The sequence below is a fragment of the Lycium barbarum genome, chromosome 3, assembly GCF_019175385.1.
Source record: "Lycium barbarum isolate Lr01 chromosome 3, ASM1917538v2, whole genome shotgun sequence".
NCBI lineage: Eukaryota > Viridiplantae > Streptophyta > Magnoliopsida > Solanales > Solanaceae > Lycium > Lycium barbarum.
Genome location: NC_083339.1, coordinates 107,793,570 through 107,865,658, shown reverse-complemented (window position 1 = coordinate 107,865,658; position 72,089 = coordinate 107,793,570). Strand labels below are relative to the sequence as shown.

The 72,089-nt window shown below is 36.6% G+C and overlaps 2 protein-coding genes and 1 non-coding gene across 3 annotated transcripts; 2 read left to right on the top strand and 1 right to left on the bottom strand.

The window, feature by feature from the left end:
- Positions 1–32,917: 32,917 nt before the first annotated feature.
- LOC132631756 (LRR receptor-like serine/threonine-protein kinase RGI1) lies at positions 32,918–37,194 on the bottom strand. The gene is made up of 4 exons (XM_060347454.1): positions 36,490–37,194; positions 35,788–36,048; positions 34,551–35,423; positions 32,918–33,673 (listed from the first exon to the last, which is right to left on the bottom strand). Exons 1-4 carry the CDS (start codon positions 36,908–36,910, stop codon positions 33,192–33,194), a joined length of 2,037 nt encoding a protein of 678 aa, XP_060203437.1. The 5' UTR covers positions 36,911–37,194; the 3' UTR covers positions 32,918–33,191.
- A 10,848-nt stretch (positions 37,195–48,042) lies between these two features.
- Positions 48,043–48,161, top strand: LOC132634565 (5S ribosomal RNA). The gene has a single exon (XR_009580274.1). It is a non-coding gene; the product is annotated as a 5S ribosomal RNA (ribosomal RNA).
- Positions 48,162–61,514: 13,353 nt separating this feature from the next.
- On the top strand, positions 61,515–69,017 carry LOC132631755 (probable calcium-binding protein CML13). Its single transcript, XM_060347452.1, has 2 exons — positions 61,515–62,039; positions 68,705–69,017. The coding sequence occupies exon 1, from the start codon at positions 61,588–61,590 to the stop codon at positions 62,029–62,031; it is 444 nt and encodes a 147-aa protein (XP_060203435.1). The 5' UTR covers positions 61,515–61,587; the 3' UTR covers positions 62,032–62,039; positions 68,705–69,017.
- Positions 69,018–72,089: the final 3,072 nt, after the last annotated feature.

The following is a 72,089-nucleotide window of genomic DNA, read 5'->3' as shown; positions in this document are numbered from 1 at the left end:
TATCATAAAGCCGACAAGGCTATCAGAAAAATATCAAGAACCCAAAACAAGGCCAACAAGGCCATACATAATACTTACATATCCCACTATATCCATGAGCCTCTAAGAGTATACATATGAACATATATTATACAAACAGAAAAGTACCAAAAGATAGCAAGCCTCGTTAACTCTGTCAGAGCCTGCAGCACGAAATGCAGCGTCCCGTGCAATGGGACGTCAGTACGAATAAAAGTACTGAGTATGTAAGGCAGGAGGGTACCAACATAATGAAGATATAATGTAACATTAATAAAGGCAAAAGAAAACCGAACATCTGGAAGTAGCGCAAAATACAATGCATGATAGAATTATTGGTATATATATATATATATATATATATATATATATATATATATATGTGTGTGTGTGTGTGTGTGTGTGTGTGTGTGTGTACATAACAGATAGTATCCATGCCCGGCCGTAAGGCTCGGTGTTATATGTGTAAAATCATGCCCGGCCATTAAGGCTCGGTGTTATCATCATTAGCCCGTGTCCGGGGCAATATCATAACATCCCCACTGCAGTGGTGTGCGCATTTCCGCGCCATGCCCGGCCGACTATAGCGCGGCACGATGTAGTAAAATAGTGCAATACATTTATTTATATGTATATACCATGTATGAGAAGTCAATGATCTGACCTTGGCCTTTCGGAGTGACATAAGGTCGGTAGCCTTTGAATAGCTTATGGAATTCGTATCGAGTCCAAAGGAGTAATCGATGACGATAAGTAAAATAATATTTTAAGAATCAATAAAATAACAAGACATGAAATACAAAGCATGGGAATAGAGTGGATTTGTTATGGAACACTTGTGTTTATATTCTAGTTGGATTCGTGCCAAAGAAAGAGAGAAACGAACACCTTACATACCTTATCCGTCAAGCCACCACTTAAAGAGTTCCTTACACCGATGCTTGCTCTTCACCCGAACCTATATATCGAGAAATACATCTTTAATCACACTTTCATCATATTTCCATCAACTTATAAGCACTAATTATTGAAGACTAATTTAGGTTATGAAAATTTGGACAGCATCTCCCCTATATCATCTACTTCCTCCAAATACCAAAACAACTCCCAAACAATACCAACAACATCAACAACAACATCCTTAATATTCTACAAGATAAATATGTATATTTTCATCCAAAACTCTCTTCAAACCTTAATCCATAAGCCAACGACATCAACACAACAAACTATAACTTTTATTCTTGTAAATATTCCTTAATCAACGTTTATAAAGAGAGAGATTCAATGATTCATACCTTATCTTTACCTAAGTAGAAATATCTTCAATATTTACTTTGTTTCCAAGCTAACTCCAACACAAAACGAAATTATAATCGCGACTACACGTTGTCGGACCTCGATTAATATTCTGTAGCTTGAAATTTACTCAAAATCCTCACTTTTATGTGATATAAGAGCTCTCTTGCCTTGCTGAATTTTCTGGATTATTTTGGAAGATTATGATGGAGAAAATGGGGTTTTTAACCCTTTTTATAGTGGCTAGAGTCGGCAGTACTGTAGCAGTATTGTTTCTGCTCTGTCAGCCTAACTTGTAACGCCCATAATTCTCTACTCCGATGTCCTATCAACTAGCGGGTTGTTGCATTGGAAACTAAACTCGACGAACTTCATTTTAGGATTTTTAAACACCTTAAAACTCCTAATATACATGGAGATATACCTCTCCAAAGTTGACCCAAAATTCTATCCTTGATTCTACCAACTTTTTTTTTCCCGACAAACTTATTTTCTTTGATTTGCTTGGTGCCAAAGTCTTCCATAGCTTATTATATGAACTTAAACCCTCGTAACCATGAGATAGGTGCATACAGTCTCACATATCCTAGAAAATGCTCCACGTCTACACTTAAACAACTAATGCCTAATAAATTTCACGTACAAGACTACGAGGTGTAACATTCTCCCCCCTTCAAAAACATTCGTCCTCGAATGTCGGAATACCCGAAGGTTAATAAAATTTCCACTGAACGTTAGTAAAGTATCTCTCGTGATTGGAGCACCTCTAATCTCCTACATGTCACAAGTCCCAATCACAAGTCCTACATGATACCGTAATTAATGACATGCAGTCATACAATGATTAGAATAATTTTTCTCATCTTATTGACTCTTAAGGGGGGGGGGGGGTGTTTAAATATAGCTCTTACCTTGTAAGTGATTTGCGGATATAGCAGAACCTTGCAAGAATTCTTTCTGAGTAGTATCATCTATGACGGGGAATAAATGGGGATACTTGGACTTCATTCCTGCTTCGGCTTCCCATGTCATCTCTTCCCTATCGTTACTCCTCCATAGAGCCTTTACTGAAGTCACATCTTTGTTTCGGAGCCTACGGACTTGTCTGTCGAGAATAGCAATTGGTTCTTCCTCGTATGTCAGATTTTTTGTAACTTGTATATCGTCAACAGGTACGATTCTGGATGGATCTCCAATACACTTCCTAAGTATGGAAACATGAAAAACTGGATGAACTGCTTGCAGTTCTGATGGCAGCTCCAATTCATAAGCCATCTGGCCTACCCTTCAGATGATCTTATAAGGTCCGATATATTGGGGATTAAGTTTCCCTTTCTTACCAAACCTCATCACGCCTTTCATAGGTGATATCTTCATAAACACCCAATCACCTACCTGAAATTCTAATTCTCGTCGTCGTACATTTGCATAAGATTTCTGACGACTCTGAGTTGTACGCAATCGTTCCTGAATAAGCTTCACCTTTTCAATAGCCTGATGAACAAGGTCTGGCCCAAATAAGTTTGCTTCTCCGACTTCAAACCAACCGGCAGGGGACCTACACTTCCTACCATATAGAGCTTCATACGGAGCCATTTTTATATTGGCATGATAGCTATTGTTATAAGCAAACTCTATCAAAGGCAAATGATCATCCCAACTTCCTTGGAAATCCAGTACACAAGCTCGTAACATATCTTCTAAAGTCTGAATAGTCCGCTCAGCTTGCCTGTCTAACTGCGGATGGAAAGCCGTACTAAGATTTACTCGACTACCAAGACTTTCCTGAAAAGATTTCCAGAACTTTGCCGTAAACTGTGCGCCTCTGTCTGAAATAATTGACAGCGAAATGCCATGAAGGCGCACAATCTCCTTAAGATATAGCTTAGCATAGTCTTCAGCAGTATAGGTAGTTCTTACTGGCAAGAAATGAGCTGATTTAGTTAGCCTATCAACAATCACCCAAATAGAATCGAATTTGCGGCAATAACGGGGCAATCCCGTGACAAAATCCATATTAATCACTTCCCACTTCCATGCTGGGATCTCCATTTCTTGTAATAAGCCACTGGGTTTCTGATGCTCGATCTTCACCTGTTGGCAAGTGGGGCATTGAGCTACAAAGTTAGCAATATCTTTCTTCATATCATTCCACCAGTAAAAGCCCTTGAGGTCATGATACATCTTGGTGGACCCGGGATGAATTGAATACCAGGAGTAATGAAATTCTGAATGATCCCGTCCCCAAGCCCAGTTACATTTGGAACACACAAGCGACCTCGATGTTTGAGAAACCCATTTTTGAATCAAGTTCGAAGACTGAGATCTGATTTTGTTGCACTCCTTACTTAATATTAATTAAAACTGGATCTTCATACTGTTGAGTCTTTACATCTGAGGCAAGAGTCGATTGGGATATATTCTGTAAAGCAATTCCAGTGTCTTCCGAATCTAGTAAGCGAACTCCTAAATTTGCTAAGCGATGAAGTTCTCTGGTCATTTCTAATTTTTCTGCTGGCACATACAATAGACTTCCCATTGATTTGCGACTTAGGGCATCATCTACAACATTAGCTTTGCTGGGGTGATATAAAATTTCAGCATCGTAATCCTTTAGCAATTCGAGCCATCTTCGTTTCCTCAAATTCAATTCCTTTTGCCTAAATATATATTAAAGGCTTTTATGGTTCGTATAGATATCGACATGAACTCCATATAAATAATGCCGCCATATCTTTAGAGCGTGAATCACTGCCGCCAGCTCTAGATCATGGGTTGGATAATTTTGCTCATGTTTCCGTAGTTGTCCGGAGGCATAAGCGATTACCTTACCATTTTGCAACAACACACATCCCAGGCCGGTGCGTGACGCATCACAGTATACGGTGTAACCCTCGGTGCCTTCTGGAAGGGTGAGGACAGGGGCAGATGTCAACTTATCTTTCAATTTCTGGAAACTCTGCTCGCACGCTTCTGACCATTGAAACTTGGCCCCCTTCTGAGTTAATTTTGTAAGGGGAGCTGTTATAGAAGAAAATCCCTCTACAAATCTTCGATAATATCCAGCAAGACCTAAGAAACTTCGGACTTCCGAAGCGGTTGTTAGTCGGGGCCAGTTCTTAATGGCTTCAATCTTTCGATCATCAACTTTAATACCTTCATCGGACACAATGTGGCCTAGAAAATCCACTGAAGTTAGCCAAAATTCACACTTGGAAAATTTGGCATACAGCCTTTGATCTCGCAATGTTTGCAACACCTTTCAGAGGTGATCAGCATGTTCCCTCTCCGAACGAGAATATACCAAGATATCGTCAATGAATACAATAACAAAAATATCCAAGAAGGGTAAGAATATAGTGTTCATTAGCGCCATAAACGCTGCAGGAGCATTTGTCAATCCGAAAGACATAACTAAGAATTCAAAATGCCCATATCTCGTTCGAAAAGCTGTCTTCGGAATGTCTTACCCTTTTACACGTAGCTGATGATACCCTGACCTTAAGTCAATCTTCGAAAAGCATTTAGCACCCTGTAGCTGGTCAAACAAATCATCAATTCTAGGCAATGGATATTTGTTCTTAATAGTCACCTTATTCAACTACCGGTAGTCAATACACATTCTTAGTGAGCCATCCTTCTTGCGCACAAATAATACTGGTGCTCCCCACGGAGAAGTACTTGGCCTAATGAAGCCCTTGTCTAATAAGTCCTGCAATTGCACCTTCAATTCGCGCAACTCGGCGGGGGACATACGATAAGGGGGAATAGAGATGGGTTGAGTGTTCGGATACACATCAATCGCAAATTCAATTTCCCTTTCGGGAGGGAGGCCTGGTAATTCATCGGGGAATACATCCTGAAATTCATTAACTACAGGGACGGATTGCAAAGTTGGCGGTTCAGCTTCAGTGCTCCTAACTCGAACCAAATGATAAATATAACCTTTGGAAATCATTTTTCGCGCCTTAAGGTAGGAAATAAACCTACCCTTTGGTGCTGGGGTATTTCCCATCCATTTAAGAACTGGTTCACCCGGAAACTGAAATTTCACAGTTTTGGACCAACATTCCACATTGGCATAGCAAGGGGCTAGCCAATCCATTCCCATGATAGCGTCAAAGTCCACCATTTCTAACTCCACTAGATCAGCAACTGTTTCACGACCACATATCGTAACCACACACTTACGATAAATTCGTCTTGCAATAACAGGTTCCCCGACCGGAGTAGAAACCAAGAAAGGCTTGGACAAAGATTCGGGCTTTATACCGAACTTATCAACCATATAAGGTGTGATATAAGATAGTGTGGAACCCGGATCGATCAATGCATAGACATCATAAGAACAAATGGATAAAATACCTGTCACAATATCTGGAGATGACTCAAGATCCTGTCGTCCTGCAAGTGCATAAATACGGTTCAGGTTGCTGCCAGAAGCAGACACCTGACCTCTTCCCCTACCTCTACTTATTCAGGCTAGAGAAGAACCTTCCAGGAGGGCGAATAGAAGAAGAAGAACCTGTGATTGAACCTGTCGGCTGAGCCAGGCCTCCTCTACCACGGGATGGACAATTTCCTATAACATGACCAAGCTGTCCACAGTAATAACACACCCCATACTTGGCGGCACTGGCCAGAGTGGCCTTTACCGCACTGGTCACAACGGGGCAAGGGAGGCCTTGCCTAGCTAGACTCTCCCCTATAAGAAGGAGCTGGTACTCTCGAACTTTGACCTGGTCCTGAATAAATAGGTCGATCATAACGCTGCCTCTGAAACCGGGAAGGTGCACTCATTACTGAAGGAGCTGATCTTTTAAAAGAATAGGGCCTATAACCTTCCTGATAAGCATCTAAATAACCTGTAGATCTGGCCCGTTTATTACGGCCCCTATTCGGGTCTTGCTCGATCCGCTGCTGACGTTCAAGGTCCTCCAAATTCTGAGCATATGTCTGAATACGAGCAATATCTATGCCGCTCTGCAGTGAGGCCGTCATATAATCTTTAATCAAGTGAGGCCCAAGTCCCGTCACAAAACGATGTACCCTATCTTCCATTTCAGCTACCATCGTCGGGACGTATCTAATGTCATGACCCGACTAAGGGCCGCGACGGGTACCCGGGGCTAACCACCGAGCACCACTCATTCTACTATTCATCATACCCATTAAGCGTTCTTTTATTAATTTCATACTCAATTCATAGGAAAAATCATTTTTTTTTCATTTGAGAACATAAATACTTTTATATACATAAGCCTTTCGGCTATCAAAATGATAATATTTATATCTACAGTAGTAACCTTGTGAGACCATATAACCCACAACTGCGTATCTACAAGCCTCTATTAGAGTGCTAGACATCGGGACGGGACAGGACCCCGTCGTGCCCAAAATATACATACATACACAAAATAATAATCGCGGCACCTCCGGAACAATGGAGTGCTCTCAAATCAACTACTACCTCATACGAGTCTAGATCAAGATCATCTCGCTGTCTACCTGTAGGCATGCACATAGCGTCCAAAGAAAACGGACGTCACTACGAACATTGTACTGAGTATGAGAGACACAAGTAATAATAATAATACATCAATGAGAATAAGGAAGCATCAAATAAGGAGCAACTGTAACTGACCGTCCATCACAAAGAAATGACGCATGCTGACTTACTTCATAATCCTTGTCATGTCATGTATGCATAAATGTATAAGTGTATAAGCTGCCCGTCCATATAGGCACGGTGTGATAATAATTAACCTGCGTCCAGGCCTCCCGCGTATGGGGTATAAGCTGCCCACTGCAGTGGTGTGTCTGCCCGTGCCATATAGGCGCGGTGTATTATCATCAACATATACTCATCATAATGTATGTATAATAACTCAAAGATAGCTATACTTTATCGAGGTGACATAAGGTCGTGAACCCCCGATTTCATTATAGGACATTTATAAGTGTTCTGCCTCACCTTGAAGGAAATAGTATATAAGGTGAGTGTGTACGATAAATTACATCATTAACTTTATGGTAATCTGCCTCACCTTGAAGGAAATAATATATAAGGTGAGTGTATACAATATATGACATCATTAGCGTTATAGGAACATCATATCATGAACTCTAGAATCTTTATACTTAACTCATCATCATCATTATTGAACTCATAATATATCTCTCATCTGATATGGCTATTCATGGACATAGGCTATTAGTTTTTCCGGAATGTAGAAGATTCATGGGGAAGAAAGAAGAATAGTGTCATCGGATTCATGCCATAGAAAGAAAGGACTAGCCTCACAAACCTTTTCCATTTAACTAATCTATCGCTTTCTTGTTCTCCTTCAATTCCCACGTTTCTACCTTCAAGAGAAGTCGCATGAACATTAGTTAATCGATTACTTAAACGTGCTTACTAAAGCTAAGGAAAATTGGGCAGCATTTATTTTGTTTATACAACTTTTCCCATATTCTATATCAACTCTCAAACATTCATAACAACATTCACAATATAATATACCACAATCATCATTCATCTACATTATCCGCATTTCACAATTCCTCTTCAATTTCTCCATAATTGTGATTATAGTTCGCTATTGCGTTTTCTCATATATAATACTTATTCCATGGTCTAAATGTCATTCACAATATATTTACAATCACAACATACCAATATCCATAATTCAATCCAAACCTTCACCTAACAATGTCACTATTCCCACATTTTTGACCCACTTTCTATATCTTTCTACAATCCATGTGTTCTTAACTTTCAACACCTTAAAGAACCAATAATGATCATAAAACTCACCTTAGATGATGGCTGAACAACCCTTGAGTGGAACTTCTCTTCTTGCAACAAAACCCTAACTTCACTCCCAAAAGAATTCTTGACTTAGATGGACCCTAGTAAGCTTTATGCACTTGACCCACTTGAATTATTGATATTCATCTTTGTTTTCCTTTGTATTCTTGTAGATGAAGTATGTGGAACCTTCTAGAGGTCTTGAGAGAGATGAAGAAGTGTGTGGGAAATGAAATTAATGAAGTGGGATCACATTTATATAAGTGAACTTATTCAGCCCGTCGGGACTTCCACGGACACTTGTACAGTCCGTGGAACATTACACGGCATGTACAAGTGGTCGTGGTTCACCACCTTGGGACACTTCATTGCTGTTGGGTTATACGGACCATTATACGGCCCGTATAACATTCCACGGGCCGTATAATGTTGTCGTGTAACTCACAGTTTTTCCGAAGTTGTTCTCGTCGTTTTGTTTGGTCTCCAATCCTTATACAACCTTCTTAACACTTGTTTAATACTTCATTAATGATCTAAACATCCCTATAACTCGCCCTCAAGGCCTTGCCAAACAATTCTTAACGCATTAATTTACGAAACCTTTCCTAAACCCCACTTATACTCTACTTGCCCTTACTAATCCGTATTCTTGTCAATTCATATGACTTCAATATCTTGACGTATGCATTCTAAGACCACTAATTATCTATCTTATAGTCCTAAGAACTTCCTGTTACCTTTAAGCTCGCAGTGGTTCATTCACTATGCGACGACATGAGATTTCCAAGGTGTAACATCTAGCCAAGGAGTTAAACTTCAAACTATATTCCCGAACGCTCATATTATTCTGACGAAGCAATATAAATTCATCAGCTCTAGCTCTACGAACCTCAGCGGGCAGATAATGATCCAGAAAGGCTCTGGTGAATTTCGACCATACTGCTGGAGGTGGGTTCGGCCCTCTCGACTGCTGCCAAGACTCATACCATACCGCGGCCACATCCCACAGTCTATAAGAAGCTAGCTCCACTGATTCTATATCAAAAGCATGCAATACCCTCAAAGCGCGGCCCATTTGATCTATAAAATTCTGAGGGTCATCCTTCGGGTTTGTCCCCGTGAACACCAGAGGGTCCAAGGTATAAAAGTCACGTACGCGGGAACTAACAACCCTATCCGGAAGTCCAGCCTGCCGCTGAGTCTGAGTAGCCACCAATCTAGTCAATAACTAGACTGCATCTCGCAAGTCCTGTTCTGTAGCAGCGGGGGAAGGAGCTGGAGGCTGAGGAGCCGGAGGGACTGGAGCCCTATCTTGATCTTCTGCACCAGATGGAGTACAGGTAGCATGCAAGGGGGTGGCGCTCCGAGCCTCGCTATGCCCTAACTCAGCTGGCGGTACTCTACTCGGGCCTTCCCCAGCAGTGCCCAGTATTCTGCAGACTTTCTTCTTCCTCGAAGGCATTGCTGAAAATTAAACACGGAAAGATTAGATAATTGCATTCTTACCTTAGCTCTATCGCAGATCTAGATCATGAAGAAAATTGTCTTCCTAAATGTCCTGTAGCCTCCTAGCTATAGATATGGTGCACGACATATAGATAACCAAGACTCTACTGAACATGGCTCATGGACATCCCTAGGACTGAACTGCTCTGATACCAATTTGTCACACCCCTAATGAGGAGTATGACGGGCTCCGATCCGTAGATCGAAACCACCTGACTTAATAGTTACTTTGAACATCACCTACCATAATTCAGAGAACACCTGCACGCAGAAAAGGCCCAACATAGAAATCTCTGATAATTCAATACATATGTACATATGCGGACCGACAAGGTCGCCACAACATAATGTATATCATAAAGCCGACAAGGCTATCAGAAAAATATCAAGAACCCAAAACAAGGTCGACAAGGCCATACATAATATTTACATATCCCACTATATCCATGAGCCTCTAAGAGTATACATATGAACATATATTATACAAACAGAAAAGTACCAAAAGATAGCAAGCCCAGAGTAGTGGCACTTGGCTGAAGCTGGAAAATCCTACTGTGGTTGCTCCTCGATAACTCTGTCAGAGCCTGCAGCACGAAATGCAGCGTCCCGTGCAATGGGACATCAGTACGAATAAAAGTACTGAGTATGTAAGGCAGTAGGGTAACAACATAATGAAGATATAATGTAACATTAACAAAGGCAAAAGAAAACCGAACATCTGGAAGTAGCGCAAAATACAATGCATGATAGAATCATTGGTATATATATATATATATATATATATATATATATATATATATATATATATATATGTACATAACAGATAGTATCCATGCCCGGCCGTAAGGCTCGATGTTATATGTGTAAAATCATGCCCGGCCATTAAGGCTCGGTGTTATCATCATTAGCCCGCGTCCGGGGCAATATCATAACATGTCCACTGCAGTGGTGTGCGCATTTACGCACCATGCCCGGCCGACTATAGTGCGGCACGGTGTAGTAAAATAGTGCAATACATTTATTTATATGTATATACCATGTATGAGAAGTCAATTGTCACGCCCCGAACCTGGGCCTGGACGTAACACGGCACCCGGTGCCTGACTGCATGTGACCGAGCGAACCAACTGGCTGACTGAATCAACATGTGATATCAAAACATGACTGAATATGGAAACAACTAAACACATGATGATATACTAAAGGTCTGGCTGAAATCATAATGCGGAAATACTTAGACAATCTGAAATATATCTGACTGTAGCCAACACGGCTAAACCAAAATGATTAAACAACTGCCAACAAGGCTAACATAATAAATGTCTGACTGTCTGAACTGTGTCTATGAAGACTCTAAGAGTACTGAATAATAGAGCTGTCTATAAACTGAAATAACTGGATAGCTGACAACGCCCCGAAGGAATGTGGGGCTCACCAGTAGCTGATACGTGCACTCCTAATTAGCTGAGTCATCAACCTGTGTATCGTTACCTGCATCGCGAGATGCAGGCCCCCAAGCAATAAAAAGGGACATCAGTACATTTGAATTGTACTAGTATATAAAGCAACTGAAGCAATAAAATACTGGAACTGAAACTGAAACTGAACTAAATAGGAAAGCAAGAAGCTGAAGTACTCCCTGTTCTGGATGAAGAATCACCTGTAAAACTGTAAATATAACTGTGGCCTGGGGCCCAAATAATGTGCACAAAAACTGTGGCCTCTGGCCCAAGCAATACGTATGCATAAACTGTGGCCTAGGGCCCAAAAATACAGATACAGGTGTTCAACATTAACAATTTACAAGACTGAGACTGGCTATAGCTGATAGCATGATAACTGTTTCTGATTATAGGACTTATGCAAATAACTGGTTATACACTGACTGAGACTCATGTGATAACAATGCATAAGTCTATAAAGATTACGTGTTGAGTTCATGATGTTCAAAGTGACAACCATGAACGAATTTTGTAACTGCAACCCTAGAAGATAACAGTTCTATATCATATCATGAAACTAGGGCTAAGCTATATTCTGAGTCAAATTGCGGACAAGTATGAAGAATGAGGCGTAGGGAGAATCATGAATATTCCCTAGCGTAGATAGTTAACCTCACATACCTTAATTCCAGCCTTTGAGCATAATACAATGTTCGTCAACCCTTTCAACTTTGATCTATATCAATACAAGTCGAAGGGATTCTATATTAGCAATAATATTCATGCTTTGGTCATCTAAGCATTTTATCAAACACTTAGTGGGCATGAAGCTCCACAGTCTCCATTAATGGTGATTTCTTCACCCAATTCCCATTCTATTACTCCTAGGTGATTCTACAATCTTAATTAGATGTAATTAACATCATTCTCCATCACCCATATGAATACAACAATCCCAAGTCAACAATCCAAAAACCCTAGCATAGTTCATATAATTCTCTTTATCAAACCCAGTTACTATTCTCCCAAGAACTTATCAACACTTTAATCATCATGAAACATCATAAAACTTACCTTAGTTATTGTAGGAATAAGCCTTGAGTTGAAATGCTTCACTTGAACAAAACCCTAGTTCCACCTTCCATGGAATTTCTTGACTTGAATGGATTTGATGTGTTTCTCACACTTAGTTTTTGTGGATTGATGAAGTGGATCTTTAGTTTCACTTGGATTCTTGCATATGAAGTGTTTGGATGGCTTTAGAGAACCCTTGAGTCGTGTAGGAGAAATGGGAATGAAAAAATGAGTTTGGGTCTCTTATTAATATCTTAAAATCTGACCCATCGGGCAATTCTACGCCCATTTTTACGGACCATCAAACTGATTGACGGACCGTCAAAATGGTCTGTAAAATTACCCAGCAAAAATTGAGTTTCTGTGACCATTTTACGCTGGCTTGAGTCAATTTGACGGACCGTATAATTGTTTTACGGACCGTCAAAATGAACCGTAAAATTGCCCAGCAAAATATGGTTTTCTGTAACCATTTTACGCTGGCTTGAGTCAATTTGACGGACCGTATAATTGTTTTACGGACCGTCAAAATGAACCGTAAAACTGCCCAGCAAAATATGATTCTCTGTGACCATTTGACGGACCGTATAAATGTTTTACGGACCGTCAAATGGTCCGTCAAAATTCTTCTGCTCGGACAGTCTGTCGTATAATGGGCATAACTCTTTGCACAGATGTCCGTTTGAGGCCCATAATATACCGTTGGAAAGCTATTTCAAGGGGATACAACTTGCATCAAGGAAGTTTTCCCAAAATCCAAATTAATTGAGGGTTTATGGTCGTTGGAAGTAAGACCTTCCATAAACTCACTTGCAAACATGCCCCGTAGAGTGGCTTCCAACTTTTCTTTGCCCAAAGACATTTCTTATAACTTAATTGGTTTTCAAAACACTTCCTATAACCCTCATATTGGTTCCATTATATTATCATCTTATGAGTCAAACTTTCGTCCGACGTTACGAGGTGTTACATCAATGATCTGAACTTGGCCTTTCGGAGTGACATAAGGTCGGTAGCCTCCTAATAGCTTATGGAATTCGTATCGAGTCCAGAGGAGTAATCGATAACGATAAGTAAGATAATATTTTAAGAATCAATAAAATAACAAGCCATTAAGATTTGAAATACAAAGCATAGGAATAGAGTGGATTTGTTATGGAACGCTTGTGTTTATATTCTAGTTGGATTCGTGCCAAAGAAAGAGGGAAACGAACTGGTCTATCATTTTTAGCTCAATCAAATCAGCTCTGGTCTGACGATCACATATCACAATGACACAATTTTTGTACACTTGCCTTGCTATCACGGGATCACCAATCGGGGTGAGTACCTCAAAAGGTTTAATTGGCCCGAGTTTCACCCCAATACAACCGGCAACATATGGAGTAATATAAGAAAGAGTAGAACCCGGATCTATCAATGCATACATATCACGGGAAAATATAGACAACGTACCTGTGACCACATCCGGGGAGGACTCAAGATCCTGTCGTCCGGCTCGAGCATATATACGGGGCTGAGATCTGAGGAGTCTGCCCTACCGGGCGCACTGTGGAAGAACCAGCTGCCGAACTTGTGGGCTGAACCCTAACTCTGCCACTCGCCTACGGGCAATCTCTCATCATGTGCCCAACTTGGCCACAAGTATAGCAAGCGTCCGAACCCTGGCGACACTGTCCGGAATGCAATCTACCGCATTGGCTGCATCGCGGTACTGGGGTCTCCTCTGACTATAATCTTCCCTGAACTGGGAATCTGAGGCCCTCGAACTCTGGCCCTGTCCTGAACGGAAGGAGCTATCAAATCTCCTACCTGTGAATCGGGGAGGTGCACTCGTCACCGACTGGCCCGAGTACCCAGAATATGTCTGTCTTGATCCCCCTCTATAACCACTACCTGCTCCCATAGATCTAGCCCTCTTGCCTTTCCTTCTATCACTATCGTTGTCACTTCTTTGTGGTTGTTGTCGCCCCTCTAAATTCTGAGCATGGGCCTGTATTCGGGAAATATCCATCCCGTCTTGCAAGGAAGCCGTCAAACAATCTCTGAATAAATATGGCCCTAGGCCACTTACAAATCTATGTACCTGGTCTCCCATGTTGGCCACGATAGTCGGGGTATATCTAGCCAAAGAATTAAATTGCATGCTATACTCCCGGGCACTCATATTTCCTTGCCTCATATTTAGAAACCTGTCCGCTCTAGCTCGGCGGACCTCGGGTGGAAAATAGTGACGAATAAATGCATCCACGAATTCTTGCCAAACCGGAGGAAGCGCATTCTCTCCTCTTGATAATACCCAGTTGTTGTACCACAAAACTGCCATATCCCGGAGTCTGTAAGATGCCAACTCCACGGATTCAGTTTCGGAGGCATGGACAATTTTCAATGTCCTCAACACCTCATCTATGAAACCTTGCGGGTCTTCATCCAGCTTTGACCCAAAGAACTCCGGAGGATTTAGACTCATAAAATCACGGGCTTTGATACTTTCTGCCCGATCACTTGAGCTCGCATTTTGTCATTGTGCCTGAGCGGCAACCAACTGTGTCAATAGATGTATGGCCTCGGTCATTTGTTGACCCGAAGCAACCGATGGAGGAATTTGAGCTGGAGCTCCTCCTTGCTCTTCCACATTAGGCGGGGTAGAAGAAGTGTTAGACAAGGCCTCATTATGTGATTCTCCTTCCTCTATATTCATCGGAGGCTCTCTTTCTACCCGCTTCTTTGTCGTAGTCTTGCCCTTCTGGGTAGCTGTAGCCTTTCCCTTTAGCGGCATTCTGAAATCATAACACACTATTAGGGAGGATTTAAATCTTATACACGGCTCTATCGCACGATCTCATGAGAAGAAAGATGGTCATTTTTACTAAATGTCCTGTAGCCACTTGTTTATTGATGTGGCGCGCAACACACTATAAACAAGACTCTACTAGACACGGCTTGTAGACACTTTCTAGGACTGAACCGCTCTGATACCACTTTTGTCACGACCCGGCTAGGGTCCGTGACGGGTACCCGGGGCTAGCCACCGAGCACCACTCGTGCTACTACTTATCTTGCTCATTTAATGGTCTTTTATCAGCTTTATACTCAAAACTGTAGGAAAATCATATTTTATATGGAAACATAAATACTTTTTAAATACATTTGCCTCTCGGCCATCAAAATAATATATATACATATAATAGCATCTCGTGAGACCATCTAACCCACACTGCACATCTACGAGCCTCTACTGGAGTGCTAAGCATAAGGACGGGACAAGATCTCGTCATGCCCAAAGATACATGAACATGAATATACACAAAAGAATCGTCATAAGTACCTCCGAACAAAGAAGTGCTTTCAATCCGCTGACGGCTACTGCTGGTCTGGGTCGAGCTCTCCTCCCTGTCTACCTATGGGCATGATCACAGCGCCCAAAGAAAACGGACGTCAGTACGAATATTGTACTGAGTATGAGAGGCATAAACAATGAAGTAGAACAATGACATAAAGGTAATATCAATATGGAACATATATATCTAACTGTCATGTATAAAAGAATTAAGCCATGTTGTCTTACTCATACCCGTCATCATATCATGTATGCATAATGTATAAGCTGCCCACTCATATAGGTGCGGTGTAGTAATGTATAAGCTGCCCGTCCATATCGTATCGGTGTGATAATCATAACATTAGCCTGCGTCCAGGCCTCCCGCGTCTGGGGTATCATCTCATGCCACCCACTAGTGGTGTCTGCCCATGCCATTTGGCCATGGTGTATCGTATAGCTGCCCGCCTTAGCGGTGACTGCCCGGCCAACTAGGCGCTGTGTTATATCATCATCATACATGCTCATCATAATATGCTTATCGTAACATACTTATCATAATACATGCATAAGGCTTATGGACATCTTTACTCGACCGGGGTGACGTAAGGTCGTGATCCCCCGATTTCATTATGGAGTAATCATTGACATTCTGCCTCACCTTGAAGGAACCAACATATAAGGTGAGTGTGAGCAATAAATAACATCATGCCATTTTAGGATCATCATATCGTATCTCTTATCTTATATTACCATTCATAGATATAGGCTTTTAGCTTTCCGGAATATAGGGACTCATGAAGAGGAGGAAAATTATGCTATGAGATTCATGCCATTAAAAAGAAGGGACTAGCCCCACATACCTTTAACGTTAACTAAGCTATCGTTCGCTTGTTCTCCTTCGATATCACGTTTCTACCTTCAAAAGAGAATTCGCATTCACGTTAGTTAATCGACTATAAGAACGCGCTACTATTTCTAGGGAAAATTGGGCGGCGCTTCCTTTGGTTATACTAATTTTCCCATATTCTATATAAACTCCCACACGCTCACAACAACATTCACAATATCGCAATCAACAATCATCATTCGTATACGTTGACCACAATCCACCATTTCTCTTCAATTTCTCCACATTTATGGTTATAGCTTACTATCGCGTTTCCTCATATCTAGTACTTATTTCATGGCCTAAATGTCATTTATAACGTATTCATAATCACAACACTCCATCATTCATAATCCAACCCAACTACTATCCAACCATGACACTATTCACATTTCATGACCCATTTACTACACTCTTCTATAATTCAAGTGTTTCAATGTATTAATGCTTCAATCATCATGGGAAGGTCATCAAACTTACCTTAGATGTTGTAGGAACGAGCCTTGAGTAGCGATGCTCTTCTATACCAAAAACCCTATTTCACTTCCTTTGCAATTCCTTGATGTAGACGAACTTTGATGTGGTTCTCACACTTGATTTCATGGATTTGATGTTACTGACCTTGATTTTCCTTTGGTTCTCTTGAATTCTTGTGAATGAAGTGTTTAGAGTGTTCTAGAGACTTCTTGAGTCGTGTAGATGAGAAATGAATAAATGAGCTTAGGGTCCTTTTAATAACTCAAAACCTGATTTTTAATGAACAGTAGTCGGGTGCACAGTGGCCGTAAACCCAGTTTACGGGCCGTATTCTGGTTTACGGTCCGTCCTTCATGACCGTATTTAAGCATATCAGAAACAGAAAGGTTTCCTGGAGTCATGGTGGTTTACAGTCGCAGTTTACGGGCCGTATTTCGATTTACGATCCGTATTCTAAGTCGTATTTAACCATTTCGTCATTTGGCAGAAAGTTGAAGTTTTTGGGATGTTGAAGGACGATGGCAGTTTACGGTCCGTAAACCACTTTATGGGCCGTATTATATTTTACGACCCACTGGGTCGAAGTGCAAATCTGTAACTTTCTCATTTCCAAAATTCATAAATAGTCATTCCCTACTTAGTAGAACATTGCACAATCATACACTTCGTTGGTCTACTCGTTGTACGTTCACGGAGAAATTTCCGAGGGGTAACACATCTCCCCTATATCATCTACTTCCTCCAAATACCAAAACAACTCCTAAACAATACCAACAACATCAACAACAACATCCTTAATATTCTACAAGATAAATATGTATATTTTCATCCAAAACTCTCTTCAAACCTCAATCCATAAGCCAATGACATCAACACAACAAACTATAACTTTTATTCTTATAAATATTCCTTAATCAACGTTGATAAAGAGAGAGATTCAATGATTCATACCTTATCTTCACCTAAGTAGCAAGATCTTCAATATTTACTTTGTTTCCAAGCTAACTCCAACACAAAACGAAATTATAATCGCGACTACACGTTGTCCGGACCTCGATTAATATTCTGTAGCTTGAAATTTACTCAAAATCCTCACTTTTATGTGATATAAGAGCTCTCTTGACTTGCTGAATGTTCTGGATTATTTTGGAAGATTATGATGGAGAAAATGGGGTTTTTAACCCTTTTTATAGTGGCTAGAGTCGGCAGTACTGTAGCAGTACTGTAGCAGTGTTGTTTCTGCTCTGTCAGCCTAACTTGTAACGCCCATAATTCTCTACTCCAATGTCCTATCAATGATTGGGTTATTGCGTTGGAAACTAGACTCGACGAACTTCATTTTAGGATTTTTAAACACCTTAAAACTCCTAATATACATGGAGATATACCTCTCCAAAGTTGACCAAAAATTCTATCCTTGATTCTACCAACTTTTTTTTTTCGACAAACTTATTTTCTTTGATTTTCTTGGTCCCAGAGTCTTCCATAGCTTATTATATGAACTTAAAACCTCGTAACCATGAGATAGGTGCATACAGTCTCACATATCCTAGGAAATGCTCCACGTCTACACTTAAACAACTAATGCCTAATAGATTTCACGTACAAGACTACGAGGTGTAACATTCCTAATTTTCTAAAAATTAGGTGGCAACTCTAAAATGTATCTTTTAGAGCACTATTAAGTAGTTGGCGGGTTTTTTCGACTTTCCCGATACGATTCACAACCATACTTTCCCGGGACACTTCCCTCCTTTTATGAGGTATGTGCGAGTCGTTAAAACTTTAAAATCCCAATGCCCGCTAAAGTATTAAAGCATTCTTCACGTTCGTCTTCCATAAAATCCAATACTTAGTAGTTGTTGAGCTAGTAATACATGAACTGTAGTAACTTTTTTCACGAGGCTGAATATCTCGTCATAATCAAGGACATACTCTCGAGAGAATCCTTAGGCTACCAATTGGTCTTGCACCAACCAATATCTGTCAAGACATGTTTTAAACTTATAAACCCATATACATTATATGGTTTTAACGTCCTTGGGTTTTCCCACTAAATCCCAAGTATGGTTTAGTGTCAAGATTAGAATTCTCTCCCCTATTGCCTTTCTCCACTCATTACTCTTTGAAGCTTCTTTGAAAAGGGTAGGCTCTTTGATCTGGTTAACCTTGGTTAGTGTCGCATTTATACTTGTTGTTTTGGCGTTCAGTCATGTAGACCTTCTTACTTGAGGTTTGAACTCTTCTTTGACTTTTTCTTTCAATTCATCCGGGGTTTCATGGACTCTAGTTTTCCATGGGATCTTATTTCTCCTTTTGATATCTCTTCTATACTTGATTCGTGTTCTTCACATACTGTCATGACCCGGCTAGGGGCCGCGACGGGTACCCGGGGCTAACCGCCGAGTACCACTCGTACTAGTACTCCTTAGGCTTATTTAACAATCATTTATCGGATTCATGCTCGATTTATAAGAAAGCCCGTTTTCCTTTAGGAACATAATGCTTTTATACACATGAGCCCTTAGGCTAGCAAAATAATATATATGTATATATTTACACAATGACCACGCCATGAGACACATGACCCACATTGAGTATCTACGAGCCTCTATGAGATGACATTTACAATTGTACACAAAAGAATCATCATAGGCACCTCCAGGACAATGGGGTGCTTTCAGTCAGCTAACAGCCTCTAAGAATCTAGAGCAATATCTCCTCCCTGTCTACCTGTGGGCATGAACACAGCGTCCAAAGAAAAAGAACGTTAGTACGAATATTGTACTGAGTATGTAAGGCAGGAATAAAATAAACAAACATAATAGGAAGATCATGATTCGAGAGGCAAAGGTGTAACCTCCACAAGTGTCATAGGCAATCGCATTACTTACATATATCACATTTTATATAATCATGGTATACATGTCATCACATCATATAAATCATCTCATCATAGTCCTCGTCGTTAACCCGCGTCCGGGTAACCATCATATGCCGCCCACTAGTGGTGATCATGCCCGGCCCTCTAGGCTCGGTGTAACATCGCAGCCCGCCTTAGCGGTGACATGCCCGGACATCTAGGCACGGTGGAATCATATGCAGCCCGCCTTAGCGGTGACATGCCCGGCCATCGTGGCGCGGTGGAATTATATCATCACAAAATCAATCATAACACATCACTCTTACACATCTCATACCATAGCATCATGTTATCATTTCTTGGTATTCCATGCATCCCATAGTCGTATTACAAGTTAGCATTATTTATCATCTTATTGTCATAGCATACATTAGCGCTAGGAGCATACATTAGGCTTTAAGGCAACCACACTATGTCAGGGTGACGTAAGGTCGTGAACCCCTGATTGTGTTATGGACATTTCATAGGTATCATGCCTCGCCTAGAAGGAAATAAGGCATAAGGCGAGTGGTAACAATAATAACATCATTAGCATTGTAGGAACATCGTGCCACAATTTCTTGAATCTCTATACTCTAGCTCATTGTCATTATTATCATGCTTATAGGTGATTCGATATATAGAAGGACTCATAAGCTTCATCTTATAGAAGGATTATGGAAAACTTGAAGGATTCATGCCTTTTGAAAGAAGAGTTAAGCCTCACATACCTTTCTCGTTTAAGCAATCTAGCGTTCGCTTATTCTCCTTCAATGTCACGTCTCTACCTTCAAAAGAGGATTCGTAGTAACGTTAGTTAATCAACTATAAGAATGCACTACTATTTCTCGAGACAATTGGGCAGCACTTCCTTTGTTTATACTACTTTTCCCATATTCCATATCAACTCCCAACACCCACAAAAACAACTACAATATAGCAATCAACAATCATCATTCATATACAATGACCATGATCCACCATTTCTCTTCATTTTTACCACCTTTATGGTTGGGTTCGCTATCGTATTTTCTCATGTATCACACTTATCTCATGGTCTACATGTCATTTATAACGCATTCATACTCACAACACACTAACATTCATGATTCAATTCAACTACCATTCACTCATGGCACTATTCACTCATTTATGACCCATTTGCTATGCTTTTCTACAATTCGGGTATCTTAACCTTCCAATACCTTAAACAACATGAAATGGTCATGAAACTTACCTTGGATGATGGTGGAACAAGCCTTGAGTGGAGTCTCTACTCTAGCACCAAAACCCTACTTCACCTCTTTTGGTTTTCTTTGAGGAAGATGAACTTGAGCTAGGTATCACACTCTTGTTTTCATGAATTTGGCGTTGTTGATCTTGATTTTCCCTTGATTCTCTTGAATTCTTGTGGATGAAGTGTTTTGGAGTATTCTAGAGAATTCTTGAATTGTGAAGATGAGAAATGAAATGAAATGAGCTTGGGGTCCCTTATACTTAACTTAAAAATCTGATTTTTGTGAACAGTAGTCGGGATGCACAGTGGCCGTAAACCCAGTTTACGGGTTGTATTCTAGTTTACGGTCCGTCCTCCACGACCGTATTTAAGCATATCAGAAACAGAAAGGTTTGTTGTAGGCCAGGGTAGTTTACGGTCGCAGTTTACGGGCCGTATTTCGATTTACGGTCCGTATTCTAAGTCGTATTTAACCATTTCAACATTTGACAGAAAGTTGAAGTTTTGATAGTTGGAGGACGATGGCACTTTACGGGCCGTATCGTGTTTTACGACCACTGGGTTGCAATGCAAATCTGCAACCTTCGCGTTTTCAAAACTCATTGATAGTCATTCTCTTCTTAGTAAAACATCGTACACTCATACTCTTCGTTGGTCTATTCATTGTATGCTCACGGAAAATTTTCCGAGGTGTCACACATACCTCTGGTCCTAATTATGTCTTCCTCCTTATCTTTCTTCTTCAAGTTTATATTGCAACTTTGCTCCAATTCTCTTGAATCTAGTAGTGGTGTCACTTCTCGAGATCACCATAATGATGCCCAATTAAATACCACATCTCTTGACACATATGTTTGATTAGTGGTGGGGTCACAATATCTTTATTCTTTTTCTTGTTCGTCATAATAAAAAAAAAATGCAGCAGACATCCTTTTTATCAAACTTGTTGAGATGATTTGGCACGAGCACATAGCACACACAGCCAAATACTCAAAAGTGACTTACGGTAGGTATCATTTTCTTGAGCTTCTCGATTGGTGAGATGAATGTCAATCTCTCCTATGACAATCTATTAGTAATGTGGATAACAATCTTTACACACTCTACCTAAAACAATGTAGGTACATACTATGTAGCATGTTTTCACATATCTCTACCATGTATTTATTTTTTCTTTCAGCTACTCTATTTTATTGTGGTGTGTTTGGACAGGTCAACTAATGCCTTTTCATATTCACTTGGATGTTGTCACTGAACGCACGTGATGTGTATTCTCCCCTTTATCCATACGGAGGCACTTGATTTTACTTGGAATATCATTCTCATGTTAGAACCTATTCAACTTTTAAATTACTCCAGACTTCCTCTTTTAGAAGTAAATCCACATGTACTTTGAGAAGTCATCGATAAATGTTATTATATATCAGTAACCTGCAAGTTTTAATTATGCTAGATTTGCTAGTAGGTTTTTAGAACTCATTGACCTTGTAGGTCAGGGAAACCTAGTGGGCTTGTAGGTTCCGGAAAACTTTTTATTTTGTAGGTTTAAAAATGCCCTTGTAAGATTAGAAAACTCATTCTCTTTGGGGCAATTCACAGGAATGCCCTTATTTTGGGGTGGTCTTTCATTTTTTTCCCATTAAATTGATGGTCTTTAAATTTTGCCCTTCACTAGAATCTCTTGGTTTCGAGTTTGAATCCCCGCTCAGTCAAAAATTTTAAAAAAAAAATCGCAAGGCAGAATGTTGCTACCTTAAGGTAGAGTTTTGCCTTCATGCATGTCAAAACTCTGCCTTAAGGCTTAACTTTATTACAAAATTCTGCCTTGCGAAATTGTCTTCTTTTTTTTTTATTGCGCCGGGATTCGAACCCCAAACCTCATGGTATTAGGTGAAATGGGTAAAAACTAAAGACCACCAATTTGAGGGGCAAAAATTAAAGACCAGTGCATTTGAAGGGAACTCCGCACAAAAAAAAAATGTTGTTTTGGTGGGTTTGGGAAACCATCCCTTGTAGGACTAGGACATATTTAGGATTTATGTAAAGGGGTTGTAATCGAGAATTTTTGTACTATACAATTTTCTCATTCATAGTGGAAAATTCTCTTTGCTTTTGTCTCGATGAATAGGCTTGGCCGAACCTTGTTATATTCTTGTGTTATTTTTTTTCTATTTGCTTATGCGTGATTGTGTGCTGATTAACCCACGATCTTTTGTAATAATTGACACGAATTGTTGTGGAAAATCTATTTAGACATGATTTACTATGTTTGGACTTATTAATTTTCAAGAAGACTACATTTTAGCTTCTTCTTTTTCGCTTGCCTGTTAGAATACTTTCTATTTGGACATGGTTTACTATTTTGGAATTATTACTTCTTAGGCTTTAATGCTTCTATTGCTCGGAATTTTTTCAATAATAGTTTCATTGCTTGCATGAATACTTTATTTGGATTATTATAGTAGAAATTAGATATTATTACAAAAATTATGTATAAATACTTTATTTGAATGTTCATTTCTATAAGTCGAAAAAGAAGCAGGTCAACTTATAGGGCTCAAAATTAAAATTCAAAATAACCAAATCGACTAATCTGAAATAAAATTTAAAACAATCGATTCAATCTGAACTTACTTGTTCAAAAATTAATAATTTAAGCTCAAATTTTTATATCTTATCTTGACAGCACGAATGCCCATGGCCCACCTTAGATATAATCCATGACACAACAAAAGGAAAACTAAGGAAGAAACGGAGTAAGAGATAGAATATGGGTAATATAAGTTGGCAAAATATAAGATTACGGTAGAGTATTTTTGTTCTGAAAATTTAGGGTTAAGGACATAAGTAGCCATCCGGAGAAAATATTGACAACCGGATGGCCACATAAAATCAAAAGACATATTGTAGCCAAAATGTATATACACTATCTATACATTTGTTAGACATTTCACATATACACATTTCATACAATATATATACAAATTATATACATTTTTCTATATAATTTGTGCAGAATAAATATATAATCAACATATGCTCAATGTATAATGTACACACTAATTATAAACATATTATACACTATTTACACAATGTATTAATGATAACAAGCTTGGTCAGAAATAATATATTCGACGGAAGTGACTTTCAGATTCAGTTAATTTTCAATTAGATCTGAAAGCTCTAAGTGTGTTTCAGGTAAGATTCACAATGGTGTGACGATGTGAGGAGCGAAGGAGATAAATAAAAGAGGATGTGAGTAGATATTCCGATTTGTTTTGCGTTTTTAAACCGACGGTCTTCGGCTCTCTTAGCCGGAAAATCGTCGAACCCAACTTAGATACTTCAGCCAAAATCTATCGAAATGAAAATTATGATTTTTTGGGGTTTGTGAAACATGAATGAATGGTGGTCGAAGCTGGATATTTCGATCGAGGAGCTCTATTTTGTGGTGTTTTTCTGACGGCTTCAAGTGGTTTTGAAGGAGGAGTTATAGTGGAAGGGGTGGAGATGGAGGTTTACGGTGTACGGATGGCAGTTGATGGATGACAATGATGAAGTTGCTACCATCGATGCTCTGTTTTTGTATCTAGAGGAGAAAGTGAGGGGTGAAAGTTTAGAGTTTGTCTATAAATTGTCTTTATTTTGGACATAAAGTATATTTCGGGTCATATAATTCAAAGTTGGGTCATTTAAATTGTTAGCACCACCAAAGATCGCATCTCAAGGGTGTGATGTAAACAATTTATCATAATGCAAGCATTAGTGATTGTTTTCATGACTCGAACCCGTAACCTATAGGTCATACGGAGACAACTTATCGTTTCTCCAAGGCTCCCTTCACTTTCAAGAAGTCAAAAAACTATTTTTACTACAACTCAAAATCACATAAAGGATATTTTTGTAAGCTAATTAGTTGGTCAAATTAGTGTATAAGTTTTTTTAATTTATGTATGCGTTTGGTGAACATCCAAAGTGCTTTTATGCTAAGTTTTACAAATCAAAATCAGTCAAAAGTCATAAGTTGGTCATTTCCAGCTTATGTTTTTAAGTTTATAAGCATTTTTAGTTTGATCAGATATTTTACTGTTTTATTTCTAATATCCTTTTAGTTTCACAATATTTTACAAAAGATTGTCTAACTCCCTCTCTATTCCATCTCCTTCGTTCATTCTTCTCCTCCTATAGAAAAATTGCAGGTAAATACTTTTGGATGATCTAGTTTACAAAATAATCAAATGTACATATACTATACATATAATATGCATATACTAATACACGTGTGTGTACATCAGTGTAAATGTTTTATATATTTGGGCTACTTATGGTAATTAACCTTAGCCAACGGTACATTATCGTAAGTTTTATGATTTTTGTAAATAAGCCGAAGGACTTATTAGTCATTTGAAAAGAAAAAAAAAATACTACTTATCATCTCTTGCTTCTTATCTATTAGTTTTTGCATTTCTGACCAAATCGTAACCGCTTATTTAATAAATAAATCACTTTCAGCAAAAAATATTATTAATCTAAATCAGCTTACCCAAAGTGGCTTTTAATTCTATCTGGCCAAGCACTTGAATTCTCCAAGATAAACACTTGTTTATGTTTTTGACAAAAAAAAAAAAAAAAAAAAAAAAAAGGGAACCCCATAAACAAGACAGCAACTGTAAGCCCCTCTTTTTTTTTTTTTTTTCGGAGCTCAACTATAAGCCTCTCACTAGTAATTGGGTAGTATTACAATACCAACAACCTACTTGATTCTTGAATCTTCACACAAAGACAGCTGTTGAGAAAAAGGAGAGTCTGGTTTTGGTTAAGCACTTAGCACACTGTTTGTCCCTAAAACATGCTAATACTGCTTAATGAAGAAAAGTTTGAGCTCTTATGTACATTACAGCTTAATGGACTCCTCGTCATTCTTTTGTGTATTTTCTATACGTTATGATGCAGTCAGTCTCTAAGGAGGTCGCATTAGGTCATTGATAACATGGTCTTCACGTTACTTTATGCCAACAACTTGTGACTCAAAATATACAGCCAAATTAAATAATTGAACCTCAAAATCTTGCGACCTAGTAGCACTATTTTCCATTAAAATCTTCCATTTTTGGATCGAGAATTTCAAGCATAATAATTAATAACTAATAATAATATTCATATTTCATTTTAAGTAAGGCCAAGTTGAGAATTTTTACCAAATCAATTCCACTTGGACATAATAGGTTCTGTCTGTCCTGTATATAAATACAGAGATGCCGCACAAAACTAAGTAAAGGCTTGAATACATCTCTAGCTCTGCACTTCTTTCAAGAATTCAAAAAGAAAAATCAAGTATAATGGCTTGCTGGTCTGCTGAAAATGCCACCAAATCTTTTCTCAAAACCATGAACATGGTAAGTACTAACGATGAACCTTACATATTTATAATCTTTTACAGTCAAACCTCTCCATAACGGTATTGTTTGTCCCAATTGATACAGTGAAATACTGTTATAGTGAATATACAATATAACATAATATGAAAGATTGATTTCACAGAAAACATGATTGTTATAGTGAAATTTTGTTATAGAGGATGACTATTATAGAGAGATTTGACTGTTTATGTTTCAGAGTTTCCTTAGAAATGATTTTTATTCTCTTGAATTTGTTGTTAACATTTTGTTCATCTGATTCAAAGTAAGAAAGCTACAGAGCCAAAGGGTGCGGAGTTCATTTCAGCGCTTGCTGCAGGAAATAATGCGCAAATCATGGTGGTTGCATGTGCCAATGATGCAGACTCCTCCACTCTTGCCCTGGTGGCTGCAGCTCAACAAACCGAGGACGAGTCATTTGCATCCTTCGAGGCATAAAAGAATTACATCTCTCCAAAATGGCTCTAGGTACGAAGTGTGTAGTCACCTTGAGTTTGTTGTCGCGACTCGCGAATGCTCAGACTCTACAGATGCTGCTGCCAAATTACTACAAAGAGATGCTGATTTCATAGCTGTGGATTGTAATATTCAAAGTCACGAGGAAATTCTTTGATCGTTACGAAAAAGCAGAAGGGAGAAAAGTACCATTGTTTTGGGGTACAATGCTTTCTGCAAGGAGTCGTGGTGGAGCAGCCCTTTACGGACGCAATTGTTGCCTACAGGAGAAGGTCTGCTGCTGACCAGAATAGCTGCGAAGGTTACCAAACGGGTAATGGAGAATAGAAGACACTGGATCGTTAAAGTAGATAAATGTGTTAGAAAAATAATATTTTTATCTAATATTTCAAAAATAATAGGACTATTTCTAAAGTTTTATTGGCTTTAATACAAAAGACTTAATCATACTTTATTAGCCTTAATGGTAGCATTTCATAATGGAAAACATTTGTCCGTTGCCAAACGGCTTATAAATTAAATATGGTCATTTGACAAATTGCTTTTATGGTCTTTTATGGTCTTTATTATTCTTAAATATTTGTATGGCATTAATGTCTGACTCTGCATATTTAGTAGTCCAACACGTGACTTTTATTCTGGACACACCCCTTGATCTTATGGTTTATACCACTTTCTGAAAGGTTTTACCATTTTGCAATTCGTCTTTTCTTCAGATATTAGAAGCTCTAAGTTGATATATATCATACATTATCGGTTCATCTTGGAGGTGTGAAAAAAGTACTCTTCTCATTATATATTGTTGGGTTTTTATGAGATAAATCTTTGTTAGATTCTGGCTCCTAGTTTTGTACTAGAAGAGCTTGTTGAATCCTGGGGGATACACCCATACCGGGTGAAATATCCTTAAGGACAGTGTCATTGGCATGCCTCAAGCTACGAAGAATTCTCTACAATTGTTCGTGATCAAGCATTTTCCTCAAGTGTAAAAGAAGTTCCTACAAGTGTTCGTGATGAAGAAAAGTCCCTACACGTGTTCGTGTTGAAGTATTTTCCGTAAGATTTCCAACAATCTTAAGGATATTTCATGCTATGTTCTTACGGGGAATTAAAAGAAAATAACTTAGTACAATCTGTCTAAGTTTCAGGTATGTTTCTGAATTATAGTATAATGGAAAAAAAATATGATCTAAAAGTAAAGTGGTAATGATTTTGATATGATTAATTTATACTTTTATTTGAAACTTTTAAGTTGTGCTTGGATAGTAGTTTTAGTGATTATCTTCTCTAAGATTTAATATTGAGTTGTGGGGCAGATTTCTAGTGTAAAAATTATAAGTGGGTTTATCATGATGTTCTACAAGTTTGAGATTTTTTGGTGAACATTTTTATATTGGATAATATAGACTCTGAAATTAATCATATTTTTTTGTCTTAGTCATTTGGGTCAACAAAATGCTAAATACAATGAATTGGTTTTGGGTTTGTGATGAATTTGTGTTGTTGTTATATTATTTTAGGTAGCTCTTAAATAATGTCCAAGCCATTTGAATATTTGTGGATAATTTATATTTGAGGTGGTAAGATGAGTGCAAAGATATGTATAATAATATGCATCTATATGTTGTGATAATTTTTTGAAAAGTTGGCTTGAAATTGATGTTTATCTTTATAGATTAATTTGGCTTGAAATTGATGTTTATCTTTATAGATTAATTATGGTGCAAGAATTTGTAGACCTATCTTTGAGATCTGTGTTTGTATAAGTTGTGTTCTTTGCACATTGAAGAGATTTGGTAAATTTAATTTAGGCTTTAAAATTATCTTGCTTGATGATTTGGATGAAGAAATGTTGAATTATGACAAATTTCTTTTCCTACAAATGTGAGATATTTATATGGAAATTTTACTTTGGTCCTAATATTTTTTTTTATGAGAATAATGTTGGACAAAGTCAACTTCATGTGTCAAATGATATGGTATTGATCAGATTCTGCAACACTAATAAAGAAGGTTTTGATGGGAATAATTATTATTTTGTGTGTGACGAACTATGTCATTATGCTCATAAATGTAGAGAAGATTCGGAGAATGATAATCCCGCTAATTAAAAATAATTTTGATTAAGCGGATGATATATTTATTGTGGTCATTTTTCGAGCGAATCTTTTGTGGCTAATGTAAGATATTGGGTGTTAGATGACTTTGATACTACTAATCATATTTGTGCAAGTAAAGTTAATTTTGAGTTCTACACTCAAGTTGAAGAAGAAGAAAAATGATTTACTTATGTTGGTAATTCAAGAACTACTCAAGTTCTTACAATAAAAAATAAAAAAAATAAAAAAAAAATCTCAAAACTACTTTTGAAAAATATTGGTGTTATCATTGGAGTGAATACTCTATTTGAAGATGATGAGGTTGTTTCCAAATTGTGGACAATAAGTATTGGAATTATGATTTATATGTGCTTACTATTTTTAAAAAAATACTTTTAATATCGATACTTATTTTTCTCATATTGTTTTTCTTAAAAATATTTATTGATGATGACATATTGTGAGTATAGCTATTTGGGTGAGTTATATTATTAGCTTGTTATTTATAAGATGAAATGTTTTATGAGAATTAGTAATACTACTTGTGAGGTTATGAAAGTATTGTTCCCCTATTTTAAATACTTTGAAAATGTGGGGGTTACGGTGTTATGAGGCATGAAAGTCCTTACTTTGAAATTTTTGAAATTATGGGGGTCATAATATCTTACTAGAGTTATTTTGAGAGAATGTTTTGAAAGTGATAATATTTCAGTTGGTCTTGTTATTCAAAATGTTTTTGAAAAAATAAAAATAAAAAAATTATGGTGTTATTTCTTTTCTCGGTACATGATTTTGAAAAGAACCAACTGATGGATAAGTGTGATAGTGAATTAATATTTGATGTACTAGAGAGGATACAATGATGCTAAGTGGATCTCAAAATCCACTAGTGAGTATGTGTTTACCCTTTGTGGGGGTGTAATAATTAATATGAAAATAAGCCAAGTAGACCATAATGAAATATGAGTTTATGGTTTGAAGTTGGCTAGTGATGAGGTTAAGATACTTCTTAGTGAGTATTGAGGTTGGAATAAAACCAACATGTATATATTGTGGTTGCCAAGCAACATTAGTTGTGTGAGAAAATAATTTCTTAATAGCGCTATTGTGAGATGTGATAATTTTTATAATTGTGTGAAGTCTGAGGTGAATTTGGCCGATTCACAAGACTAAAAGAAACATCGAGGGGAATGAGACTTTTGTCATTTGAGAAGATTAACAATGATGGTAACCCAACCTATGTGATTGGAGATCCCATGAATTAGGTTCATATGGGTAATAACAAGTCATTAGTTGATCAAAAGTACACTATTAAACTATGTCCCTTCCTATGGTGTGTGAATATAGTGCAAATCTGCAAGGCAAAGTGAGGTTGAGCTATAAACTCTTAATCCATTACCATATTCTTTATAGGTGGTGTATTGCTCTGCAGAATACACTTGATGGGTGGACCTATATGAGTGTGGAGTGGTGCCGCTCCTATGAAATTGTGACGGATTTCTAGAGCACTCATGAATACCAGGACACGCGCATGGCCTCTTAGCGCAAAACCGCGATAACGACAAAGATTGTGCGAGTATAATGTGATAGAATAAGACCCTAGACTTACAAAAGAATTTTTGGTTCATAGAAGTTCTAAACTTCACTAATTATTCTGTAAGTTTAATCTTATTTTATCTAGGTCTGGTTCATAGTCTACGGAACACCAGATTCGATGCATTGTACTTAGATGTGAAAACCCAACAAAACTTCTTATTTTATTTCTTCTATTATTTTTGAGATATATGGGGGATTGTTAGAAAAATAATAATTTTATCTAATATCTCAAAAATAATAGGACTATTTCTAATGTTTTATTGGCTTTAATACAAAAGACTTAATTATACTTTATTAGCCTTAATGGTAACATTTCATAATGAAAAACATTTGTCCGTTGCCAAACGGCTTATAAATTAAATATGGTCATTTGACAAATTGTTTTTATGGTCTTTATTATTCTTAAATATTTGTATGGCATTAATGCCTGACTCTGCATATTTAGTAGTCCAACACGTGCCTTTTATTCTGGACACACCCCTTGATCTTATGGTTTATACCACTTTCAGAAAGGTTTTACCATTTTGCAATTCGTCTTTTCTTCAGATATTAGAAGCTCTAAGTTGATATATATCATACATTATCGGTTCATCTTGGAGGTGTGAAAAAAGTACTTCTTCTCATTATATATTGTTGGGTTTTTATGAGATAAATCTTTGTTAGATTCTGGCTCCTAGTTTTGTACTAGAAGAGCTTGTTGAATCCTGGGGGATACACTCATACCGGGTGAAATATCCTTAAGGACAGTGCCATTGGCATGCCTCAAGCTACGAAGAATTCTCTACAATTGTTCGTGATCAAGCATTTTCCTCAAGTGTAAAAGAAGTTCCTACAAGTGTTCGTGATGAAGAAAAGTCCCTACACGTGTTCGTGTTGAAGTATTTTCCGTAAGATTTCCAACAAAATGTACAGGGGAAGAACATGTATACAAAGTAAAATCTCCTCGAAGGAGAGTGATAGAAGCCTAAATCTTGATAGATTATACCAAAATAAGCTAGTCATTTTTGAGAATTTTATTAGATTGGAATTGTAAATAGTTATTGGAAGAGACTGATTTGATGTAGAACAATTCAGATTCCATGCAGAACTATAACAATCATGTTTTCTTTGTTCAGATCAAATGCCATTTTGATAAACCTACGACATTTTTCTAGCTCTCTAAAACCAGATTCAAACAATTGTAAATCTAGAATGGAAGACTATTTGAAGTCTATGTACTTCCTTGGTTCCATAGGGATAGTTACTTTTCTGCTTCCCCACAACCAACTAAAGTAGTCTTACTAATAGTTTTTGTCATAATTGTATCTTCCAAAAGATAAATTATTCTCATCTGAATTAACTGTACAAAAAAAAAAAAAAAAAACAAGTAGATCGCCCGATCGGTTATATTGAGACGATAAGTGAAATTAAAATGAGAATGAAATTAGGATAGAAGAATGTCAATATAATAACCATACTCAAAACTTTTCTCTTATTCATTTCAAATTTAGAATTTGATGGGGTCTCCAGACTTTTGTTGCTCTCCATGGAGCTTTTGGCCTAATAGGTTTCATGTTATTCATACATTTCTGAAGGGATTCAGCAAATAACAAAAGATTGTTTAATTATACTCGAACTTCCCTAAATAAATTTCAAATTTTCAATTCAAGCAGAACCACTCTGTTCTCTTGTAGATCTGAAATTTTACCTCCAAGACCTATCATATTAAAGGCCTCGTTTGAAAAGAGAACGGATTTATGACACTCCAACTTAGGAAGAAAATCGCACATCGGCAAAACACAATAGAGATGCTAGCGCAAAGCGGATAATATTACTAGTAGGTGGGATCATTACAAATGGTGAGTCAGAGTTCAAGTGAGTTTAGGCGGCAAATCTCATACGGTGGAGCAAACCTCAGCGAGGACTCTGAGTCCATAAGAGGGGGGCGTACGTAAGAAGGCCTTACACCCTAGTGACGCATTTTGAAGTCATGCGAGCCTAGGCCCAAAGCGGACAATATTACTAGCGGGTTGGGTCATCACAAGATTTTCCTTCAAATTCTTTTCATAGCCGAAGTAAAAGTTTCATTAGCAGGGTTTTAGTTATGACATGGGAAACCATGATTTACTGAAACCATTGCTTGGGCAGTGTTCATGATCATTTTAGTGTGGATTTTAAACTTTTAATCATGCAATCTATTTTATCTTAGTGAAAGTAGTAGGAGAACATCTCCCTCGTCCTTCAAATTTTTAGTTGTAAGTTGACAATCACTGAACATATGCCTCAAGCTGCTCCAAAGTGTTACAGCGGCAACTACTGTTGAAATGTATTTAATAAATGAACCCCTGGAATATGAGACAGAAGGCACCATGAACGAACAAAGCAATAATCCAAGGTAAACGGAGGAACATCCATCTTTTTACAAATAGATTAATAAGAATCCATGAGACAAACAGAGGAAATTCCTCCGACATGAGAAATCCTAAGGTTAAATTGCGTACGAGATACAAACATTCACAAAATAGTCAAGTCCTCAGTCGAGGAAGTTCTCAGACTGAGTAAATCTTTGAAGCTCCAGTACTCGTGAGAGGTTAGTACGAATCAATCTCCAGCTAATAAGTTAGGATCGAAAATTTGCCAGAGGCAATAGTTGATGGAAGATCATTAGCATTAGGAAAAGTTAGCCAAATTACCAAGTTCTCGTAAGATTGTTTCCATGGTCGGTCTCTCCTGTGGACATTCATGTGTACATAACAAAGCAATTTTTGCTAGTTTTGCTGCTTCAGACTCAGAGAACCTTCCACGAAGATTTATGTCCATCAAGTCATGGAATTTGGACGATTCAGCAGCAGCTCGCATTGAACTGGTAAATTTTCGCTTGCCAGAGAGAATTTGGAAAATAAGCACTCCAAAGGCATAAATATCACTCCTCTCGGTAAATCGGCCTGTAGTAGAGTACTCTGGAGCCAAATATCCCATGGCAGCACTGGCCTTGAGTACTGAAAAGACAGTATCATTTGTGAGAAGCTTATGCAGGCCTGAATTGGAAAGCAATGGTTTGCATCGCTGGTCAAGGAGCACATTCTCAGCACAGATATTTTGATGCACTAGAGCTGGCTTATTCACCTTGCACCCGTGCAAATACTCAACGCCTGCTCAAGAAGATAACAGATAGATACTTGTTAGATCCACTTTATAGTAAAGCACTAAGATTGACGCTTGTATTAGATTGAGTGTCATGTTTGTTTTTGATAGCACAAATAAATAGAAAGGGAGAAAAGAAAGAAACCTTTTAAAGAGACGCCCATGCTAGTTAGATAGATGGATGAGACTTGAAAAAATTGTACAAACTGCTTCTAGGATCAAACACAGTCAAGTATAAAATGTTGATATGCAAATTTTCTTTGATTTTTAGCTTAGAAGTCGGGGTGTGTTTCCAACTTTCACATGTTTGGTTGGTCAAAATGTTTTGGAAAATATTTTCTCTAGGAAAAACACTTTTTTTAAAATGAGGAAAATGACTTCCCTAATGGAAGTAGGGAAAACAAGCTCCATAAGTGACATTCTAAGTTCATTGTCTCCTCCCCACCCACGCCACCCCCATAGTGTTTTGCTAGATTACATATAAATGCTCTTGGGATATATATATATATATATCACTTATTTACCAAACATTAGAAAATAAGTAAGAAAACAACTTGTTTTCCAAAAAAAAAAAAAAAAAAAAAACCCCTTCATACCAAACACACCCTCAATGTCTCGCCATTTGGTTGGACAAGGATACATATGAGCATTAGTATATAGGATTAGTATATAGCTATCTAGCCATAAAGTGCTCTCGGGTTTTACCAACCCCACTTTTGGTAAGAAGCATGCTTAATATCTTAAGTTATTAGAAGCAGGAAATATCTGACATGCATCAGTACCGGACAATGTTGAATTGTTGATATAGTAAGCACTTAAAAAGTAATATTACGTCAAATTGCTGCACTTTAGATCTTACAAGACAGAGTTGATTCGAAAACTAACCTTTTGCACTGCCACTTATGATAGATACCCTGGTGGACCATTCAAGAGCACGAGCTTCATCCTCCTTCACATCTAGGTAGTGCAACAAGTTTCCTCTTGGGACAAAATCATAAACGAGAAAACATTCTCCCCTACTTTTAGAGTAGCAGAACCCTCTCAACCGAACTAAATTTTCATGTCTCAGAGACGTCAAAACGTTTAGTCCTCTTAAAAACTCGGCTTCTTCTGACTTGCAACTAATTTTGGTAAGTCTCGTAACAGCAACAAGCGATCCATCTCTTAGAGTCCCTCTATATGTAGTTGAAAAGTTGCTCTTAGCCAATAGATTCTTATCAGCAAAGTACTGTGTAGCTGACTCCACCTCTTCCAAATTGAATCTGTAGCTCTGCAGAATCTCTTGGGAAACTCCACCATAACGCCGACCCTCAGCCAAGGGATCCCAACCAATCGAGTACTCAAGACTGACTAAGGGAGAACCATTCTTCCTATTAACCTCCTTGGTCTTGTCAGTACTGAGACGGCTATCACACATATCCAGTCCACCTCCAAGTTTCTGCTTTTGTCTTCTATAGTGCGTGAAAGTAAGAATTCCTATAGCAGACGCAATAACAGTAACCACGATAACCCCTACAACAACAGATGCCTGCGAGGTTTTCGATGACTTTGAGCAACCATTTCCGGTGCAGTTTAGATTGAGATTAGCTGTCTCTGGAATATCTCTAGTTGATAAACCACTTGAGCCACCTCCATAGGGCTCTGGTCTATTAGGATTCGAGCGATCCAAAGAGGTACAAATTCTCAACGACGGGAAACCCACTCCGCATAGTCCTTGATTGTTCTCGTACTGGAACCCTCCAACTAGTCTCTTCAAAGCTTCAAAAGACAGAAAATAAAAGACCAGATAAGATATATCATATTTTTGGAAAATTAACCTAAATAGCCGCTTACCCAACAGGGTAGGGGTAAGGTCTGCGTACATTCTACCCTTCCTAGACCCCACCTGGTGGGATTATACTGGGTATGTTGTTGTTGTAGCTGCTCACCCAACCATTCAAACTAAAAATACCCAGAGCATGTATAATACATGTATAATTGTGTATAATAAGTGCATAATCTATGTATACCGGCTGGGAAAAGTAAATAGTGATTCCAGCAGGCTATTGTTTTTACCAAAAGCTTAAAGAAATGACTGGTTATTATGTGACTATAGTACAATGTAGGGAGAGAAATTTATTACCAAGAGGAACATTGCCAGAAAGCCTGTTGCTTCGAATATCTAAGACTTCAAGAAGGGGAGCATCCGCAAGTTTTGAAGGAATTGAACCGAACAGGCTATTAGAACTCAAGTCCACCCTCATCAACACTCCCAAATCACCCAAGCTAGCGGGGATAGCACCAGTTAACTGATTGGATTGCAGAGCCAGGACATTGAGCTTCTTTAGATTCCCTAGTTGATTGGGTATGCTACCAGTAAGCTGGTTATAGCATAGTTGCAAAACTGTAGGATTGGGGATAAAATCCAAGAAATTATAAGTTAAAGACACACAGAGACAATAAACAAAATGAGGCAGAAAATAAAAACCCAAGAAAGTTAAACTTACAAGCGGTAAACCACTAGAGAGAAACTGGAGTCCTAAACGATTTTGGGGGGAAAAAAGTAATCTTTATGATTTCCAAACTAGAACAACTTTCATTTTGTGAAATGGAGAAGTTATTATTTTTCAGAAATGAAAATAACATCAATTTTTTTCTAAGACACCAAGTGTTAACAGCAGAAGCTCCTAGCTTTTCCAACAAGAACTCAGTACATTTGTTGAGAAATACATAGAAAGAACAAGAAAAGCCTAAAAATAGCTTCTTTTTTTATCAGAATACTAAAAGAAGCCCAAGAACCCAAGCAAAACATAATGCAAAAACAGAGAAGTTTCTAGACACTGACCTTGCAAGCTGGACATGTTTCCAAGTTCTGGAGGAATCTCACCAGAGAGATTATTCACATTCAAATACAGATCAGACAACTCAACCAAATTAGAAATTTCTTTGGGTATCTCACCATACAAGGAATTATAATGCAAATACAGTGCAGTCAAGTGTGAAAGCCCACCAATGGCCGGTGACAGCTTCCCTTTAAGCCCTTTACCTTGAAGAGAAATGTTAGCTACTTGACCCTTTTCATTACATGCAACACCTTCAAAAGAACCATCACATGGGTCACCTGAAACAGTCCACGAAGTTAGCAAAGCATTATCCGGGTCAAGACTGGCCTTTAAGTCCATTAAAACTCGCAACTCATCATTTCCATTTACAGAAACTGAGAATAGTATGAGGAGAAAGCAGAGAAATAATGGAGGAAAACCCATGTTACCACTTTGACTGGAAATAATGGTGGAAGAAGTGAGGTTCTTGTGGTTTCAGAGAAGTGCTACTGACTCAGTTGATTTCTTTTTCTTTTTTGAACAGTAGTAGTACTACTGTTTCTTTAAATGTGTCTGCTTTAGCGGTGTTTGTTTTATTAAAAATATTTGTTCTTCTGTTGCGTTTGTGGTGTTGTCCTATGTTCTTGGCTTTGATAGAACAGGAATCGAGGGAGGTTAGTAGTGGAGTCTAAGCGTGCAGCTAAGCGATACTGAAAGTAACTCTTCAACACAAAGACAAACAAATCTCTCTATATATTAGACAATGAGAAGGGACAAAGTTATGGAGATGTCCCCAAACCATTGCTAACATTGGTTACCAAAAAAAAAAAACTTCAATGATTTTGGGTGTGTTTGGTATTTCTTACAATATTTTTAATTTTTTCATGTTTGATTTATCAAAATACGGAGTATTTGTTTTAACTTTATAGGAAAATAAGTTTTAAAATATGAGAAAAATAACTTTTTAATAAAAGTAGAGAAAACAAGTTCAATATTTGACATTTAAAAACTAATTGAACTTACCATGGTTTAAGCAACTTAATAAGTAAAAAGTCTTAAGTTAATTAATCATGGATTAGTATAAGTCTATATATAAACGCAGATTATATATTTATTGTTTGGTATAAATATTTGATGCAGATAATTTTTTACGATGAAGGATATTCCCATCTTTCAATATACTTCATGTCACCCTCCACCCCCACTCGACCATCCCCACACCCCTACCTGCTCCAGTCCCCAAAGACTAAAGTATTTGTCTAGATTATACTACCTCTGTCTTAAAATAAGTGTCATCTTAGCAAATAAAAAAATTATCTCAAAATAAGTGTCCCTTAAGAATTCAAGACAAAAATTGGCACGTGTTTCCAACTATACACTTAGCATTAAAGAAGTAGTCCTCTTTAATATTGTTCAATTCTCAAAATAATCTATAATAAATAAGGATAGTTTAATAAACTCCATATTGTATTTATTGATTTCTTAATGGGCGTGATTTTTGTTAAAGTAACACTTATTTTAGGACGGATAGAGTATATTTTAATTTGGGATAATATTTCTACTCCCTCCGTTCACTTTTACTTGTCCAGTATTCCAAAAATAGATTTTTATTTTTTACTTGTCACTTTTAGCAGATCAAGACAAGACAATTTATTTTTTTCTGTTTTACCCATAGTATTAAATACTCACTTCAAATCATTTTTCAAATCCAATAAAAATATGCATCAATTAATATGGTTACATTGGTAAATTATATCATTCATTATTAGTATTTCTTAATTAAGGGGTGTACATAGTCAAAAGTGGACAAGTAAAAGGGAACGGAGGGAGTACTTGCTTACCAAACAACAAAAATAATTAAGAAAAATAACTTTTTTTTCAGGATACTTTTTTCATAAAAAAAAAATGTTTTCCTTCATACCAAACACACCATTTATTTTATAATTTTAAATTATTTTTAAGTTATATACACTGGTAATATTTTTTTAAAAAAAAAAATCCTTACACTCCCAGGTCATCCAAAGAATATCTACATGTAAACCTCTTTAAAATAATTAAAAAAGGAATCTTAAAAATAAGACTTTTTACATGTAACAGCATATAAAACTAACTTGATAGTGTAAAAATTATATAACTTAATCCCTTTTAACTTATATTCATCAAGAGTGTAAAAGGATTTACACTATCATATCACCTAAAAGATATTTACTATTCATAAAATGTAAGAATTGTATTTGAAAAATAAGGTAATTACTTGTTAAAACATATAAAGCTGAGCTAATATATAGTGTAACAAACATAATGATGTTTAAGTTGACATTAAGTTTTTTTTTGTAAAATAACTATTAAGCTGGTAGAACTTACAAATAGATCTTATGTAGCCAGAGACAAAGAACATGATATTTTTGTTGAGCCTAATGGCTTATCAATCGTTAATACCAAGAGCTTAATCGCCAGCCGGGTGATTTAATTTTTAGCTTACAACCTAAAACTCAAATAAAATATTTATTGCGACTGACGATATTTTTTCGGCAAGTACTCAATCAAATAACACCTTCGATGCAGATGGAAGAGCAAGAGAAATGAAGGAAGAATTCTATTCTCAACATGATTAATCGACATGCAATGAAGTACAACTAAATGCGCTGTACATTTTCAGAGAATGGCTTTTAACACGATAAAATAGTGGATCTAACTTCTTTTTGTATAAATAAGACATCTAGATAGTAGCAATTGATATCATTCATCATACACATAATCAATGGAACAAGTTCAATTCAATTATCTTTTTAGCTTTTTTTTTTTAGTTATTATTACCCCATGCACTTAAGCACTTTCTTTTTTGCGCTTTCTATAATTTCCTAACCTGTATTCCAGCCCATATCAACTTAGGTTCATTTTTCTACAAAAAGCATCCGTTTTGAGATACTTTCTTAAACAAACTTGGGAACTTAAGTAAAAGCGCGATTGTCATGCTAATCATCTTATAGAAATTGAGAATCACGGTCGCATTCGAAGAATTTATTAGTTGAAAACTCGAAATAAATTTCCAACCCCAGCGTATCAAAAGAACTCTGAATATATATAATTGTAATTAAAATATCATGTTCAATGTTCATAACAGTAAGCTATTTAACATCAAATAGGAATATCGAAATTAAAAGGTTTTAAATAGAAAAAATATAATTTTTTATGAGCAAACTAAAAGAAAAGAATATCAGTATAACATCAAAATTGGACAGAATACCAGTACAACTCTTGGAAAAAGTATGAGAACTTACGGAATAGACGAGATTTCCCCAAGTCAGCAAAATATGCGGAGACTTGGCATGACCTTCGTTTCGGGAAAAATGAGAAATATTCTATTGAAGTTGTTATTGCCCATTGGCCATACATAGCAGTTAGCACATAGAGAAAATGATAGTTTTATATGTTGAAAATTTGTGGCAATTTTTGTTTTGGTGTCATAATACCTGCTGTGGCTTTGAAGAATCTTTAATTTCAGCTCAATTAGCTTAAACTCTTCTGTATTTTCAAATTTATATTAATAACTCTTCCGCTACCGACAATTTAATGTTCACCCTCAATTTTCTCTTCTGTTCTTAATTTTTTTTTTTTTGGTAACTAACCTTTCCATTAATCACCGGTATAAGCCATTACAAGCATCATAGTTGACTGACTCAGCCAATCTATCTATGAAATCACAAATCAGACTACAAAGCTCTGAAGCTTAGCTAAAACATAAGATTTTGTAGCATAAGACTTAGCCTAGGTGGAGCTCTAACACAACATGTATATGCAATCTCCTTAGCAATGACTTCATACTCCTTGCTTCTCTTCTCGAAAATTCGTGCATTTCTTTCGATCCATAGGCAGTGAACATACTCAGTGTAGATCATTTTAAACAGTGAAGCCCTCTGTGTCTTGCCTTTGGTTGCCTTCAAGATTATCTGCAAATGTTGATCCCATCCAGTAGCAGTTGTTGGCTGTCTCTTTATCCAGGTTAATAGTCTACTCCACAGGGATTGTCCATATATGCATTCAACAAATAAATGTTCTCTTGATTCATCATGGTTGTGGCAGAAAACACAGGATAGATCAACTGGTACTCCCCATTTATGCAGCTTATCAGTAGTCAATAATCTACCATGCATCAAAACCCATAGCGTGAATTTGGCTTTTGGTCTTGCTGCATTGTGATAAATCAAGTTCCTCCAGAGGACTCTAGGTTCATTTCCTAACAGTTGAAAGTACACTTGTCTGATGAAGCTTTTCCCAGCTCATATATTCACTTGCACATGGTTCATGGTACTTCTTGCTTCTATCACTTTCCTGATCATCCAGCAAGCTTGCTTGGGGATCTGCATAGTGTTTATGTCGTGGCCTTTTATATAATATAGGTGCACCCACCTGATCCAAAGTTTGTCAGCTTTGTTTGCAAGATCCCAGTGAGTCTTTGCTATAGCTGCCTTATTCCACAAACTTATATTTGTCAAGTTAAGACCACCTACACATTTGGGAGAGCATACTCTAGACCAAGCAACTAGAGCCTTCTTAGTGATGTTGTTACTTCCCGACCACAAGTAGCTTCTACAGTAGCTATCAATGAGTTGGACCACTTTAGAAGGCAATACAAATAGTTGTGCCCAGTAAGCTTGGACACCGAACAAGACAGTTTGTACTAACTGGGCCCTGCCTGCATATGAAAGCTTTTTGGCTGTCCATGAAGAGATTTTGACCACAATTTTGAGGATAAGTGGTTGCCATTGCATGATGTTCAATTTCTTTGTGGATAGAGGAACCCCTAAGTATTTGAAAGGTAGTTCACCATATGAAAAGCCCGATAGTTGTAGAATTTCCAGCCTCTGAGTTGAGGATGCACCTCCAAAATACACTGAGCTCTTTCCTAAGTTTGCTTGGAGGCCTGAAGCATTGGAGAACTGGGTAAAGCATTGAAGTAGAGCATTAACAGAAGAACTATCCCCCCTTGCAAATAGAAGCAAGTCATCCGCAAAACATAGGTGTGTGATTTTCAATTTAGCACATCTAGGGTGAAAATGGAATGCCTTAACATCTGACAAACCATTTAGTCCTCTGCTAAGATATTCCATAGCAATTGCAAATAGGAATGGAGACATGGGGTCTCCTTGCCTAAGACCTTTGGCCGCGTCAAAAGGCTCGGTACCCTCTCCATTGATCAGGATGGTATAGTTCACTGACTGGATACACTCCATCACCCAAGTAATGAACTGATCAGGGAAGGATAAACATTCCATAACTTGCTTTAGATAAATCCATTCCACGGAGTCATAAGCTTTTTGGAGGTCAATTTTAATCATGCATCTAGGAGATATATGTTTCCTAGTATAGGATTTAACAAGCTCATGAGCTAAAATGATATTATCTCCAATTTTCCTTCCCGGAATAAAACCTGCCTGCGCCTCACACACAATACTAGAAACCACCTTTTGGAGTCTTGTAGCCAATATTTTGCCAATAAGTTTGTATAGGATTGAGCAGCATGCGATTGGCCTGTAATCCTTAACACTAGTTGGATTTTCAGTTTTCGGGACGAGTGTGATAGCAGTACAATTTATGGCTTTGTATAGCTTGCTTGTGACAAAGAACTCCCTGACTGCAGCAATAACTTCATCCTTGATTACATGCCAGGATTTCTTGAAGAACTTAGCGTTGTACCCATCAATACCAGGGGCCTTATCGTCACCAATAGAATTCAAACTGTCTAGAATTTCAGCATCAGTGATGGCGGAGCATAAATCAAGTCTTTGTTGGTGAGCTAAGACAGGTCCTCGCCTCATAACCATTTTGTTAACTGCTGGAAGTTGAGTAGCAGCCGTGCCCATTAGCCCCTTGTAAAAATTTATGATCGCATCTCTTATGGCCTGAGGATCAGTCAATGTAATCCCAGCAAGGGAGGTAAGTTCTTTGATCTGCTTTATGTGTGCCCTTTCCTTGACTACTGCTGAAAAATACTTAGTGTTAGAATCCCCAACCTTCAACCAGTTGACCCTAGATTTTTGTTGTTGGATGTTTTCTTCAGTCTTGGACCATCTTTCTAGGTTCTGCAAGATAAGTTTCTCTTTTTGTTGTAAATCATCGGACCAGTGAGTGATCAGCATTTCCTGCATTGCAGCCAAATCAGTCCTTGCTTGCGAGATTTTCTGTGTAACTGTCTTGAACTCCTCAGCATTTAATTTCTTGAGGGCTGGTTTGAGGATCTTTAGTTTGTGCCATATTTTCCTCATTGGTCCTGTGCTACTTTGTTGTGCCCATGCAGCTTGAACAGTTGGTATAAAGGATTGATGTTCTGCCCATACATTAAAGAACCTAAAAGGGACTTTAGGATTTAACTGATCAGTGTCAAGTGGCAGTACCATCTGCGCATGGTGAGAGACATTCGGGAAACCATATTCTAGTGTAAGGTGACCCCAGTTAAGCATCCATTCAAAATTCCCTATGGCTCTGTCAAGTCTGCTACATATCCTCTTATCTCCATGTTGCTTGTTGGACCAAGTGTAGTAATCACCTCTCCAGTTCAGTTCTGTGAGTGATAGGTCTTGCATACAGTCATTGAACTCCTTAACCTCGGTAACCTGAACTGGATTCCCATAGAGTCGATCTTGTGAATAAAGGAGGGCATTAAAATCACCACATATCAACCATGGCGTTGTATTTCCTGTAGCTAGTTCCCTTAGTCTGGTCCATAAGTGCTTTCGTAACTCCTCGGTATTAAAACCATAGACTACCGTTAATAAGCAGGTGAAATTGTCCCCTACTTTCTGGATCATACAATGAAGCAGTTGGGCTTCTTCAGTAATCTTGACTGCGTTGTATTTGTTGGGATCCCAGATAAGCCATATTCTTCCATTTCTAGCTGTTTGATAGTTGTGCAAGTGTCCCCAATTAGGAGCTAAGTTGTGACATATCTTCTGAGCTTTGTTTGATTTCACTCTTGTTTCAATCAGACCAGCCAACTTGATGCTTTTATTCCTTAAAATATTCTTTATCTCTTTTTGCTTGTATCGTTTATTTACACCTCGAACATTCCAAAATAACCACGTCATAGAGAGTTAGGTGATTGTCCTCCTTGGTCAGGAGGTTCGATAGTTGTTCCACCTTCAACTCTTGTCAACAACCCGAAGCTATTTTTCACATGGGTAGGGGTCAGTTTAGGAAAGGAGCTCCATAATAGACCTGGTCCAGGCAAGTGCTCCTCTACAGGATTTTGTGTTTGAGATGACCCTTCTGCATAATTTGTAGCTATGTGTATACTTGGACATGCTTCTTGTGCATGGTTCTGCTCTTTCATGGGTTCTAGTGGGTTTTGTATGGATTGAGGCCGCTTGCCCTTATCCCTGTTCACCACCGGTTCTATAATTGTTTGAGAAACCATATCTTTGTTCTACCATTGTTGGACTATTTTCTTAGTTCCTCTCCTCCTCTTTGACTGTGCATAAACATGGCCAAATTTAGGCTGCTCATCAGGACATGAGTGGCCAACCACTTGGCATTTCTTACAGAACATGGGTCGCCAGTCATAGTGAATTTGTTGCAAAAACCTTCTACCATTGGGATCCATCACATTCACCTCTTCGGGTAGAGGCTTAGTAGCATCAATTTCCACCAACATTCTAGCAAACGACACCCTCATTTGTTTGGCTGTGCACTCATCAGCAAACATTGGGATGCCTACAACACTTGCAATCCTACTAAGTGAGTCACTTCCCCAGCAGTTCATGGGAAGTTTAGGCAGCTTAATTCAAATAGGAAAGCAGGTGGGAAAATCTGCATCAAAATCAAAATCGGCAGTCCATTTCTTCAGTATAAGAGGTCGATTATTGATGGTATATGGCTCTGCGTATAACACCTCTTGCATATCAGCCATGGACTGAAACTTCACTATGAAATATCCTTCTTCGTGCATAAACAGGTCAGGGGCAGCAACATGTGACCAATTGTGCTTAATAAATCTGCTCATAGTGTTGTACCCAGGAGTATCTCCGATAACGTACACTATTAGGGCGCATTTCCATTTTCCTGTTTCTCGGTCTACCTCATGTTTATCCAGTTGAATCACTGCTTCGCCATTAACAATTTGCGGAGGAATGTAAGAGAGAGACATACCGTTCCCTACTGATCTGTTTTTAGCAAACAAGTTCACCCACGATTCCTCCGGTAATCTCTCCTTGTCTGTAATTTTACTCTGGTCCTTCGTCGCTGGTGTCGGTCCATTAGGGTTCTGCTGCTCAGTCACAATTGGTGTTGGCATTGGGGTTATTTCGGGTTTCTTAGCTGGTTCTGAATTAGGGGAATCATTTAATTGAAGTTGCTTAGACACATCACGGGTGGTCGGCATAGATTCAAGCGCCTTATGGTTCACACCACCATTTGAGGGAGCAGGCGTACCTGTAGGAGTAGTTGCCGTCCCCTTCCCTGGTTGTTCTCCAGTACCCGCTGGATCTACAAACGTTGCTAGAGGTATTGTCCTTGGTCTTCCTCTCCGTTTTCCGGCCATGGAGTGGTAGCACGGTGGAGAGGTCTCAAAAAACCGTTTCCCTACTAATGGCTTGTTTTGATATAACTCAGAGCCAATTTTTTTAACATGTAATTAACAGAATCTTGTACTTTCCTTTGAGCTCTTTAAAAATCGAGAAATTGACAGAATTATGTAAGGATTAAATGTACGTGGTTTGACGATTACCATATTCAAAATTCAATTACAGGTTTATTTAATTTTTTGACAAGTATGCCCTATCTATATTATTTACTTGTATATATTAAATAGTTTATTGAGTTTGTACTTTGAGTACTGTTGCAATTGTTTCCTGAGTCCTGATACTCTAAGGTGCATAGTCAAATTCACCTTAAAACCCAAATTTTGCTGCCGATCATTATTTTACAGTTACATTCTCTGTGGTGCATCATCAATATTCCTAGTAATTTTTAAAATTCCTTGATTATAGTTTTAGTTTATTGTATTTAAATTCGGGACATTTATGCGGTGCTTTCAAGCGGCAAAAACAATTATGCAAAAATACTCATTTTAAAAGAAAATTGCACTCCATACCTACTTAGAAAAAAAATATTTACAAAATTATACGGAGTAGGTATATATAATTTACATGTTGTATACCCATTAGATTTAGATATACAATAATGTGATTCAACTATTCTTAATGTTATATATCATTAAGGTATACAAAATATGAATTATATACCTTAAGGATATACGATGTGCATAACTGTTGCCGTGTAATTATTTAATGAGTAATTTATAAATGAGTACAAACGAGCAAACATTTTATTCCGTCTGGTTATCATGAAATATCTCCTTAAATTCGAACCCCACAACGCCAACACAAGCCTCTTTACCACGTTGTGCCTTTTACTTCAACTTGAGTTTCATCAACGATCACACACAAAAGGTTGAAGAAAAAAGTTGTTATGTCCAATGCGGAGCCAGAACATTTGATAAAGGAGTTCAAGAAAAAGGGACTGGATGAAAAAGAGTTAAAAAATGTTGTTACAAATAATTGAACCCACAACCATGGGCTCAATAGTAGGCGCCTCAGCCACTAAGCTGAGTTTTCCATTATGTTAAGGGGATGCAACATTAATATTTATGCATGAATTAAAAAATTGACCTCATATATCTAGTGTAATTTTCCGACGAAGGGGGTTCGATTGACACCCCTTGCACCCCTGTAGTTCCGCCCCTGTTATGTCATAAAGATACGTATATAAAGTTACCCATTCATTACGGTGATTTCAACTTCAGCATGCACTGGCTTCCATGTCAAAAAATATACTACTCCACTTCCTTAAACTCTTTCACTTAGACCATATATACTTTAAACAAAAAATCCACCAAAAGTGGCTTTATATTTCTTACAAGCAAAACAGAATGAAAAAGGGAAATAACAAAGCTAAAGAGGAACTATAGGCCACAATCTCTATCAAATATAATTTGAAAGAAAGAGGAGCATACCCTCAATTGTCTGTTAGAACAGAACTAATAAACCTGCTAACATGCTCTAAAATAATTTAAAAAGATCATATCTAGCAGGCATCTTTATTTTAAGCCTTGTCTTAAAGTCACTTAGCTCATAAGTACTTAATTTTCTAATTAAGATTTATTTTGGCTAGCACATAAAAAGTATTTCACCATATATATGTGTGTGTGTATGCAAATTAATTAAGTGAAAGCAATTTTGTTAAGCGTTAACAAATAGAACTACCAGAAGTTTTGCTTGAGAATGAATTTTTATAAAATATAAGGAAAAGAAGAAGAAAGATCCTAGTCTATTATTTGTTGTCTTTGTTAAAATATGACAGGAAATGTTGGATGCAGCGTTGTTGATAGTGGAGTCTTGGAGGTTAAAATATATTTAATTTTTTAAGCGAGACTTTTTCTAGAAATTAAGAAAAAACATCACCACCGTCCACAATAAAAATTTGTGATGGGCGATAACTATCCCTCCATTGTTAATCAGTGAATTTGAGTTTGAATCCTAGATTGAGTTTTCTTTCTGAAAGAGCAGTTTATTCTAAATGGAGATTTTCCACGCAAATTAGAATTAGTCGGACCTCATACTGAACACTTGTGTGAAAAAAGGTATCAAAGTTATTTATACTACCGTTCTAGTTTATGTGACACCTTTTTTAGTCAACTCTAAAAAATAATGATATCTTATTTATATTTGATACCAATAAATTAACCTTAAATTCTTTATTTTATCAATGATTTATAACCACAAAACTTTTTATTGCTTATCTAAACCACAAATTTCAAAAAAAAAAAAATCTCTTTATCTTATTTATCGTGTTTAATGAAATAGATTCACTTGTATGCGGTTCAAGTTAGTGGTCCTCTAATCACCAAGCCAAGATAGCAAAGTTATCACACCTTTTGTGAAAGTAATTGTAAAAATTGAAATGCTTTTTATCGGAGGGTCTGACACAGATTTGACGGGTTTTATTTGTCTTCTTTTAACTCCCTTTGCTTTCCCCCACTCTCCCAATAATTTCCAGTTTTTAATTACCTCGGCGAGAAGACTCCTACTCGTCGGCCCGATGAAATTAATAATTCAAGCCTGAAGTAATCTCATACGACCTACCCGTAACGTACTTACAGTGCTCACTCTTTTCCACCTTGGGCTATTGTCTGAAATACTGCTAATTATTTTTTTCCATGAAATGTTTGCAGTCATTCAATTCAATCTATTCAATAAAACTGTTTACAAATTTAAGAATTAAAATATATTTCATTCTCTCAATTTTATGATACATTTTATTTTTAATACATCAAAAAAAGAGTGATCTATAATTATTATTATAAAAATAATTTACCCTTGATTTATAATAATAGAATATGTAAAATTTGCTCTAAATCACTTTTTAAGAATATTCATTTCTCTCTTAAAGTCTTTGTGCAGTTGAACATTGTCCAGTAAAATAGGATTGAAGGAATATTAAATTATTTTATATTCTAAACTTTAATGTGATAATTTTTCTGTCAAATTATTTTTTAAGTCATTAATTTAATATTTTATCTTGGATGCGATCATATCAGCACTAATGCACCGGATCCCATCAGAACTCCGAAGTTAAGCGTGCTTGGGCGAGAGTAGTACTAGGATGGGTGACCCCCTGGGAAGTCCTCGTGTTGCATCCCTCCTTTTCCCCACGATGTGGATTTCACTGGATTGTTGTTGTTGTTGTTGTAATTTAATATTTTATCTTATAAACTATGATAATATATTCAGTATGACATATCATTTATGCCATAAGAATTTTTCACTTTGGAAATCACCATGAAAATTTCAAATACAACTTTCGTATTTTGAAAAACACCTAAAATCATGTTTTCACTTTTTTCCACTTTTTAAACTTTGAGTACATTCAAACAACTAAATATTTTTTGCAAAAGTTATAACTCAACACATCTCCATCTTCAACTACAACTTTAAAATCTCAAATAAAGTGAAAAATATTTGGTTTTCTGGGCCAAACGGCTAAAGAAGCAAAACAATACCTCGTACAAACACTAGGGGACAGTGGCGGAGCCAAGTGTAAGCAAGGGTTCATCCGAACCCCCATCGGCGGAAAATTGCACTATATATACAAGGTTAATTTTTTTTTTATGTATTTAAAGTAGATGTTGAATCCCCTTAGCTTCTTCGTGTGTTTACTTTTTCATATTCTGAATCCCCTTTGAGAAAATTCTGGCTCTGTCACTGCTAGTCGGTCGTATTGTTTGCAAATATTAAATATGTTGATTAAATAATAACGGGACTATTTAGGAAATATACTTCTCTTTAGATATTTGGATCATTCAATAAAAACTAAATATACATGTAATATAATATAAAACATGTGTTTTATTTTTCAAAAGCTAAATTTGGATAAATTTTTATTTTTATTTTTAACTTTAATCTTCTTAAGGGACTTTGAAAGAAGAGTTTTGGAGAAGAACAATTTTTCTTCATTGGCTAGTTTATCCCGTGATTTGTTTTCTCAAATATAACTAATTCAAGAATTGCTTACATCGAAAACAAAAATCCACCCAAACGCTTAGATTAAATAATCCCTATTTTATCCTAGGATTACTCGCAATCGCAATCAAATCGAAGGCCAACAGTAGTAATGTTGAAACTTGAAACGTACTGTGTGATTTATGGGGATTAAGTGAAGTTCTAATCGCTGTCAATTGCAATATGGAGAGGGATATCATTTTGTTGCATCATCTATCATCAATAATAGTAATAATAACCATGTTTATTATGCCACTACAATTGCAACGGACAAATTATAGGTTTTCTTTTCTTCCATTCTCGTACCACATCTAATTAAAATTAATACTAATATAGAAACAGAAACTTTGTACTAAAAAATGGAAGAAAAGAAACACTTTAGTTCGTCCGTTGTAACAACGATGTATCGATCAAAGAATAAAGGTGAACAGTGACAAATTAAGAAAGAATATTGATCGTTCCAACAAAACAAAGATTAAACCAGCTTTACTACAGCAATATATTCTAGAGTACATTTTATGATTTTAAGATAAAATAGAGCACCGTCTGTATATTCATCTAGCCTAGGAAAACACATAAGTAAATTTTCTATTTCGTCACAGTAAACAAGCACATCTCAATGATCGAAAAAGAAGCTTTGGATAACATGTACGTAGTAAAATAAAAACCAGTATTATGTTTGGTTTTGTGTCGTAATGTTGCTTTTTAGGCATGCTTAAGAAGCTGTGCCTAATTAGATCTGATAATTTGAGGATAATATTGTCGTGCCCATGCTTTTGCATGGTCTCACTACGCTAATCAATTGCTTTATTCAGGAATCCGCGACTTAAATAGCACAAAAAAAAAAAAAGGTGAACCAAACTAGTATAAAAAAAAAAAAAACATAAATAGTATTTACGCACGAAATTCATGCGTGAAAGGACCAAACTGCAAAAACATAGTTTTTGGCCTTTCACGCACGAATTTTGTGCGTGAATGGGGTCATCCAATTTTCTCACCACTTTCACGCACGCATTTTGTGCGTTAATGGTGTGGTTTTTTTTTTTTTTTTTTTGCGTTACCTTTCCAATCACTTTTTTTCCATACTTTGAGCAAAGATTAGTCATGTTTTAAAATCCCAAAATATCAATATTTTATATAAAACTTAATTTTTTTTTTTGCGTACAATAATGTCGGCTCATTACATCAAGTCCACCTAAACGTTTGGATCGTCGTTTTAGGGGTTGTAAAGTGCCCCGAAGCAAGTTTTGAAACTTGTAATATTTATAAGGTTTTGATTTAAGTGTTTTATTATATTTGAATGTACAAATTTAAATATTTGATTTAATAATAATTCATTCAATACGAGAGGTCTATACTAATTAAAAAATAATTCATTCCATTTAATTACAATACTAATTCAAAGCAATACAATAATAAATTACAATAACAATACAATCTTCAAGTGAAAAAATATATTTTACCCTTTCACGCATAGATTTTGTGCGTACCTAATCTGTTCTTGAAAGTGAAAAAATTATATTTTACCGTGAAAGGGTAAAATCTATGCGTGAAAGGGTAAAATATAATTTTTTCACTTTCAGGAACAGATTAGGTACGCACAAAATCTATGCGTGAAAGGGTAAAATATATTTTTTCACTTGAAGATTGTATTGTTATTGTAATTTATTATTGTATTGCTTTGAATTAGTATTGTAATTAAATGGAATGAATTATTTTTTAATTAGTATAGACCTCTCGTATTGAATGAATTATTATTAAATCAAATATTTAAATTTGTACATTCAAATATAATAAAACACTTAAATCAAAACCTTATAAATATTACAAGTTTCAAAACTTGCTTCGGGGCACTTTAGAACCCCTAAAACGACGATCCAAACGTTTAGGTGGACTTGATGTAATGAGCCGACATTATTGTACGCAAAAAAAGATATTAAGTTTTATATAAAATATTGATATTTTGGGATTTTAAAACATGACTAATCTTTGCCCAAAGTATGGAAAAAAAGTGATTGGAAAGGTAACGTAAAAAAAAAAAAAAAAAAAGCCACACCATTAACGCACAAAATGCGTGCGTGAAAGTGGTCCATACATACTGTTCTTTTTCAAAATTCTTTTTGATGACCTCATCCAGGGAGAAAATTGGATGACCCCATTCACGCACAAAATTCGTGCGTGAAAGGCCAAAAACTATGTTTTTGCAGTTTGGTCCTTTCACGCATGAATTTCGTGCGTGAATACTACTTATGTTTTTTTTTTTTTTTTTTTGTACTAGTTTGGTTCAATTTTTTTTTTTTTGTGCTATTTAAGTCGCGGATTCTTTATTCAGTTGCCGCACAGGTTTGGTTTATCCCTATCCAAGTCTTGGTAATGCCGAGACCAAATTATATAATTTTTGTCCAAGACATAAGGAGCAACATTTTTGTACTAGTGAATTCCAATGATCTAAGATACGGAGTTATGTGGTCATTTCTTGGTTGAAGAACAGTTTTATACAGCCATTTTTTGTTTAAAGCACAGCTCTACATTTTGTGTCTAGGTGTGAAACACACCTTAACCAATTCCCCTATTACCTAATTATAAGTTAAAAGGAAATCAAGAACACACTTTCTAAACTCCAATTTTTTTTTGTCCTCGTCCTTTTTGCCAATATGACAATTATAGAGCATAAATGTACCGTAATTGTAAGTCTTGGTAGACACGGTTTTCTAATACCTATTGTTGGAAGGTAATACTAGTAGGTACTTGATGAAATTAGTCAAGGTGTACAAATGCAGGTTAGCCCGGACATCATGATTAATCGTTATCCGGTCATCTTTTATCTATCATTTAAGATTTTGGCATACTTCTAAAAGATATATTTAATTACATTAAGCACAAAGGATTATTTTTCTAGATTATTATATTTTCTTCCTTGAATCATGAGTAGTTAATGACTGAATATATACCTTCATGGAGTAGTAATAGCAAGGATGGAAAAAAAAAATTAAAAGTAAGCGATGTTTTCTTTCTGAGTTTTCTAAAGTGATAAATATTTTGGATCAAATATTTTTGGCTAAAACAACAATTACAGGTACTTCTTTGTACAAGCATTAATTGATAATCTTAAAAAAAAAGAAACAATCTTCTATGAAACGTCAAATACATTGATAACTTAAATTTTTGTTTACACCATCTGTGCATATAACTTAAGTCCTAATTAATACAGACATGTTTAAAGCATGGCAAGTTTGTTTTCTTCGAAGAAGTTGATGGCAATGGACTTGTAAGCTTTTGAGCATGATAATATAACCGAATTAGTTGTGAAAATGATTTACTAATATATACTTTTCCACTATAATAGTATATCCGCCACTGACTTCCCTGTTTCAATTTTGTAAAGTACTGCTGCGGGGTGAAATTATATTCTGCATGGGCGACCAACTTTTTTTGGGGTGATGGATGTGTTTAGCTATTTGAGGTGAAGTGTGATTCTTGGTTGTATTATGCAAAGGTAATTTTGTAGAAATGGGAAAGACGATAAAGGAGCGCTCTCAGGTTGATATATTAATTGGAGTACTTCACTCTTCCTTTTCCGTTAGAATTATGATACCTTTCCCAATGCCTCTGCAAAAGGAAAAGAACAAGGCATCTAATTCTAACCCCCCACCTTTAAACAGTGCCTTTTTGGGAAGTGACTCAATTCTGCTTTACAAGCTTTTTTTTTGGTCCACCACCCTGAGTAAGATTCGTCAGAACCACTCTCTTCTCATTTGAATTCAACACCAAATAGCGAAATCGCTTCTGTTTCTGCAGAGCCATTCTCTTTTTAGTGTCAGCAATTTGAATTCTATAGCAGTAGCATAGCAAACAACATATACTATAACTTACACTACCGGAAAGGGTCAGATTTGCCCTTTGTACTCTAAAAAAATAAGCAATATTTGACCTTCGTTACATTTTTTCAACATATTTATCTTTTTCATCCAACTTTAGGGTCATATTTGACTCTGTACTCTAAAAAAAAAGACATATTTATTCCTACTCAGTTTAATCTTCATGTCCACCTTGATTTTTCTATATGGCGCCTACCTGGCTTTTTTTTTCCAACTAAATTCACTTAACCCGTCCCACCGACCCACTAAAAATTAATGAAATAATTTACCATGGTGATTGGTCAGTTTTGACTTTTTAGATGTCAGATCTTGGCCATTGGTGTCTTAGATTGAAAATTACTCTCTTTTTACTTTTAAATTCAAGTTTATTCATCATTCAATTAATTTTTACAGTATTTGGAGTTGAGAGTCCAGTAATGCAATTTTCTGTTATATAAAAACAAAAACTAAGAAACATGTATTTAAGCCTTGATTGTTGTAGCACGGCTGGATTTCCATATTCAGTACAAGGAAATTGAAATCCAGTGAGACTTTCTATGAAATAGCACTGGAAGTGTTACATGGAGGAAAATGCACTTTGTAGGAAAATATAATTAGGTGGAGAACTTCTTACGAAATGACAATTTGGAAGTGGAGAACTCAATGATTAAAAGAGAAGGGGAGGGGGGAGGTGAACCTAAATTCAGCAAGGAATTAGAAATCGATAAAGAGGGGAGAAGAGTCCTCGGAGGTGTAGAGACTCACGGCAGGGGGAACTAGATGAAAGAAAGATTATTTCATTAACTTTTTAGTGGGGCGGTCGGGCGGGTGGGTTAAAAGAATTTAAATGGTTAATTAGATTTAATTGGAAAAAAAAACCCATGTAGTCGCCACATAGGAAAATCAAGATGGACATAAGGATTTAACTGAGTAGGGATAAATATGACCTTTTTTAGAGTACAAGGCAAATATGGCCCTGAAGTTGGATGACAAAGACAAATATGTTGAAAAAGTATAACGAAGGACAATATAACTTATTTTTTAGAATACAAGGGCAAATCTGACCCTTTTCTGCTTATACTACAATGGTAGTACTACTGACTTATCTTAATTTATGTGAAGATGTTTGACCGTACAATAATTTAACTAAAGAATAAGATTTTTGAAATTTATTGTCTAAAATAAGGTACATAAATTTATGGGGCTAATCATCTCATTAGAGTTTAATTATTACTCTCTCTGTCTCAATTTATGTGATACATTTCCTTTTTAGTCTGTCTAAAAAAGAATGATGTATTTGTATATTCAGAAATAATATAACTTTAAACTTCTCCTATTACCCTTAATGAAATGACTTACAACCACATAAATGTTTATGACTTGTTTTAGACCACAAGTGTCACGCCCCAAAACCCACCCTAGACGTGACCGGCATCCGACATCATGAACAACATCAGAAGAACCTAACAATACAATAATAACACTTGAACCCGCCAGGTTCAACATTCGCCTCCAACAGTTTATAAAATAAAGGTAAACAATTCATGCATATAAGAATTAAATCAGCGGAAGTCTTTAGTTATCTATACTTGTCAAACATAACGACGTGCCCAAGAGTTAATCAATAACTCAATAACTACCCACAAATGTATACTAGGGAGCTTCTAAGATAAATGAGTAATAGTCTGAATCATCGGGACGCAGCCCGGACAACTAATGTAATGAATAAGTAAATCAATAGGGTGTCCCACGAATGAATATGTGGGCTCACCAAATCAGCCGCAACAACAAGTCCTTCCTAAACGCCTGGAGTATCAAGAACCTGCTCTTCTCCGTTACCTAACATACCATCAAAAATAACAATATTATGCCTGAGTACTTCGTACTCAGTGAGTGCCTCGGGGACAATGAATAATACGAAAATAAAGTAAAATAATACATGAAGAAATCAGTCTTGAGAATCATATGAAACCAACGTAATAACCGTTATTCAGTCTATGTATCTCAATAATAAGTATCAAAACCCATTTATAAAGCCTCTTGTCAAGTTACAACTTCAAATATGCATTTTAAATCAATTAAGATAGTCATCAACAATTCCATAAGAAAATAAGAATGTCACACATGCCAATACAGGCCCAAGAATCAAGCATATCGCGCATAGTGCACCACACCGGAACATATAATTCTCGGTGGCTATCTTTCCTCCCGAATAGCTAGGCATAAATCACACCGGACTATGTAGTACGCGGTGGCTATCCTTCCTCCCGAATAGCTAGGCATAAACACACCGGAATATGAAAACCTCGGTGACCACTCATCCTCCCGAATGGCTAGGCGTAAGCACACCGGAATATGAAAACCTCGGTGACCACTCATCCTCCCGAATGGCTAGGCGTAAGCACACCGGAAAATGAAAACCTCGGTGACCACTCATCCTCCCGAATGGCTAGGCAAAATCACATCCACCGAGTTCATAGCATAGAAGCCTATTCACAAATTGTCTCACAACAGTCACACCATATATAACATTAAAGTCCATTATGCCATATCGAAAGAATCAGTTATTCCAATCAATGTTTTGAAAACGCACAACTTCTTTACAAAGATTTCCATGTCCCAATTCACCAATGAAAATGTCATTACCAACTCTTAACTAACATTAATAAACATCTATCGTAGAGGGAAACATTTATAATATCTTATACATATATATAGGTTTTGTTACAATCTAGGTTTAATGTGGGTTTGTCCCCTCACACACATTAACCATTAATCAAAACATGTAATAGATTCCAAGAAACATGAAAAGATTACTTTTCCTCCCATTCATTAAGGAATCTTGAATAAAACTTATACTTCCAACAATAGTTTCAAGAAGTGATTTTCATCCAAAAATAAGTTTTTAAAAGAGAGACGTACATTAGGGTTTTGTATGAGAAGTTCACCCTTTTTGTTCAATAAAGAACGTTCAAGAAAAGAAGTCATGCATTCCAAAATATGGTTTTCAAAAGAGACATACAAATCACCTTCATAATCAAAGAATATGTTCAAAAGAGACATACATCCAAAATAAGGTTTTAAAAAAAGGGAGACATACCTTAATTTGTTAAACAAGGTTTAACAATTCACTTTTCTAATGAAGAACACCTAAACCCTAGCTTGAATCCCTTTGGAAAGAATTATGTTGCAACCCTAGGTTTTTGTCACAAGAATCATGTTAAGAATCATGGGTTTATTGTTAGGATTGATAATCAATGATTAAGATGTTCTTACCTTAGTGTTGGAGACTTGGGGGAATGATTTTCGTCCTTAGGGTTTTTGAGAGTGAAAAGAATGGAAGAAAAACTAAAATTTTGCAACTTATATAATTTCAGCCCGTCAGGCACAATCGACGGTTCAAACGACGAAGCGTCGATATGCTCCGTCGAATTCATCAAATTTCCAGTGAGCAATGCACAATCAACGGTTCAAAGGACGGACCGTCGATCAGAACGACGGAGCGTCGATCTACTCCGTCGAAGTCACCAAATTTCCAGCGAAGACAGGCTTCAGTAAAACGGTCATAACTCTTTGTACAAAACGTTGCTCGGGCTGGGCGACCTACCGTGGGAAAGATATTTCAAATATCTAAAACTTTCATTGAGGAAGATTTTCCAAATTCTCAACACATTTTCACGAAAATCGTCCAGAAGATAGACCTACCAAAACTTAGGCGAATTTAAGGGCCCTTACGAACTTCACTAGTTGGTTTGACTTCAGAACAACCATCCTCCACCCGAATTCATCAAGAATGGATTCATATAGATAAAATATCGTCTTAACACTAGAATTTTACATATTCACACCTAGTTTAAGTTTACGGGGTGTTACAACAAGTTTCAAAGTATTCTTTTTCTTTCTTAAACTCGGTGCCTAATCAAACTATATCATATAAATGAAACCGAGGGAGTACTAAATAACAAAAATGTCATTCTTTCTAGTTTCTAGTATCGACCAAAAAAAAACGTCACATAAAATTGAGACAAAGAGAGTATTTTTTAATATGTTGTAATGAATTATTTGTCCTATTTTTATGGTAACTATCTGATATCACTTACTATATATAATTTGTTACATTTATTATTGTTTAAGTAATCTGATAGTATAAAAATCTTATACAGATCATCACATGCATTACAATTTACAAGCAAGACCAAGAAATAAAACTGACAGTCTTATTACTTATTATTTGGAACGTCCAGACTCAACATCTTACGAGATCAATGATTCTGTATCTGCGTAATAAATTTGTGGCTAATCAAAGTTTGTTTAGGATTTCCCTTTTAGATGGTTATAACACATGCAAGCAAGACTAAGCAATATTCCACTTCGTGTATAGTGTGTCACAGGCATTACAAGAAACAAAAGGTCCTGTTCCAAAAGTTTGATATTTCAAAAAAATGGGAAGTGAAAGTGATGATCTAATGATCAAATAAAATGACTCGTGAAGACAGAATGGCTTTGAGCCTTTGACCACAATGAAAATGCAATTGGGTACAATCTTACTCTAGCCCTTTCTTTGTTATGGTCCCAACTCTCACGTATCCTTTCTATATGGCGGTCCATTCTTCTTTTTAACTCTAATTGTGGTACATGACCTCCTTTTGCTATAATAATTGAGCTGGATTGGAAAGTGCATGTCTGTGAAAAAATGTCAAATTAATGCGTATTTGTTAGTTAAGTAAATCTCTTATAAACACCTTTTTAAACTGTTTACCGCTAAAAAAAAAAGTTAGGATAATCGAATAAATTTATTGAAAATGGGGTTAAAGAGAAGCAGATCGTGCTCGTCTAAACTCTAAAAGTTTGTGAGGAACCCGGAAATAGTCTATGGAAAAACAGTACCCGGAAACAGTCTTAGAGAAAATGTAAAGTTGTTTCTTGTTGTATTCAAAGCTTGAGAGCATAAAGGTTTCTAGGGTTACAAGGGTAAGGAATGTATACTTGTTCCTTCTCCTAAAAGGTATATTTAACTACACAAACCCTAGACTTTTCAACATTCAAGTACAATTGATGATATGACGTGTCAACAATGTTAACGTCTTGTCGCACGGTGTTACGTAGCCCGAGGTTGACAGATGGGACAGGAGTTGTTGGGAGTGCAAGCCAGCTATGAATAGTTATCGGCTCGGAACAAAATGGCCCCATGCTAGCGGCTATTTAGCTTACAATGTCCCCGTCTCTCCAGTTCCTTCTCCTAGCTCCTTGTCTCAAAGATCCTAGATTTCCGAAGACACTTCGGAACATCGTAACCAGGGCGTCCTTGCGACGCAACGGGGCCCTTCTCTCAACTACTCCCACGCCTTCACGTCCTTGGTCCATTTGTCAACCCAGATTTTCCTCATACAGGCCTGGAGACGAAGAGTCATTTAAAGACCTTTTCAAAACCATTTCGTAGAGGGCGGGTATCACGCTCAATAGAACCAGACATTGCTATGTCAATAGTCAATAAGAGAGAGAAAGTGTTTCTTTTTTCACAGTCGTTATTCTTTTGTTTCACAAGCACATACCAAAGGCAAATGCACTGTAAAAAGTTTGCTCTCTGGACTGCTAATAACAATACTATTAAGAATGGACAACGCCTATGAAAATTAGACAAAACATAAAAGCATCTCTCCCCAGTTTAATTGGGGTGGCTTTTTTCTTGATGCCATTTCAGCTTCAATTTTAATCTTTCATTACCACTTTCACCATCTTTATCTTTCCTTCCAGTTAGGTACTGCTTTGCAGAATACATTTTGTGAAGAATATTAGGAGTACTTTTTATTGGATCTTTAATCCAACAAAACCTACTAGTAATTACTAATTAGCTAGTGTTTGACTTTTGAGGTCGAGGCTGCCTAAGAAGAAAGGCATTTTTGCATTTGGCTGCAATTAAAAACAATAACGAATTCACATTTTTACACTTTCATTTGAATTGCAAAATAAAAACAGATTCCCCAGACTTCAGGCATCTTCTCGTGAACCAGTCACGAGTGGAATTGCCATCATAACGATAAACTAATCCCGAACAGATATTTAATTGGTAGTATTTGGCTTTATCTTCTTATGATCACCATCAGATCCAATATTACAAAGATTTGATACCTGAAAAAAGGATACTATGCTGTAAATTTTCTTATTTACTATAAAGATAGTGTTTGGGACATAGAGTTTTATTTTAATTTCTTATTTTTAGATTTAAACCTTGGTCTACCATTATTATACCTATTTGATAGGTCCACATCTAGGCCACATTCTTGAATGTTGTAAAATTTCTTGCTTATTGCAATTCTTTAATCATGAGTATTTTTCTTCTTTTTTTTTCAGAAAAAAGTGGGTGCAAAAGTCTGTTGCTAGGAGTTAGACTAGAAAAGCATCTTGCTTTTTTAGCATTATTATTGGGTAAAACCCCTTTCCTGATGAATATACCGGAGAGTGATCTATAAAAGCAAAAGATTTTGCGCTTTTGCGCAATTGCAATATCGCCCCTTATGGACCTTATTATTACTACTTTATTTTACTTAGTAGGTTTTGGCCATAGATTTCAAATATTTGTCATTTTATTTGGAATTTATGACAATCAAGTTAAAGATGAAGTTGTGTTTTGTTACACTTTTTGCAAAGGAGAGTAGAGAACACTTCATTTGAATTTTGTGAAGATGAAGTTGAAAAACAAGTTATAAGTTGTTTTTCAAATATGAGATCCAACTTCAAGTTGGATTTGGAATTTTCATAGGCAAACATGATTTTCAAATAAAGTGAAAAATTACTCTGAAAAAAAGTGAATAATTCTTATGGCCAAATGGTCCTACTTCTCTTGGGTTTGGGTTCAGGTAAATCAACAAGGTCAAGTTACATATTTGGTCAGTCAGTAAAAATAATTACATTTCGCTAGTTAAAACATACAAATATATATACCGACTATTATTTTGGTGTGCGGATATAGAACATAAAATTTCCAAACAAGCATTCAGCACAAGCCCAAACTCTTGGAATAGAAGCACAAGCCCAAGCTTAAGGCTAGTCTGTGAGGGGAAATTTGCAAGATTGCCCTTCGCTGGGGTGGTCTTTAATTTTTACCCCTCAAAATGATATTCTTTAAATTCTGCCCTTCAGGCAGAATTTTTGCCCTTGCAAATTCTGCCTTAAGGTAGAAATTCTATATTTAGGCAGAATTGTGCAACCCAAATTTTGCCTTAAGGCAGAATTTTCCTTGCGATTTTTTTTTAATTGAGCTAGGGTTCGAACCCACAACCTTAAGGTGTTAGGCGAGGGGTAAAATTTAAAGACCACCCCAAATAAAGGGCAATCCGCGCAAAAAAAAAAAGGTCTGTGAGAGGGTTACCAAGAGAAATAATATGGAATCAATTTTCCTAGGCCCATTAAAGCCGACTTAGCTCTTCAAGTTGCTTCTCTAAGCTGTATGTTCAATTGTTCATACTCTTTCCAAAATGGAATTTCATAAAATTTGTTCACATAGTAGCACTTTTCTCGGTCCAATTCCTATGAGAACATCCTGAAATGTTTGACACAATATTATCAACAATATCATCTTTATATAACTTTCACAAAATTTGATTGTTCAATTTTTAACTATGATGTGAATTTTCTCTATAAAGTTGACTTGTTTTAATATTTTTACAGTATCATCTCCAACTAAAAAAATTTGAGGTTTTACGGTTTATTAAGATAATATATAAAATTAACATATTTTAAGTGATTAATTTATTCAGTATAATGAGTTTTTGAGAAACATATGCAGAAGCTTTTTCAAAATTTGAGCCGAAAATGTCTAATAGAAAAACTTTATCATGTGCATAGGTGCTTAATTGAAACAAGCTATAGTTACTGATAAGTTTAAGGGTTGTCAATATATATCTGCCCTTAAATTTTCATATCATTTAAATTCCGTGTCATTGGCACTTATGCTCTATTTTGTGGTGGTCTTCGATTTTTGGCCCTTGTAATAAATACTTTTTGGGGCATAAATCTATATTATTGCATTCAAATATCCCACAAGTTATACCCTGATTTTTGCCCCGTGCAATTTCTTCCATTCAACATTTCAACTACTTTTTGCACGGATTGTCCTTCAAACGGCACTCATATCTGTGATCTTTATTTTTTTTTCCTTGCTGCTTATTTAGCAAAAATATCTAGACATGCTTCACTTGGCATAAGTTCTGTAACATTTTTATATTCTGAAATTGAACTTTTGCCTCGCTTGGCACAAATTCTGTAGGAATTAAGTTATGCGACATAAATTGTGTTGTTTTTTTCAGATTATGTTGAGTAGTAAAAGTTTTGCCTGTTTCGACATAACTTGTGTGGATGTAATGATACATATATCTTTAGTTTATACTGCGTCAAAAGTGTTGAATGACAAAAATTAAAGACCAAGCCAAAAATTAAATACCACCCCAAAATAGGAACATTTGTGCAAAAAAAAAAAAAAACCCTCATTTCAACTCACGGTGTCTCCCAATGGGCCTCTCCTATTCTTTCTTATCTGGGCTAACATTAACTCCCATGGGCCAAACTGAAAAAAAAAAAAAAAAACACAAATGAATCGTGAAACATCCCTCAACCTTTTATTTAAACAAAAATTTGAATCCCCAAAATCATCAATCAAACAAAATCTACACAGCAGAGAGAGAGAGGGAATTCACAAGTCGTCAAAGAAACAATGGGTAAAGATCTGAGCAACGATCAAATCTCCTCAATGAAGGAAGCGTTCACTCTCTTCGACACAGATGGTGATGGCAAAATCGCCCCATCAGAACTAGGTATCCTAATGCGTTCATTGGGTGGTAACCCGACCCAAGCCCAACTCAAATCCATAATCGCTGAAGAGAAACTCAATTCCCCATTCGATTTCAACCGATTCCTTGAACTCATGTCGAAACACCTGAAACCTGAACCATTTGATCGACAGCTTCGTGATGCGTTTAAGGTGTTGGATAAGGATGGAACCGGGTATGTTGTGGTTGCGGATCTAAAGCATATATTGACCAGTATTGGTGAGAAACTTGAGGCTTCGGAGTTTGATGAGTGGATCCGTGAGGTTGATGTTGGATCAGATGGAAAGATTAAGTATGAGGATTTCATTTCCAGGATGGTTGCCAAGTGATTTCGATCGTGAGTATGAGTACCCTTTACCATTTCAGTCCTTTAAGAAGATTTTGTTATTTGCAATTCAAGGTTCTTTTATTTTTTTCTAGGAAATGTTTTAATCATGTATCATGATTTCTGAATGCACTTACTCCCTCCGTCCCAAAATAAATGTGTTTTTGCTCATTTCACGCCCATTATGAAAGACAATAAATACAAGGTGTAGATACTAAGTTACCCCTATTTATTAGATGTTTCTTGAGAATTGAGCACCATAAAAGAAGTAGGCATAGTTGGAAACAATTACTATTTTTTGTCTTCAATTCCTAAAGGGACACTTATTTTGCCAGGATGGGGTTACCAAGTGATTTCGCTTGTGCTGTGACTATTTATACTGTTTACCATTTCTTTTTGGCAAATTCTAGGTCTTTTTTGCTAGGAAATGTTTTTAAGGGAAAAAGTATGCTCAGTGTCTATTTTTGAAAATAATTACGCCACGTACTTTGAGTTTGTTATCCGATTTAACTCATATCTGTGTATAAACACCTTTTATACACTATTATGCACTTTATACAAGGTTGATACATTATGTATAATGCTTTCCTCCACAGGTATAATGTTGTATAATATTGTATATTGGGCTACGTGGCGTAATAATTTGCAAAAGCGGTACTCCCTGTTTCAATTTATGTGAACCTATTACCATTTGGGGGGTCTATGAGGTGGTTCTTTGATCACATTTTCCTTACATTTTTTCTATTTTATTTATAAATTATTATGACTTGTAGTATTTTGTATGTAGTTCCTAAATATATAAATCTTATTTTTACAAACTTGAAAAATCTATGTCAAAATTTACAATCAAAGTTATAAAATTTGATCCTCGTACTCCGAAAAGGTTCACATAAAATGAAATTTTCTTTGCATATTCAAGGTCCTTTTTGTTAGGAAATGTTTTAATCATGTATGACGATTTAAGTCAAGGGAAAAATTACGTGCTATGTCTGCCGGGAGAAAAATATTTACGCCACATAGCCCATATTTTGAGTTTGTTACCCGGTTTAGCCCATATTTGTGTATAAACACCTTTTATACACTATTATATACTTTTATACAAGGTTGATACATTATGTATAATGCTTTTCCCTAGGCATGGTGTTGTATAATATTGTATATTGGGCTACGCGGCGTATATTTTATGTTGGGCTGTCTATTTTTGAAAATTTCCCGTTAAGGTTGTTAATTCAATTTTTGAATGCACTTATCATGCTGTATTTCAGTGTTTGCGGTAAAAAGGTGTTGCCTTGAAATGTTTAAATTTTATGCGTTTGTCTAAAAAATATGCAGTAATAAACATATCTTTGCTTTTGAGGCTATGCAATTTGCAAATAATATGAGATATTTGCTTTTCTTGTGGTATCTACCTGTTGATATATAAGTTTTGGTCAAAGAAGCTTACTGTTTGCAAATTTTAGATATTTTTGGCAGGAAATATTTTACTCACACATAAAATATATGGAAAATCAATATTAAAGCGCACTCATTAAGCTTCAGGTTTTACTTAAATAGTTTCCTGGGAGAACTGCTTTGAAATGTGTAAGCATTTTGCATTTTCAGACAATATATTGTGAAAATACCTTTGCTTTTGAGAGCTGGTGCAATTTCCGAATAATTGACATTTTTGTTTTGTGCCAGAATCTACTCCTTGGCTTATGACTGAAATTCATTTGCGTAGACTAGTGGCTGTTGACATTTAAGTAGAGAGAAATGTCAAAATCTATTTGCTTAACTTGTAGTGGAGAGAGTTTTGGTGATACATGCGTTAGATAGATAGGATTACCAGAATGTAGTTAGAAGTTTTCGTTTGTTTTCTTCATTTTTGCTATTCTTGGAAGTGAAAGGGAAGAACCTTCGCTGATGTGGGTGAATTATGTTGCTCATTGTTCTGCTTAAGAGACTTCTCTTCTCTTCCTTAGAAGTATCAGCCCTTGGCCTTTGTATTCATCTGCCACATTTATGAGTTATTTTGGGCATTCATATTCACCAGATTTTATGAACACTTTGTTATTTGGTTGCAACTTGCAAGTTACTTTAAGATGTAGTCCTAATTCAATTGGGAAAATACTGTTTGTCAAAAGTCAAAATGAAGTATTCTGCAAGAGATTTTTAAGGAGGGTCATGAGCTTACTTCAACGGGATATGTTCTATATAGGCTTGTACAGTCGCACCACTGTATTGTTGAGTTCTAAGGAGTGTTTTAGGGAAGGTCATTTTAAACTATTTGATGATTTTGATATTCTAAAGGTAACTTTTGTAAGAAAATAAATACTAAGAGGTGTCCTGGGAGAGAGGGATAGCATTAGTGGGCCATTTCCGACGAATTGGAGTTCTGAAACTGTGGCAACAGCCATAGTCCACTGCAGTATGTGAGAGATGATGGTGAGTTACTTGTTTAAATAAAACATGGTGATTCTGGTCGTATATGGTTCAGGATAGCAGAGGGTGACAAACTGGTTTCTTGTCTGTTGGAAAAACTGTATTTGAAGAAAGGCAATTGCGCTCTAATCTGTTAGCTATACTTTTTTTTTTTAATAACCGCGGTGTCAGTGCCAGCTTGCGTGCACCTTGACTAATTCCACGGGATACCTCCCACCAGCAATAGGTCGTCCACCAAGGCTAGGACAAATTGGAAGAAATCACCTAGTGTTTTTACCTCTAGTCCTCTACTAGGATTTGAACCTGAGACCTCATGGTTTTCAACCCACTTCATTGACCACTAGGCCACACCCTTGGGTGCAAAAAGTATTTCTTATTTGGTATAACAAAGTCCTCTTTGTTCGCAAATTGTGTTCATTTCTTGATAACAAGCATCAGGTATTATGGAATGGGTTGAAAATACTTTCCATTTTATTAGGTGGAGCTTACAGTAAACTTTGAGTGCTTCATTGACAATTATCCTAAGTAAATCATATAATCCCTGAATGTGTTTTGGCCAGAGATATGTTGAGAACTTGCATGTTAGGTCAAATAGTTTTCATATTTTACTTGTAAATGTAAAAAAGAAAGTTTTGTGTTATAACTCAGTGACAACTCGTGCATTTTAAAGTGCAAGCATGAGTTTCAACTTCCACGTCTAAAAAGCTTGCTTTCATATCTGACAATTCATATGCAATTCTTTCACAGCAAGTTCACCAATTAAATTCTTCTGATTGACTTCCTTTTAAATCTCTGTCTATACTGATTCATCTATTGTACATCCAAATTAGAACTTAACTTTATACATTTGTCATTCATGAAAGCTTAAAAAACTGTCCTAGTCATACATCCCTTTTATTAATAAGTGCTCTATAAAGTAAGTTGAATTCAGTTCAGATTGCAGTGAAGCAAACTTTGGAGATTGGTAGGATATCCCCACTTCCCTCCTAAGTGAAAGATGCTTCATGTCTATATATTGTATCTCATGAGGTGAAAGTTATCTAGAAAGTTTTTCCATTCTCTGTAGGGAATAGGGATTGATCGTGGCCTATGCCAATAGGGAGGCATCAATGTCCTGTCTGTTCCTAATTTTGTTTGAAACCACATCTTGTAGGTTTTATTAGTCATGTATTCATTTTAATCTGCATAAGACATTGCTGATGTAAAACTTGCTGTTATGTCAGAATCCTATATTCCGTCTCTCTCTGTAATAATCTGGACAAAGAAGAGTTTTTGATGGCTCATTACATTAAAGCAGAAATATGCTTGAAGTACCAGGTCAAACTTGTGAAAATGGAGTACTTTGTCAATCTAAAATAGAAAAGATAATGCTGACATTTATCTCTCTCCACTCGTTTCTTACTCTGACTCCAAATACCTTAATTAATTTAGTCCTGTTAAGTGTTAACTAGAAAGAGGGAAAAGGCAGTCATGAGGCTTCATCCTATGGGCTGCATGATGGTACTTCAACTTATGCAACCTTGTTATGTGAAGCCAGATCAATGTTCTCCTTAATACCACTGCAAACTGTCTTTGTTGTATGTGGACGTTAAGGGAACAACATGACTCAACTTGTCTTTCTAGTTAGCTTTTGGTTTTTGCTCCCTGCTATGCACTTTACTAGAAAGTCTGCCTATGTGAACTCGTGCTCCTCCACTGATGGTGTGATGAGAGGATTATCAAGGGCAGAAAGTGCTTATTAATTCGAGCAAAAATATCTTTCCCTCTGTCTCAAATAGAATGACGGGGGATTTAGCGGCATCAGCAAAATTTTCTTTCCTTGTAGTACTAGTGATTTCCTTTTCAATCATGTGAGACCTGTTTTCTTGAAAATGACTAATGCTGGTAACTTTAGTGGCTTGGGGTTGATTTAAATGCTTTGCGCTTAGTCCATAAAATTGTAACACAGATGGGAAGGACAAAGAAGGAGAAGACTACCGATTCTAAGTAAATCCATAAAACTATAACACAGATGGGAAGGACAAAGAAGGAGAAGAATACCGATTCTAAGTAAAGCAATGAGCATCAGGCTTTCATAATGGAGGTCTCGGGTTCGAAACCCCCTGCCTACGACAGCAGGGGATTTGCCCTCTGGGTCAAGCTCGTCGCACAGGGCTTGCCTTGTGCGGGTTATCTCTCCTATGTGGTTTGCGGGCTATTGCACAGGGGCGGGGTTTACCCTGTGCACACCCGAAGGGTAGCGGCTGCAGGTTCCCTTGTCATAAAAAAGTAAAGCAATTTGTTTCCCTCTATCCATCGCCTTTTGGTTTAAGTTTTTAATTAGTTGGAGGAGCATTTGAGTAAGGTCTTAACAAGATTTTGAATAGGTTATCACTCATCGCTCGAGCAAACAAAAATGCTACAACTTCTAAGGATATTATAGACAAGGATAGAGGTTTTTGGAGAACTTACAGCTCTTTGGCCTCAACTGTGATCTGAATAAATAACAACTTGGGATAATTTAAAGAAACAAGTATCTAACTGATACTATCACTTGCACTTTGTTTGCCACTCTGTATTCAATACACCATACACCATATTATTTAATACAAGCTAATGATTGTATTTGTCAATGCACCATCGAAGCCCTCAAAGATGAGAAAAAATATCTGTTACGTTGAATATGAATGATTTAAATTCTGCGGTGAAGTTGGAAAGAAAGTTAATCCAATTGCAGACCGAATATAGTGTTGTAGACTGAATCTTGAAGAGCACATGCTTCATGCTTGTATATAAGCCTCATAGTTATCCGTGTCCCCTCGTACAATCTTCCACAGTGGGTAGGACATATAGCAACGTACATTAACCATGACAGAAAATGGTGCCTACCAAATTGCTTATTGTGCTTGGTCAGGAGAGGTTGGATGGGAATCATGTCAATTTTCAAGCACATCTGCTTGGAAAGTAGGGTCCTTTGCTTTGGAAAAGGAGTGAGAAGTTAAGTTCCATGGTTTTTGTTAGTCTATGTCATATTTATATTGTCAAATCTTGTTGGTTGTTTGGGAACCCACAAGATTGATATTTTCCCTTTTATGCAGTAATACTGTGATGAGAAATGGTTACATCTTTAGGTTGGCCTTTCCCCTCCAATACTAGGTTAACTCCCATAGACAAGATTTGGACCGTGTTAATGTGACGATCCTTCAATTTGATTAAGGTTTGGGGCTTGAATAGTTTTTCCTCCTCCTATAAGAAATGATTACGTCTTTTAGATGGCCTTTTCCCCTCCAATACTCGGTTAACTCCCATAGACAAGGTTCCAACTGTGCTAATATCGCTACCCTTCAATTAGGTTAAAGTGTAGGACTTGAATAAGTTGATCTTGGAAATTAAGAAGGGGTTGTGTTATGTTCCCGTTCTTTTTCAGTTTTTTCTTTCTCCTCCTCCTCTACTGTGATAAGAAATGATTACATCCTTTAAGTTGGCGATACTAGGTTAACTACCGTAGACAAGGTTCCGACCATGTTATTAGGTTAAGGTTTTGGGCTTGAATAATTTTTCCTCCTCCTACTACTACCAATAACTATCAACTACCACCAACCACTACAACTAACTATTATCGCTACCAGTCTGACTTCGCCAGCTCGTCTCCCGACGAGGACTACGGCCATGTAAATTTGTGCATAAAAGTTGAAGTGGGATGAAAACCATGAGAGACTAGGGTTCAAATACAATGGAGGGTTAGATTATTTATTTCTAGTTGCCAAATGTTTGGCAGCGAAATTATCTGATATCTGTTTTGGTGGGAGATTTTAAGGTACCCAATTGAATTGTTTTGTGCATAAATGATGAAATGGAATGAGAACCATGGTCAAATCTTAGTAGAGGCAAAAGAGTGCTAGAAGTAATATTATTAGTTGCCTAACGCTCGGTGATAAGAGTTATCTGATCAGATTTTAGGTACCCAGCTGAGTTGTTGACGTACCTGTGCGCAACTGAATTGACACTACCACTATCCACACACAAAAAAAAAACACACACACACACTTGAAAGCTCATCTACATGACTTTCAATCTTCTAAATTATTTGCTGAATGTTTTAAGTGTCAGCCAATAAGATATCATAATTATGGATATAACTTGATGCATCTTATGTCATGCTATTATTTTGAGCTTCAATACTGTCCTCAGAACAGAGTTTTTGCTGCTGATCGATATTTACTTGAATACTTCAAAATTCAACTAATTTTCTTGTTTTTTGAATTTTTCACATGCAGGCGATTTGAAATCTGTGGCTGTAATATTCATTGGATGAAAGCAAGAACCTGACTTTGAGTAATTTTAGTTTGGTCTTTCATTTGGCATGTTCAAGTGCATCTAATTTGCAATTTCCTAGGATTGATTTCGCTGTTTTTCACTTGTTATTGTCATTGAACAATTTGTTATTCAGATGTTATCCTGTATGTGGTTTTTGGCATGCTGAGACCCGTAATCATCTAGAACCTAAAAGTACAGTTGCTTCTTCCTTGGTGTATAGTTTAGACGCTGTGTAACTTAAACTCGTCTTTTCAGTGTTTCTACTTTCGTTTATCCTAACGGAGTCTTTGGAATGTTGATTCAAAATGATCTCGATGTATTTATTTAAGATAACTTTGCAGCGAAAAAAAAAGAGAGACCCAAATATGATGGATGCGCCGTCCCTTTCCGTGGTTATATGATTTTTCCACTTCTAACTAAAAGGAAAATGGTTTTCATAGTATGATACCCAAATTGGTAACAAATTAAGTTAAGAAAATAAGTAGAAGAGCAGATCAAAGGAAAGGAGAGGAAGAAGAAGATAAAATCGAGAACGACGGGATGAAGTGCTTTAACTTATATATTGATACCTACAAATAAGTTGTGATATCAGCTGTATACTCATATTGGATTCACGTTTGTTTGCTTAAATGAAAATACAGAAACTGAAGACATGCAGTAACAACTAAAACAAAAAGGACCAAGTCCGAATAACTCTCTGACAAAATTCTTGCTGAAACTGTTGTGTCATTTCATTTGATAATTATGTATTAATACCCCCTTGATGAGCAACATCCTTGTCCTCAAGGTTGAAGGACGGAAATCGAACCTAGAGACCTGACCATTGGACTAAACATTGAGTTACTGCTTTATTGCCCTTTTTGATCATCTTCCTAGCCAAAATAGAGTCAGGAACATGCTAGAATGGGTTGGATAGGTCAGTGACATGAGGGTGAATAATCATAGTTGGAGGAGGGACGAAATTTGAGCCGAGAGACATAAAATGTAGGATGAATTTTGATGTTAGGAGGAAGATGACTAGGCTACAACTCCAATTCTTTCAATAATTGAAAATACATGAAAGTGACACTACTTCAATGAGGCATTTCACAAGGAACCAAGCTAAAAACCTTCAAACATTGCAAGCTTTGTGGATGAAGATGGAACCTTTGGAAGGCTCCAACATGTAAGCGTTGAAGATATTTAATATATTAAGGAGCTGTTTGGACCTGATTTGAAACCATGAGATGAAATCATGTTTGGACATGCAATTTGGATTTCTTAAATTGTATTTTTTTTTTATAGACATAAAGACCCTACAAGTTGTGAAAACTATCAAAACTTTTCTAATTCTTATACAATCTTACCAAATGAGCAAGTCATAGTTCATAACAAAATTAATACGCTACTAGAAGACCTTTCTGAAAAATACAATATCAATTGGTCAAACTTTCAATAAAAAGGAAAATTTAACATGAATAGTAATGTAACTATGCTTTAATATAATCCTCTCACATGGTACGAACATAAATAACGGTTGGTAGAAGTTAATGAGGTTAGTAAATTGTTGGTAGGAGTAATTGTTAAAAATATCTACCAACTTAAGGGTCTTTTTTATAAAATATAAATTTATGGGTCAAGTTTTACATTTAAAAATTTTGAAATCATGATTTGAAATCCCAAATCATACCTCATGAGATGAAATCGCATGTCCAAACACTGATTTCATCTTATGACATGAAATCGCATGTCCAAATGCCTACTAAATGTTGTATCATTTTAATTTGCTTGTAACTTTAATGAAGGGAAATTAGGTCTTTCTTCACTACTTTTAGCCCTTAGTATAAATAGTAAAAGGGTTTTGCTATCCTACAACCATCATGTTTGACCAAAATATCCCTTCTTACTTCTTTGATCACTTTAGTAAATAAAGGTTCTTTAAATAATTTAATAAAAATCTTCCTCCTTCAAACCCTTTCAGAGTTTTTTTTGTGTGTGTGGGGGGTGGGGGGGGGGGGGGGGGGGGGGGGGGGAGCCACCCAGTTGCAAAATCAGAACCTGGGTGATATTTTATTGATAAGCAAAAACTGTACAGGGAGGAAAGGGCATAAAACCATACCCCTATGCAATATACAAACTGGACAGATCCATTTTTTGATGCATGCTGGCCATAGCCTTGGTACAATTATCTATTACTAGTATGATGCATGCCTAAAGGAAAGGAAAACAATTCATATGCAGGGGATAGTAAAGTGATGCATGAAATACCTATGCTCAGAAAACATATCACACTCATTTTTAATTAGTGCAATTTGTTTTATCAGTTACAGAAGCTCTAATGCAATCCTATTCTAAAAGACAGCTATCCTACCACTCAAGGAGTATCAAAGCAGTTGTTACTATTATTGATAGGCGTTGTTCTGATCCTTGGCAATTCCATCCTGTCAATATTGAGAATACCTTTAACTGATGTAGGCAGTTCTTGAAACTCATTGTAAGTAACAATACCATTATGAATGCCCCACTTGAGCTAATTTATCAGCAACCTGGTTGGTTTCCCTTAGGCAGTGATTAATTTGGATATGATGAGAAAATAATAAGCTCTGTATCCAAGTAATAAGCTGAGCTATGTTCCATGCACTTTTATCCTTCCTTGAATGGCTTGTACCACCAGTAATGAATCAGATTTCACAATGATCTTCCTCAACCTTCGCTGATGCACTTCTCTCTCAAGATTGAAGCTTTTGCATATTATAATTAGCTTTTCCACTCAAACCTTCTTCATCACTTAAAACTTGCATATCCTCCAATTTTCAAGTATTAAGTAAAATAGTCACCCTTCTTTATTCTGTGCTTGCCATTGTATTTCTTTTTTTTTTTTCAATATGTGCTTAAATTTTGTTGAAAAATTGGTGATGGGTATATGTATATAACAGATTTCTTTTGGTAGGTGTGTAAGATTAGAATAATAAATTTCTTTGTGACAAATCTTACTAATTTTCCTTCTCTTTATTCGTTTTATGCAAGTAAATTCACTCTAAGTTGTAATATTAATGAAAAATTGTAACGACCCGTTTGGTCGTTATTGCATTTCTGTCACTTTTGACCCTTTCCCGAGCTTAGTTAGCTCACTTTTGACCCGAGGGGGCCGTTGACACGCTTCCTGAGGTGTTTAGATTTGATTCGGGCGACTTTTTGTGAAATTTAGACTTAAAGCGAAAAAGAGTTGACTTAAAGTTGGCTTTTGGGTAAACAAACATTTATTGGAAATCCGTCGATTCCGAGAAGTCCGGATGGTCGTTTAGAACTTGTGTGTATATTTGGTTCGGTTTCCAATGCACTCGGGTGCATTTCAAGACTTGGGTT

Excerpts from the sequence above, each read along its gene's own strand:
- LOC132631755 (XM_060347452.1), top strand. The coding sequence starts at position 61,588 with ATGGGTAAAGATCTGAGCAACGATCAAATCTCCTCAATGAAGGAAGCG.
- LOC132631756 (XM_060347454.1), bottom strand. The coding sequence starts at position 36,910 with ATGGGTTTTCCTCCATTATTTCTCTGCTTTCTCCTCATACTATTCTCA. Across the intron at positions 36,049-36,489 it reads AAACATGTCCAGCTTGCAAG|TTTTGCAACTATGCTATAAC; the intron begins GTCAGTGTCTAG and ends CCAATCCTACAG. Across the intron at positions 33,674-34,550 it reads CATAAGTGGCAGTGCAAAAG|GCGTTGAGTATTTGCACGGG; the intron begins GTTAGTTTTCGA and ends CTTCTTGAGCAG.